This window comes from Sceloporus occidentalis, unplaced genomic scaffold (genome assembly GCF_023333645.1).
Source record: "Sceloporus occidentalis isolate IW3139 unplaced genomic scaffold, rSceOcc1.0.p SCAF_411, whole genome shotgun sequence".
Classification (NCBI taxonomy): Eukaryota; Metazoa; Chordata; class Lepidosauria; order Squamata; family Phrynosomatidae; genus Sceloporus; species Sceloporus occidentalis.
Window position 1 is genome coordinate 1 of NW_028317391.1, and position 54,963 is coordinate 54,963.

The window sequence follows — 54,963 nt, forward strand, 5'->3', positions numbered from 1 at the left end:
CAGGGGGAGGAAAAAGGGACATGGGGGGGCACAAAGGTTAGGGAAAAGGGACTGGACAAGGTAAACAAGGACAGCTGGCAGGTATGTTATGAAAATCTACATAATATCCGCGATACCAACTTTCTAAGTCGAAGGCAACCGAGAATCTCTTTTTATCCCCATTTCTGTGAGTAAATAAGTCTTCGCTCCAGATTTAATTATGGATTTAATTGCGTTGATGAGATGCGGCCTCGGGGGGGGGGGGGGTTATACGGTCCCCGGGGGGGTTATAAGACTACGTTAAAACGGGTAACAGTCCTGCAGCCAAAAATAGTTTTAATAAAGTGGTTCTGACTTATTTGAAAAGTCAGTCTGTAGAACGTGCGCCGCTTGGAGGGTAAGAAGTGAGGCCGAGCGCCCAAATATACCCCGTCTGCAGAACAGTCGGAGTTTGTACCCCCGGCCCCGCTGGCGCCCACCCTCTTGGCATTTAACTCTGTTTTAGGTCACTTAAAACCCCATGGCTGATCATCCTTGTAAGCACTACCTCTTCATGCGCATGTTCCCCAGTCTGTCCAGAATCCGGGACAGTTGGGCATCTCTGGGCCCCCCGGCTGTAACCGAGCTCCACGTGTAAAGAGGCTGCCCGCGGTTAGTGTGCCGGGGTATCCCCTATTACCCCGGCACCCCCCCCCATTAACTATCTCGGCATCACTGTGCATGCGCGCCCCCACCTGTGAGGAACAGTAACTCAACAAGACCCGTCGGCATAACGACCCTCTCCTTTCTTCTAAATAATCTGTTAATTAGTTTAGTCTGCGTTGCTGCGCATGATGATGTATCGGAGGTCAGGCGGCGAGCAGCGATTAGTGAATTAACGCCGTATCCTGTGACCTCGCCGGCCCCCCCGACGCGGGGAGGAAGCCGTAATTGTTATTTTCTTGGCTACAATGTTGCGATTTTACAAACATTTGTTCCTCGTCGACAGAAGCTTTCGGCTCCCAGCCAGATGCGAGGCTAACGAGGAGGCGCGTCCCTGAGCCCTCCATCCGGGATCTGTTACCCCCAAAGGGGCCGCAGGGGACAGGCCGGACATTAGAGCCCATTTAATACATATATACAGTATATATACCAGAAGTGTTTTCCTGCCCCTTGTCCCAAAACGCTTAGCATTAAAAATATCAGAGAGCGTCCGTTCTGCGCGGTGCGGCTTCCGAGTCATCTGCCGGTTGGAAGACCCTCTGGCCGCGGACCCCCGGCGGAGACCCCGCTCCTTGTATAATTATTTTATCCTCCGTTTATTTTCTTTGTGGATTTTGTTAAAAGTCTTTTTGAAATAAAAACGCCGGAGCAGAAAAATCTCCGACCCCGTGGGGCGAGGGGTTTGATATGGTGCTTAGTATACACGAGCGGGGGGCGCGCTGTGCGGGGGGGCAGTATGTGGGACATGGGAAGCCGTTTGGATCGTGATGGAATGAACAGCATTTGTGGTGCAAAGAGGGCAAAGTGGTGCCGTAAAAGTAGGACACTCCTGGCGATTGCCTCGTTACCCAGAACCCCTGGCGTGTGGCGGCGCGATATGTACATGGACAGCGCTGTGTGCAGCCCAGCGAGAGACTCGTGAGGGTAGGATTAGTCGTTTGCTCTCTCTTTACACACCTCCGTGGGTATGATGTCATACCTCGCCTCATTTACAGGAACGCAAGGGATGCGCTTTGACCGTTTCACGCTTTACGAAGAGGCAGCGACGTGAATCCAAATCCTGGGAGATCCGGACACAAAACGCTGCGCGAAAAAACTAAAATCAGCAAAATAAAGAGGGTCTAAGCCCCAAAATCCACGTGTTTCCCACCAAATCCTCGCACGCCAGCCCCTAACGCTAAGATTCACAGCCGATCTGTCACCGAGACAGGAAGTCTCGGCAACAAAGAACGCATATTAAAGCACTTAAGGAGAAGCTGCAGCACAACGCCATTGCAAAGCAGCCAATCAGTGCCCTCACCGAGCCAGCACTGGAGCTGATTGGCAGTGAGACAATCACATGGGGGCAGGGAAATCGGGGGGGAATCTGCAGAGGCGGCCCCTGCGTTTGCATCAAAGTGCGGAGCGTCCCTTTAATTAAAAGAAGCATAAATAACCGTCCATTTTTTTTATTATTATGAATACATTTTCACCGTTTCCCGTTGCATTTGGTGTCCAGCATGTAAGGAGCCTGCGATGGAGTTAAATGCGCCGGGGTCGCGGCCCTTCAACCGCCGTCCATCGTTACACCATGAGGAATATATATTTCTTCACGCTGCTCTGCTCGTCTTTGCTTCGCTCCTCATCTCTCCGCAGAGGCCGGAAGCAAAACGCGTGGGCCGAAGAGCTTACCGTCTACAGGAAGAAAATGTCAAGGAATGAGGCGGCCGTTTATTTGTATTTCTGTGTGAAATGCAAGCCTTTTCATTAGAAATAAATGACCCCGGATCGCTCTCGGCTGAAAACGCGTGGGGGGGGGGGCAGAAGCAAAAAAAAAAACAAAGCAAAAAAGGAATTCTTTGAAGAAATTACCCCAAATCCTTCAGAGAAGGCGGAAGGAGCAGCGCGGCGCGTTTCTCCGCTCACAATGATTGCAGCTGTGGGGGGCTCTCTGTGTTCCTGCAATTTGAATGAATGAAAGACCCTCGCTCGATGGAGGTCGGCAGCAATTGGAGGCTCCTTTTCTTCCCTTTTTTTTCTTTTGCAGAATTAATGATCGCGAAGCAATTTCCAGCAAAGCGTTTCCCGGCATCCATCGCTGCCGAACGATTACAATATTGCATTTTAACGTTTTTATTGGCCGTCTCCCAGAAATGACTATCGATACCGGCGAGCGGGGTGGAAAAAACGCTCGCTTTTACAAAAGAATAAAGACGGCTTGCGGACCGGTGCTTCTGACAATCGCCTTTTTTTTTTTCTGTTACCTTTATACAAATCAAACGTTATTTTTTTTTTTAAATGCAACTTTTGCCATAAACTCGCTAAATACAGACTGCGGAATCCGGCGTTGGTTTCAGCGTAAAACGCAGAGGTTACGGGATGCGGCTGGGATTATCGGACGAGGAATAAATTCACGCTTTGCTCCTGAACCATCTTCCTGCCTGAAATGTCTGAGAATTTGTATTAAAATGCTGATGCTTTATGGCGATGCTAATGAAGTCCGTCATTAGTCAGAGAGTCCGGCTGGGTGATTAAGACTGAGCCTTTCTATTGTTCCCCACAGGCAGTATGATAAGGAGTCGGGGGGTTTAGTAGATCGGGGATCAGATAACAGAGCGAGAATCATACAAACGGCTGATATGCAGCTGCCTGAAACCTTTATATTATGGGGCAAAAACTACAACTGGGATAAAAAAAGCAATATTTTTGTGTACTAGAGAAAAATATTAATATAATTCACCCAATCAGGATCTGGCATTGTGAATTCCCATCTCCCAGGTAGTCAGAATGATATGGTTGATAAATTTGCTGCTTTTAGCCCAAAAGTCCCTGCCGCGTGAGTCACTATTAGTAATAATACCGTAAAAGTAGTCATTTTGTATGTTCCAGGCCGTGGTGGCGATGCCTGGTTTACCCACCACGGGTTTGCCCTCTGTGCGTGATTTTAGTTCTAATTATTAGAATTTACAGGAGAAATTGAAACCTACGTGGGAATCGCTATCCTAAAAGTAAGGCTGGTTCTGTGTGACACTTGGGGGACATTAGTAACCATGGCAATCAGATCAAATACACATTTTTACAGATTTTATTCCCTCCGTTGCTGTAAATCTCGTTGATTTAATGTATGTGCTGTATGGCAGGGTCCCAAACCAGGTCTCTGGTATAAGGTCAGCTGGGATATGTGACCCACAAAAAAGACCCTCAGAGCCCCCCCATCGTCCTCATCCGAGCGAGGAGCTCTTCTCACAGATGCCGGGAAGATGTCGGCGGCGGGGAGATTCAGCTCATCCCTAAAGGACTCTGACGGCTTCTGTAAGCAGAGAACATGGAGCGTTCATCATTCCCCAAGGGCACTGCTGACCTTTGAGATGTGACATGCATGTTAGTGAGGGGGTCTCGATTTAGCTCGCTGTCACAAAATGTGAACGGTTTATGTCTCCATATAAAAAAACATTCATATTGACAGAGACTGCGTGGAAATCTCCCAAAAGCATCTTCTGCTGCGCATGGTTCATAGCTGATTTCTCAGGTGGCCTCTTTACCCTTCAACACCGAGAATCCTTTACTGGAATAATACGAGTTCTAACAGAGCGGCTAATAAGAGCCGAATAACGTGCCAGTTCTTTACAGTAAGAGCAGTAAAAATGTGGAATCCACAACCGACAGACTCGGCGCTATCAGATCCAATAGATCCCTTTAATATACGGGGTGGAGAGTATATAATATATGAGGAATATACAGGATATAACGGGTTATAAGGACGGGATTAGTTATACGGGAGGAGAGTATATAATATATAATATGAGGAATATACAGGGATATAACGGGTTATAAGGACGGGATTAGTTATACGGCCGGAGAGTATGTAATATATAATATGAGGAATATACAGGATATAACGGGTTATAAGGACGGAATTAGTTATATGGGGGAGAGTATATAATATATAATATGAGGAATATACAGGGATATAACGGGTTATAAGGACGGGATTAGTTATACGGCCGGAGAGTATGTAATATATAATATGAGGAATATACAGGGATATAATGGGTTATAAGGACTGGATTAGTTATACGGTCGGAGAGTATATAATATATAATATGAGGAATATACAGGATATAACAGGTTATAAGGATGGGATTAGTTATACGGCCGGAGAGTATATAATATATAATATGAGGAATATACAGGGATATAACGGGCCGCAGTGTGAAGCAGAGGAGACTTCGGTGCTGTGATTAGTTAAAAAGCAAATAGTTGGCGATTTGTTTTCCGCTCCAAGCTTTTTACCAGCATGCGCGGAGCGTTATCTAGAATATTTTATTTATAACCTGCGAACGGCTGTTACTCATTAATACCTCTGAAAATTACGGCTTCTAAGCCGCTGTCACCGCGGGATCATCGCTATTCACTTGATAAATTTTCTTTCAAACTTTATAAAGTGCGTCTCGCCGCCATCCGGCGCGCTTATTTTGATAAATGTTTATGGAGAATGTATACGTTCACATATCTGTAACCATTAGAAATCCCATTTATTCATAAAAGATTCATTCTCGGAGTCTCGGGGATGGCTCCGGGCAAAAACCAAGAGAAGAACGGGAGACGCAGAGCCCGCCGCCGTGACTTCGCCAAACTCGCTGCACGAAGAGCCGGCAGAGCACTATAATTAGCTGGAGTGATACGGCATTCATTATAATTATTGCGGGCGATCAAATACAGTAATTACAAGCAGCCAGCAGAATTCCACGCAGCGATACATTTTTAATGCGTATCTGTACCGGTTCATACACAAAATGTGCATAATTAATACAAAAAGGATGTTTACGCACCGCACGGCGCGTCAGCAGATTAATGTCTCTCTTCCGTGATGTTGTTGAACTCGCGTTGCCGCAGTTAGCTGACTTTTTTAATTTGTTTAATTTTATTAAATGCGGTATTTTACGGAAACAGGAAGGGCTTCGGAATTCCCGTCGCTGTTCGTTATAGCCGGAGCTGAGCATGATGGGAATGGTAGTCCACGGGAGTGGTGCTGCGGGGGCCGGTGTGTCGTAACCTCCTCTCTGTATGCCCTCTCTGACCCGAGCAGACCTGGGCACGCGCTAATGTCTGTCCTGGAAGCTGAGAGTGTTGAGAGTGTGTGAATTAAACAATCAACGATCGCACTTCAGCAGCTGGGAGACCATTTATCACAAAGCGATTATCTCTGTCTTTCTTAATACCCTCACCCTCTACCACTTCTGCTGGGAGGCTGTTCCATTTATCTACCACCCTCTCAGTAAAGTAAAACTTCCATTCCATCTCAGCCTCTGACCCTCTAGTGTTAGATTCCGGTCTCTTGTTTTCTTTAAAATACCGTTAACTTTCCTCCCGTCCCTTGTTTAACCCCTTTATGTGTTTAAATGCCTCCATCATATGCCCCCTCTCACTCTTCTCTCCCCCCTCTCTATCATCTTTTCTCCAGTGAGAATGGATCCTCTACCCAGCTGGTCGTCTCACATTAGGAAGTTTTATAGACTCACAACTTCTGTGCTCAGCCCGTCGCTGGTTAAAGGGACACTTCAATGGGCCATAAGCAACAGGACTGTCCCAGTAATTTGTGGCTGTTGGCAGCTATGCAGATAGCTCTGGTATCGCATGTAGTTATGTTATACGCTTTGCTGCTCGGATAAATCTTTTAACGTCTGGTTTGCAGATATTTTGGCTAAAACCTGGTGTTTTTGCCAATATTTTATCCGCTTGTTTCTATTTTTTCTTGCAGACGATGCAAATCATTTTTTCTTGCGGAATTTGAATTATTTTTGCACAATAATCGCATTTGTTTCTATGCTCAAAATAAACGCGGCACAAAAAATGCAAATTATGGAAAAGTCTCAACTTATAAAGTACTGAAAAAAAATAAAAGAAATAATGCTTAATAAAAGAATAATCCGGAGATTTTAGGTCATTTTTTTGAAGTCATGTGACGGCGGGGGGGGGGGTTGTTGCTCCTCTGGGCCACTCAGTTCTGTTTGTTACGGAATATTCTAGAGGGAGAAATGAACGGGGTTTCATGTTAAGTTCGCAGCCAGTTTGCCGCTAGGACGCGTTTAGGTTCGACGAGGATACGGCGTTTTTATGCCAGTCCTTTTCTGGGCCCCAGACTCCTGCACTGCTCTTTCTTCCCCTCATGCCCCTCTCCGGTGCTGCGTCTCTCCACCCTGACCCCCCTCTCTCCCGCTGACACCCTTCTCTCCTCCCCTGATGCCCCTCTTTTCTAGGTCAGAATGTTTGCGGGGTATGAGGGTATCGCAGGGTTCTACAGCCCTAAAACCCCCGATAATGTGTATAGAAACAGCAGGCTTTATAAATTTAACGGGGTAAATAAACCCCATTCTTCTTCTTCTAATAAATGCCCCGCCCTAGTTACACAAACCACACCCCATCCATGCCTCTGACCACACCCCCTAATTGCCCATTTGAGGTATTGGAACATTTGCCATAAACCTCAGTCTCCTCCTGAATCACCAAAACTTTATTTAGTTTACAAACAGACAGTGTGACCGGAATAGGCTGTGGATTTATTGCAGGTTAATTAGAGAACGCAAAAAACCTGGTGAATTAAAAAAAAATGAATGATGTAATGTGATCTGTTATAACGGGGGGAGCGAGGTGGCGCAGGATCTAGACGGGGAACATATATGGAACCGTAATGAGGGGAAGAGCAGGACCGGGGTCTGTAGAAGGGGGTATTGGTTTCTGTGGTCAGGGGCAGCACTGCAGGCTACGGGGGGCAGCAGTGTGTCTTAGGGGGTGTTTGGGCCTAAATAAGGTCTAGGGGGGTAAAGTTCATGTGTCAGCGGGGGTCTCTCTTTTGTATAATAACTTTACAGATAATTCTACCCCCTTTACGTCGCCAACCGCGCTCCGTCTGCGCGCTCGCTACACGGAACGACGCGTCCGTATTTTAATCTCAGCTCCAAAAATGTAGTATTTTTCTTTTTGTCGATAAATGTGGTTTTTCTGGTGTGAGAAAGTGAGTATAAATATATTTATAGGAAGAACGTAGGGCGGAAGCGGCGGACTCCATATTACCGTCCACGCAGGATCGAGCTGCCGTTTCTTCTCTAAATCTGACAGATTCTGGGTTTTTCCCGTCCAGACGCGTCTTTATAGCCGCGGAGTTTATTGCCGGCAGCGTGCGCGACCGGCAGATAATGGGGGATTCCTGTACGCGCTAAATGCTTTTTTAGTGAAACCCGTAAAATAAAGGTGATTAGATAATTATCGCCGCTCTGCTGTTTAATGGCCGCCCCATAACTTCCCTTTTATTTGTTTTTGTTTCATTATTTTCGCCGTTCTTCACTTCTTAATGGAGTTTGCGTTACTGAGGGGAGCACAGAGGCTTTCGCTACCCGGGAAAAGGGAGCTGGGCGCTTAATTTACAAAAAAGAGGATTATTAATTTATAATATGATGTTAAAGGAGAATCTGACACTTTTATTCCTCATATCGGATTAAAAATAATTTTTTTAGAAATATTATTAAGCAGTTTTCTTTTTTACCCCAGTTGTAGTTTTTCCCCCCATAATATAAATGTTTTCAGGCAGCTGCATATCAGCCGTTTGTATGATTCTCGCTCTGTTTTCTGATCCCCGATCTACTAAACCCCCCGACTCCTTATCATACTGCCTGTGGGAGCAATAGAATGACTTGGTCTTAATCACCCAGCCGGTGATGGAAGTCTATGGAGGAACGGACTTCATTAGCATCGCCATAAAGCATCAGCCCAGTGTGGTGTTTGAGTCGGGATATCCCATGAGTGACAGCAACGGCGGCTCCAGGTCGGCAGATAAAGGGGTTATATTACTGTATACAGCGCTGGGGGTTATATTACTGTATACAGCGCTGGGGGTTAAATTACTGTATACAGTGCTGGGGGGTTATATTACTGTATACAGCACTGGGGGGTATATTACTGTATACAGCACTGGGGGGTATATTACTGTATACAGCACTGGGGGGTTATATTACTGTATACAGTGCTGGGGGGTATATTACTGTATACAGCGCTGGGGATTATATTACTGTATACAGCGCTGGGGGTTATATTACTGTATACAGTGCTGGGGGTATATTACTGTATACAGTGCTGGGGGGTTATTACTGTATACAGCGCTGGGAGGGTTATTATTGTATACAGCGCTGGGGGTTATATTACTGTATACAGCGCTGGGGGTTATATTACTGTATACAGCGCCGGGGGTTATATTACTGTATACAGTGCTGGGGGGGTGTATTACTGTATACAGCGCTGGGGGGTTATATTACTGTATACAGCGCTGGGGGGTATATTACTGTATACAGCGCTGGGGGGTTATATTACTGTATACAGTGCTGGGGGTTATATTACTGTATACAGTGCTGGGGGGTATATTACTGTATACAGCGCTGGGGGGTATATTACTGTATACAGCGCTGGGGGTTATATTACTGTATACAGCGCTGGGGGGTATATTACTGTATACAGCGCTGGGGGGTTATATTACTGTATACAGCGCTGGGGGTTATATTACTGTATACAGCGCTGGGGGTTATATTACTGTATACAGTGCTGGGGGGTTATATTACTGTATACGGCGCTGGGGGGTTATATTACTGTATACAGCGCTGGGGGTTATATTACTGTATACAGCGCTGGGGGTTATATTACTGTATACAGCGCTGGGGGTTATATTACTGTATACAGCGCCGGGGGGGTATATTACTGTATACAGCGCTGGGGGGTTATATTACTGTATACAGCGCTGGGGGGTATATTACTGTATACAGCGCTGGGGGGTATATTACTGTATACAGTGCTCAGTAAATATTACTGTATATTTTCCCAGAATTGTTAAAACTCTGCTTGGGGGTCTATATGAGAAAGAAGTAAATTCTGTTTTCGGGGAGGATTGAAAGCGTCCGTCGTAGTCCGAGGAGTGACTATTTAAGAAAACGTATTTATTCTCCGAATTACTTTGGAAAGCTCATCGTTTGTAACGGGTTTGAGACGGGGGAAGAGTCCCAGCGGCAGGGCTGCAGATTTGGAAGGAAATACCCCAGGCCATTAAACGCTTCTCTTTTTTTTTTTGCCTGAAAGCGTTTGAAAATAATGACTTTTTAAAATTGGATGTAAAGTCTGAGGACGCGGCTCGGCGTTTTTGTTTTTCTAATGGTCTTTTTTCAACGACTTGTAACTTTCCCAAAATTAACAATTTAGCGCAGCGAGTACAAACGGATTAAATGCCGTGGATTCTATACCGTGGAGAAAAAAAATAATTACATTGAAATGGAAACAACCCGATGTTCATGAAAATGACGCTTTTTACCATTTGTTTTGCACATTTTGTGATTTTGTACATTGGAAGAGATTGGGCGGCCGTCTCGCAGGGCGTTACGTCGTCTAGAGGGTAATAATCACACAACGTGACTGTAAAATATAACAGAGACGCGTCGTTTACTACAATACTTTATGTAATCCCCCCCCGCCGCTTCTCTCATCCAACCGGCCCCCTCTTCTCTCCGTTTCTCCTTCATTCCGTTCCTTTGGCTCCTTATTTTCGACCAAATTTTCATCGTCCTTCTAGAGAGGTGGAAAAGAGCGGCTTCAGAATGGGTTCTGTCCCCCCCCCCCAGCAGGGTTCCCTTTGGACACTTTGGGATAAAACGTCCCAGCGTCCTCAGTCACAGTCAGCGGGGGCATTAGAGCTGCTGGGCTTCATGTGACCAATACGGCTCCTGAATCTAAGACAAGACCAACGACTGGTTAAGGTTTGAGTCGTTACAGCAGGAGAAACGGCCGGCTAGACGGGGGCCGCCGGGGGCCGATCTGCTGGCAGGTTCTGGGTTCATCTGGAAAAAGTGAAATCTGTTATAATTTGGAATCTTCTGCGTAAAATACAGACAATAACTAAAAATCTCAATCCGGTTGGTTGTTGTCTGTGAAGTAAATCAGAATTCTGTAATGACGGCTTTTGATAGAATTTGATAGAATATTCTGTCCTTCGCATCATCGATGCTTTTAATTTCTGGCCCTTCCTGCTCCGAGATCCTTCGCCTTCATTTAATGAAAGCTTCAGCCACCAAACCGGGGCTCCCCAAAGTCCCCCCCCCCTCGCCGCGCGCTCGCGATTTGTCTGAAGCGTTTGCGGAAAGCGGTTTATCCCAACTTATCAGAGAAACGGACGCGGAACAGAAATCCCATCCTCTGTAAACTATTATTCCAGAAATAATTGGAAACTCTTTAGCCGACCAAACATGCGCGAGGTCAGCCTCGAGAGGCTCTGACATTCTCCGTGCTGATCCGCCGCCCAGGCGATAAATCCGTCCATCGCGGAGATCGGGGGGAATGTCTGAATCTACAAGATACAGGAATCGCCAAATGTATCGTTTTCTTTGGTTCATTAAAATAAAAGCTCCGTGTTTTCCGACATCGTCTGCCGTGTTTTTCGCGGCTCGGAGCGCCCGGGAATCGGAGTCCGGCTGCCGGGTTTTTATTTGCTCTTCTGTTCGATGACATCAAACGTTCCTAAAATATCCTCGGATCGTCTCCGCGGTCATCGTTATAAAGTTACTGATCGGCGTGACAGAGGTCGGCCCCTCATCGCAGCGCAGAGCCTCCCGGGGTCGGGGGTCTCGTCTTATTTCTGATCTTTTTAATAATGAAAGTTTTTTAAATGACAAAACCTGAGAAGCCTCAGAAGGCGATAAACGAGGAGAAAAATCTCTTGCATCATACAGACCTCCTGAGTCTCTCGCTGGCGATTACTTTGGGGAGTAGGGAAGAGGCTGCATTCCAATGTCTGAGTACTAATTGCGAGTATCTCGGTGTGGGCGGATTCCAATACACGGATGTATCGCACACATAGGCTGTGGCGCACACAGAAAGTTCTTTAAAAATACACGATCGGGGCGGCCGCCGGCCCCGGCGCGGATATATCAAACGGCGCGCCGGCGATCAGCCTTCCTTCCGGCTCCGAGAAAGACGCCGATTTCATTTATTTCCAAAGGGGATTAATACGAGTTCGCTGAGTGTTTGCATTAACCCTTTCAGCGCTCCGCGTTAGTGGGATTAGTCAGATTCCCCCGGATCGGCTCAGATTCCATTACGGCTTTTTCCCAAAATTAGCTTTAATTGTTGAAATATCTTCTGTGTGCGAGTAATACCCCAACCGAGAGGCAACAACATGAATAAATAAATGAAGGGGTTAATAAAGGACGGGAGGAGAAAAGTTACAAGAGAGCGGAATCTAACGCTAGAGAGTCAGAGACTGAGATGGAACGGAAGGGAGTTTTACTTTACTGACTGCAGGCAGAATGTTAACAATAATGATCATTTATTTAATGAGAGGGTGGTAGGTAAGTGGAGCAGCCCCCCAGCAGAGGTGGTAGAGGGTAATACAGTAAGGGTATTAAACATGCATGGGATAGACATACGGCTCCTGAATCTAAGACGAGACCAACGACTGGTTAAGGTTTGAGTCTTTACAGCAGGAGAAACGGGCGACTAGACGGGGGCCGCCGGGGGCCGCTCTGGGTTTCTATGTTGGTTGTTTGCTTGTTTCGTATTTTTTATGTGAAATGGTGGAAATGTTTTGGGTCGGACAGACGCTGCTTCTGGTAACTCGGCGGCCAGATGGTTCTTATCGGTAGCCAAATCCTCTGACTTTGAGCCCTTTGAGGCTCTGTAACTCCCGTTCAGCTGGGGACGGGGAAAATCGGGGTGGCGGATTTCGCACAACATGGGTGCACAGAGGGGGTGCCCCAAAAAACCAAGGGATCGCTCAGCTCTCATACGCATTAAACGGCTTTCCTCAGTAAGATGTCGTTGGTTCAGCACAAAATAAATCATTTTTTAAACATTCAAAATCTCCACAACCTCCAAAAAACCGCAGCGATCCGGACTCCGGATTTTTCGTATAAAAGGAGTAATTCCGGTAAAATTGGCCGCACGGTTTCTTGAAGCGGCGTGCGTTGAGTGCATGCGCGCCGCGACCTCTCTCTCTCTCTATATATATATATATATACTGTGCGTATAAAGTAAATCCTGAGAAACCAAACAAAGGAAGCGGATGAAAGGTTTCTGTGAGGCGCAGAGCCCTGGCACGGGGAGCACCAGCCGCGCAGGATTTATTAGCCTCACCGCAGCCGCGGATATTAACGGCGCGTTGTGCGGCTCGCGGTAATTGGGAGTAATTGCGCTAATCAGACCCCGGCAGCCGAGTGAGATAACCGCGCGGACTTCCCGGGGACTGAAAGGTTGCATTAAATAATGCATGAGCCGGGGCTATTGTTCTAATTGATCGGCGGTGATTGCGATCAGGTGGAGGGAGGCGTTTGAAGGAGGCCGCGTCCTCCACACAGAACCATTAACGGCTCCATCGCTGCCAAAACACAAATGAGCTGGGAAGGCGGCCACGGCGGCGGTTACTGCGGAAGTCAAAGTGATGGATCGTCCTCGGGGCGGCCAGCGGTATACACTCCGGATTAACCCCGGCAGCTCCGGAAACAAAAGAGAGAGCGGGGGGGGGGTTTAACTCCCCTCTATGTGAGTGCCGAGTATTACCGTTTCTGGGCTGAATCGACTCAAACCTTAGATTCAGGAGCCGTATGTCTATCCCATGCATGTTTAATCCCCTCACTGTATTACCCTCTACCACTTCTGCTTGGAGGCTGTTCCGCTCATCTACCAACATCTCACTATAGTAAAACTTCCTTCTATTCCATCTCAGCCTTGGACCCTCTCGTGTCAGATTCCGGGCTCTTGTTCTATTATTTCTCCTCCTTTTGGTGAGAATGGTGGCCGAAATAATTCCCAAAACAGACAAATAGAAAAGCCTCGTTAACAAGAAACGGCCCTAATCAATCAGAGCGCAGAATCACCGATAACCAATACCGGGCGGCGGATCAATGATACAAAATAACCACAAAAACTGCCAAAGGAGCTTAACGGCCATTTATCAGTCCGTCTGTCTATATATCTGTCCATATGTCTGTCTGTCTCTCTCTCTCTCTATATATATCTATCACTGTTTCTTTCTCTCTTTCTTTCCGCCCCTCCGTTATGAGACCACCGAGTCGACCCACTTTTCTTCCCCAACGTCCCTATAGACCTCTCGGCCCTTTCCCCCCTATCCCTGCTCACAATGGGGGCCGTTCATTAACATTCGGGGCCCAGGGACTTTCTGCTAACCGTAAGACAGCCACATGTCAGTCACCATTCTAACCGCGATACGTTACTGTCCTCTCCGGAAGCGACACATTAGTCTCCTGGTGATCGATGATCTTGCTGCAGAAACCGCGCATGGAGAGTAATGATGCTTCGGTCCAATTAATTTACCTTTTTGTACGACCTGCGCGCTCGAGGCTCTTCCCTTTATTGTTTTTTTTCTGACGTTTTTGTATTTTGATAAATTTTTACTGTTATTAATAGTTAGTATTATTTTCATACAAATCCTCCTCCTGACTCAGAAATCTGTGGTTCGGTCAACCAAGGGAGGCGTGATTTTGCCCTACGAGGGTTTGAGGGACTGCGGGGGTCCATGGGGGGCTGAGGGGGGAATATCGGGCATCGGATGGATCGCAGGCAGCCAACTTGCCATAGCAAACGATCAATGAGGAGGTTTCTGCCCCAAGAATGGATGCCCCCCACCTCCCGCTTAATAGAACACAGACCCCCGGAGACACCGAGCTGCGAGCCGACTCCATACAATGTCGTGGATTTCAGTCTCAGGCTTTCCACCTCTTAGTTATTAGACTTATTATTTGTGTTGTTTATTTATTGAGCTGGTGGTAGATGAGCGGAACAGCCTCCCAGCAGAAGTGGTAGAGGGTAATACAGTAAGGGTATTAAACACGCATGGGATAGACATACGGCAGGGATTGGGTTAATCGCATTCTGTGCCGTTTCGTAGTTTGTCATAGGATTTTTTGTGTTTCTGTCCGGCACCAAAGAGCTTTTCTCTGGCGGATCCATAACTCCGCGCGTCCTCGGAGGGTCTCTGTTGCGGTGTAACGTGTGCTGGCGTTGGGGCAGGAGGCGCGGATCTCTCCCCATGTAACATAGTATGTGAAAAACAGCTCTACACGCCGGCACCGCGCTCTATTGATATTTTAATGGACGGTGGGGAGGGGTCCGGGGAGATGTCTCGTGGTACATTAGAGAGGTCTCTGTGACCTTGGCCGAGAAGCTTTACTCTCTCATGGCTCAATTATTCATTTTAATGTCTGCAGCCCGATCACTAAAACATCATAACATGTAAAGGACACGTATGATCGATGCCGGAAACACGTGATAGAAGTTACCCGGTAAATAATGTAACAGCCAGGAGCGTGAGTAGAGTATCGTACCTTCCGACGGGGCTAAAGAGGGACACTTTATGGGCATTTAGGTGTTGCCAGGGGAGCTTATGTGACTTTGTGCCCCATCGCTGGGTATTCGTAAGACTGGGTGGGGCATTTATTAGAAGAATAATGGGGTTTATTTACCCCGTTTAATTTATAAAGCCGTTCCCTGCTGTTTCTATACACATTATCGGGGCTTTTAGGGCTGTAGAACCCTGCAATCCCCTCATACCCAGCAAACATTCTGACCTACAAAAGAGGGGCATCGGGGGAGGGGAGAAGGGCATCAAGGGGTGAGGGGTATCAGGACGAGGATGAGGGACGTGTAGGAAGCCTGTGAGGCCCAAAACATGCGCAGGTTTATTGCTGGATAGCTGTGTATTTACATTTTGCGTGGTAACGATTCTGCAGACCCCACCAACGCCGGCTAAAGCCGTTACAGGGGTCTCCATGCCGACTAGGAAGGAAATCTCTGATTTAAAATACTAAATATCCATTAGATTTTATTAAACTGCAACCCAGAAAAAATAAAATTTCCAGACGCAAAGTTCATCCGAATCATCAGGAAATGGAAACATCAACTATAAGAATAACTTAATAATAATAATTGGTTTTATTTCATAAATGATCCAAAATGAACATTTTTAGAAAAAGAAAAAAATATTTCAGGAATCAGGGGACGTCGTACTGGGCAGGGACTGGGATCAGGGGATGGGGTGCTGGGCAGGGACTGGGATCAGGGGATGGGGTGCTGGGCAGGGACTGGGATCAGTGAACGGGGTGCTGGGCAGGGACTGGGATCAGGGGATGGGGTGCTGGGCAGGGACTGGGATCAGGGGATGGGGTGCTGGGCAGGGACTGGGATCAGTGGACGGGGTGCTGGGCAGGGACTGGGATCAGGGGATGGGGTGCTGGGCAGGGACTGGGATCAGTGGATGGGGTGCTGGGCAGGGACCGGGATCAGGAGATGGGGTGCTGGGCAGGGACTGGGATCAGGGGATGGGGTGCTGGGCAGGGACTGGGATCAGGAGATGGGGTGCTGGGCAGGGACCGGGATCAGGAGATGGGGTGCTGGGCAGGGACTGGGATCAGGAGATGGGGTGCTGGGCAGGGACTGGGATCAGGAGATGGGGTTCTGGGCAGGGACCGGGATCAGGGGATGGGGTGCTGGGCAGGGACTGGGATCAGGGGATGGGGTGCTGGGCAGGGACTGGGATCAGGAGATGGGGTGCTGGGCAGGGACTGGGATCAGGAGATGGGGTGCTGGGCAGGGACTGGGATCAGGGGATGGGGTGCTGGGCAGGGACTGGGATCAGGGGATGGGGTGCTGGGCAGGGGATGGGGTGCTGGGCAGGGACCGGGATCAGGGGATGGGGTGCTGGGCAGGGACTGGGATCAGGGGATGGGGTGCTGGGCAGGGACTGGGATCAGGAGATGGGGTGCTGGGCAGGGACTGGGATCAGGAGATGGGGTGCTGGGCAGGGACTGGGATCAGGGGATGGGGTGCTGGGCAGGGACTGGGATCAGGGGATGGGGTGCTGGGCAGGGGATGGGGTTCTGGGCAGGGACTGGGATCAGGGGATGGGGTGCTGGGCAGGGACTGGGATCAGGAGATGGGGTGCTGGGCAGGGACCGGGATCAGGAGATGGGGTGCTGGGCAGGGACTGGGATCAGGGGATGGGGTGCTGGGCAGGGACTGGGATCAGGGGATGGGGTGCTGGGCAGGGACTGGGATCAGGAGATGGGGTGCTGGGCAGGGACCGGGATCAGGAGATGGGGTGCTGGGCAGGGACCGGGATCAGGGGATGGGGTGCTGGGCAGGGACTGGGATCAGGGGATGGGGTGCTGGGCAGGGACCGGGATCAGGAGATGGGGTGCTGGGCAGGGACTGGGATCAGGAGATGGGGTTCTGGGCAGGGACCGGGATCAGGGGATGGGGTGCTGGGCAGGGACTGGGATCAGGAGATGGGGTGCTGGGCAGGGACTGGGATCAGGGGGTGGGGTGCTCGGCAGGGACTGGGATCAGGGGATGGGGTGCTGGGCAGGGACTGGGATCAGGAGATGGGGTGCTGGGCAGGGACTGGGATCAGGGGATGGGGTGCTGGGCACGGACTGGGATCAGGGGATGGGGTGCTGGGCAGGGACTGGGATCAGGAGATGGGGTGCTGGGCAGGGACTGGGATCAGGGGGTGGGGTGCTCGGCAGGGACTGGGATCAGGGGATGGGGTGCTGGGCAGGGACTGGGATCAGGAGATGGGGTGCTGGGCAGGGACTGGGATCAGGGGATGGGGTGCTGGGCAGGGACTGGGATCAGGGGATGGGGTGCTCTCCATGGATAACATTATATTATACAGTCAGCTGATGGTTTTCTTCCTGGGATCGGGTTATTGCGTTATTATCGTATATATATCGTTTATAGTGTTTGGCGATATTATAAACCCGTCTGTCGGAGGCATTAAAGTGTCCCGGTAACGCACACCCGTGAAGGCGACCGGCCGGCCCTTTAACCAGATCTTCCATTTTATTCCCCGGATCCGTGACCCGAATGAAAGTTATTTTTAATAATCAGGATTAAGAGCTCCGCTTCGCTTGGACTTTATAGAAATTATTACTTTAACCTCAGCGGGCGCTTCCTGAAATCCGCGCAGAATGAGCTACAAAATCTATTTTTCTCTTGAGAAATGACGCGGGTCCCCGGCTCGCGCGGGTGAGACGGTTTCGGTTTACACGACATATGAAACTCATGTCAGATTTGACGGGAATTGCATTAAAGATGTGATGGAGCCCCCCCCCCCCCCCCGTGTCGGGCCGCAGACCGTGATGAATGAGTGCCGGGGGTGGCAGCGGACGAATGATGGATCGTGTCACAATAAGTACATTTATTGCGTGATGAATGAACCTTTATCCGTGTTTGCGTCTCCGTCATGATTGAGTATCTCACATATGATACAAGAAGAGGGGAGCGGCCGCCATCAGGCCCCCGCGTCCTCCAGCAGGGCTCATCTACTAAGGCTAGCTAAAGCCGAAGCGTCTTGGTCGTCGATGAGTCTAATTGTTTTGGAGATATTTAGTCTTATGATTAACCCCGTGGACGCTGAGCTCTGCGGCTGCCTGAAGCAATCAGAAACAACCAGCAACCTAGCAACAGGGGAGAGATAACTTAATGGGGAGGAATAATCCCGAGAACAGGAACTTGAGACGGCCGCTCACACATATATATATATATATATATATATATATATATATATAAAGGGTTATGATAGAAATGCTTATTCAAATTAGTAAACAGAGTTACGAGGGTTAATTTAATGTATAGAACTGTAAATGAGGATTTATACATCATATACCCGCGTTCCGGTTAACCCCGCGCCGTCCAGGGACCTCTGTAAACGCTTTGCGTGTTATTTCCCTTCCTGGCACACGGAATGATGTAATTACTCAGATTACACGCTAACGAGGGAGCTCTGCGCGGATCCGATTGCCCCGCGGCCCCCACATTACCCGTAATGAGCTTTCTGCGTGGAAACCAGCGATTCCTGTGCTTCGCATCAGGTGTCTTCATCCGACCTGCTAACAAAACAAATCAGAACCTCCAAAAAAAACAAATCACAGCAAATTCCCCATTTTCTTTAGGGCTTTAAACATTTTATTTTGAACATATTCTACGATTTGTCAGATGTTTCGGATTTCTCGCGGTTCGTTTCCTGGCTGCCTTTCCCATTCCGGCTCGAATCCCCTTACTGGGTTAAGCTCTACCACTTCTGCTAGGAGGCTGCTTCATGCATCCACCAGGCGGGTTTCTGTAATTCAATATTCAGACCACGTTTTGTTGGAATTATAATTAAAAACGGTTACATGAGAAGCAATTTTGGGCCAAGTTTGGATTCTGAGGGCTCCCTGATACCCGAGGAGCTTAAATACTTTTCGTTTTTTCCCAACCTGTGTTATATTTACCTTTAATAATAATAATAATAATAATATAATAATATAATGTATCTGACGTCAGTAAATAGAGTTATCGGAGTCAACTAAGTCTAGAATTTTACTGAAAAGTTCTATTTTGGAACCAAATAATGCTGGCTAAATAATATATATTATCTCGTTCAAAAGTTTGGGGTCACTCGGCTGATTTCATGCAAAACAAGGAGATTTCTGGCTGTAACATAATTACAAAACGCGGTTTTTCTAACCATCAATTATCCTTTAAAACTTAAACTTGGATCACCGAACACAACGTGCCATTGGAACACAGGAGTGATGGGAGTGATAAAGGGCCATTGGAACACAGGAGTGATGGGAGTGATAAAGGGCCATTGGCACACAGGAGTGATGGGAGTGATAAAGGGCCATTGGCACACAGGAGTGATGGGAGTGATAAAGGGCCATTGGAACACAGGAGTGATGGGAGTGATAAAGGGTCTCTGTACGTCTATGAAGAGATTCCATTAAAAATCAGCCGTTTCCAGCTACAGTAGTCATTTACAGCATTAACCCCGTCTGCGCTGGATTTCCCATTCATTTAATTTTATGGGGAAAATGTGCTTTTCTTTCAATAACAGTGACCCCAAACTTTAGAACGGCCGGGTATTAATGAGTGATAAATGCTTGTTTAACAAAGAAAAGACTAATTGAACTCATGTAATATTTTCTGTTGTAGAGTCGATGATGCTGAAGGGCAGCGATTGTCTCGACGCAGCCAAAGCCTGCAACCTAGACGACACGTGCAAGAAGTACCGCTCGGCGTACATCAATCCGTGCACCAACAGCATGTCCAACGAGGTCTGCAACCGGCGCAAGTGTCACAAAGCCCTGCGCCAGTTCTTCGACAAGGTCCCCCCGAAGCACAGCTACGGGATGCTCTTCTGCTCCTGCAAGGACTTCGGGTGCACGGAGCGCCGGCGGCAGACCATCGTCCCCGCGTGTTCCTACGAGGAGAAGGAGAAGCCCAACTGCCTGGGTCTGCAGGAGTCCTGCAAGACCAACTACATCTGCAGGTAACGCCGCCATCTTTAACCGCATCGCCGGCTCACTTCTACCGCGGTAAATGACATCACGGTTGTAGCGAAACCGCGTGGATTTACTACCTGCACCCATTCTATTTATTACAGATATCTGGGGAAAAGCCGAGAGCTTTTGGGAAAGTAAAATATCAGAATGAGCAGAATTGTATCCGTCCGAGGCTTTAGTCGGTGACCAAATTAACACCGCCGTATATTTGCTTTAAAGGCTATTCTGTTCCCCTCCATGTTGGATACACTTTTGCCCCATAAAAGAATATTTACCCCCAGAGTATAACAGCGTGAGGTCACTTTCAGGGAAGAATATCATTTTTGTTCATTTAAATGTAGTGTGGCTGTCGGGGGGACTGACGGTCGGGACGGACACCAAATACCGATTCCAAGAATGAAGACACCCGGCTAAGAACTGTCATGATCCATACCTCCTAAACGTCATTCACTCAAATCCCTGCTGCCCCTCTCTCCCCCTGATACCCCTCTGTCCTCCCCTGAAATGTCATGTTGTGCAAATCACCGGCTGCTGCCGGCCGGCAGAGACCTGCGCATGCGGGGGGGTCTGACGACGCTTCTTCGTGCATCGGTTCCACTGGGGGCTTTAAAACAGCGATGGAAACCAAACGGACGGCGTCGGTTGGGGGGAACCAGCAGCCCTACCACAAATGAGCCGTTTTTAACCCCTTCGGGACCGTTTTTTTCCCATACTCTACTATTATGTTTGTTAAACCCCCTTTTGCATGTTTGATGAACCCGCACAAATTATACATCATATTCAGGATGAGTGGGGACTTAAAATAATAGAAATATTATTTGTGAAAACAGTAAAAACTATAGTAAAATAGAAAAAAAAATGTGCTTAATTTTTCTTCTACACAGTACAGTGCCGCAGCTGATTAATGACCCCCCCCATACATCCATTATACGTTCCAGAGGGACACATCCATGCTTTACATATCACCCTATAATACGCGTCTATTAATACTTAAGGGGTTTGGGGGTAGTAATTTTTTTTATAAGTTTTTTATTACATTTTTTATAATATAATTATAATTTTTTATTTACCGCTACATCCCGATGGCTGTGAACAGGTTAATCGCTTTGACCTTGCCATCAATTTCCAATGGATCAGAAATCACAACATGCATTGAAAGCGTAGGAAATTAGTAGAACAGCCTCCCAGCAGAAGTGGTAGGAGAGGATTTAAACATGCATGAATCTAAGACGAGACCAAGGGCTGATTAAGGTTTGAGCCGAATGGGGCTGATCTGACACTTATTGATGAAAAAAGCCACAAAGTATATGTTGGTTTTTTTTAATAAAACAAGCAAAACTTAAAAAAAGAATATTTTTTTATTTTTATTTGAGTAATATTATATTTTTGGTGAGTTTTTCCCCGTTTTTGGTCGATATGCAGACGGGAGCGCGTGGTGTCGCGGAGCAGACTGTTCATTATTTCTCACACAATATATCTGCGATGAGACGATCAGAAATCCGCGACCCGGGTCCCGCCGCCAAGATCCGGACCATGGTTCTTTCTTGTTTTTTTGGCCTAAAATCGATGTCAGATTCCTGCGAACGGCCGAGTTTACGATCCGTGGAACGTTTTTTGTTTCATTATCAGATAAAAACCGAAAATCAATTACAGGCAAATAAAGCGCTTGGCGCGGAGAAGACCTTTTGCTGACCGCGGATCGGATTCTCGGCTCGACGTTCCGTCCAAACCCGAAAATGTCCATTTCGCTTATTCCTTTAAACTCATTGCACGTTATTTCACCCCAGAGCAAAAGTTTCATAAAAATCAGCCTTTTTTGCCCTAATTATCCGGCTCGATTTCCTTCCTCTCCAGAGCCCCTCGCCTGATGACTCCGCTCCACGCAGAGAATAAATCAGGAGATAATTAAATTAATTGTTTGCGTTCTTCCGATGGTCTGGTTTCATTTTTTTCCTGACTTCTGTGCAATTCGCATTATTTAGGGAATTGGGCAATAAAAATATGTTTCCTCCTCCGCAACCTGTTACACGCAGGCATCCACGGACCTTGGCAGGCGCTGCTTCTCTGCCTCGGAAGCCGTTTCTTTTTTGGAGGAATTGGGGTTTTAACTCTTTGAAGCCGAGACCGGTGGCAGCTCGTGGCAGAGCCAGCCTTATGTCACCCGTCCTGGAGTTCTCTCCCTTCTCTTTCTCTACCGGCCACCAGCGATAAGTGCCCGGGGAGAGATTAACAGATCCGTCTTACCCCCGCACCACGACTGCTTGCTGCCCCCCTTTTATTTTCAAGCTCCCTCCCACCTATCGAGGGCAGTTTTAATGAATAAGGACTTTGTGTTATGATGTCATACACCAGTGTCTTACATCATCAGGCGTCCAGTTATGGCACAAAGCCATAGAAATCATCTGGGCTTTAATCAATGAGGACTTTGTGTTATGATGTCATACACCAGTGTCTTACATCATCATGCGTCCAGTGATGGCACAAAGCCATAGAAATCATCTGGGCTTTAATCAATGAGGACTTTGTGTTATGATGTCATACACCAGTGTCTTACATCATCATGCGTCCAGTGATGGCACAAAGCCATAGAAATCATCTGGGCTTTAATCAATGAGGACTTTGTGTTATGATGTCATACACCAGTGTCTTACATCATCATGCGTGCAGTTATGGCACAAAGCCATAGAAATCTCATCTGGGCTTTAATCAATGAGGACTTTGTGTTATGATGTCATACACCAGTGTCTTACATCATCAGGCGTCCAGTTATGGCACAAAGCCATAGAAATCATCTGGGCTTTAATCAATGAGGACTTTGTGTTATGATGTCATATACCAGTGTATTACATCATCATGCGTGCAGTTATGGCACAAAGCAACCTGCTGTATCAATACCACTTAACCCTTGCATTTCTGGGCTTTTTTTGGGGTGTCTCATATATATCGAGGCAATATTTAAGAACATTTATTAAAAAAGAAGAAAAAATCACAGTTCATAGAACACCAGAGATAAAGGATACAAAGTGTCGATTTGCGTTTTCTGAGCACAGAAGGGGTTAATCTAAAATCCCCCCCCCCCCCCATCCTCACAGACCGTTCTGTTCCTTCGCCTACAAGAACTGGGTCAGGTTTATAATAAAAGCGTCATATCCCGGGAATGGCCTGGCCGGGATCCAGCGGATGCATCTCATCTCCTCGCCGGGCTCTTTCTGACCTTCATGTTGCCCACTTTTTTTTTTACTTTTTTCTTTTTTCCCGAAGAGCAGGAGGTGAGGAAGCGCATGTTCCGGGGGGGGGGGGGATTAAAGCGGATTCTGCCTTTTGTTCAGTTTTTTATCAAAAGATGGAAACAGACTAGATTAGAGCAAAACTCTAAAAACCGCATGTCCAAGGATTTCTGATATCGGAAAAGATTGTTTTGGTATTTAAATAAAAGGGTAATTTCCATAAAAAGGAGTTATTTCTAAAGTTATTACACAGAAAAGCTTTTAAATGTTTACCAAAACCATTTATAATCAATACATATATATATATATATATATATACCCTACTGATGGCTATTAGCGGAACTCGGTGGGGAATAACGTATTTATTTACCCCATTTAATGTATAAAGCCGTTCCCTGCTGTTTCTATACACATTATCGGGGCTTTTAGGGCCGTAGAACCCTGCGATCCCCTCATACCCAGCAAACATTCTGACCTCCTAGAAAAGAGGGGCATCGGGGGGGGGAGAGGGGCATCGGGGGGGGGGAGAGGTGCATCGGGGGAGGAGAGAGGAGCATCGGGGGAAGAGAGGGGTAACAGGGGAGGGAGAGAGGGGTAACAGGGGAGGAGAGAGGTGCATGATGGGGGGGCACGTGAGGCACAAGTGTTTGAGCAAGGGACTGGACAAACTAAAAGGGACAGCCTGTTACTGTGGGTACGAGTGGGGGCTGTTTGGAAGGGGTTATTGTGTCAGCAGTCGCCGGCGCAGAGATACTCCGTACCAGGGGCTCGGATCTGCGTGTGTTAATGCGGGATGCGTCGCTGTGAATGCGTCGGTGGCTGCGGATCTGTGCGCCTCCCTGATTACGTGAAATGTAAAGATTCTGCTTGCGCTTTCTTGTTATCGGGTAAATTTGGGCTTTCTGTGGCTGTTATAACTTGCTTTTATCACAGTCGCACTTAGCTTTGTTTTTGGTCCCATATATATGAGTCCTGGAGGTGTAGCCGCCTGGGGGGTTTCCTGTGCGTTGCCCCCGGGTCCTACCTGCCCCCTGAGCAGATTCACGCAGTTAGGGTAACCAGTCGAGATTTTTCTATAATTTTTGTAATCATTTCAATATTATTATTTTTTTCTTGCTATTTCCTGTAATAATGATAATTGTCAGATATTTTGTGTTGTGTTGCCATGGAAACATGAGATTCATTAGCACGCTGTTAGATATTGTTATGGAACGTTGGCGACTCCCCATCTGTATCCGTATGTCCATATAATGCTTTTTTGTCACCCAGCACGCTGCGTTGGGGTAATAGAATACATTTATTGTTAAGAGAAGAAAATTATGTTTGATTTTATTTAAAAAAAAAAACATTTATTTCTGCGACGCCCCCCGCCCCCCCACAGCCACCTAACAGATTTAATGCACCAATTTTTGTGTTTGATTCTCAATGATTCAAACAAAGCCAGATTTTTCCTCCCCATCCAGCGCTGACCGAATGCTGGCGGCCTCCACTGCCCTGCCCCCCCATACCCCCCCCCCCGGGCAGCCGCGTCTCCTCGCACTCCTCGTGTCTTGGGATTAAAGGAACGTTTAAACAAGGAGCCCAGAAGTGAATCCATAAACCCTCCTGTTTGATCATCAGAGATCAGAGTCTTTTGAAGTCTTAATGAGAATTTAATGGATTTTCTCCAGGATCCTCGTATTCCTGCCGATCATTGACCCAGCGCCGGTGGTAACGGCCATTAAAGAAATATCTGCCTTACATGTCAGTGAGACTCATTGATTACCATTTACCCCAACTCTATATACCCCGACACAATACACCCCGACATTATACACCCCGACACTATACACCCCGATCCTATACACCCTGACCCTATATACCCCGACACTATACACCTCAACTGTATACACCCCGACACTATACACCCCGATCCTATACACCCCGACACTACACACCCTGACCCTATATACCCCAACACTATACACCCCGACCCTATACACCCCGACACTACACACCCTGACCCTATATACCCCAACACTATACACCCCGACCCTATACACCCCGACACTATACACCCTGACCCTATATACCCCGACACTATACACCTCAACTGTATACACCCCGACACTATACACCCCAACTTTATACAGCCTGACACTATACACCCCGACTCTTTACCCCCTGACGCCATACACTCCGACACTATAAGGCTTCATATTCATTAAGATCTGGAATGTTGCTCAGAAATACAGTTTTTTTAGCGGCTCAGTTAATTCTTTTTGTTTTTTGTTATAAAGATATTAGTTTATTATTTATTTATTAGTGATTTATTTTATTTTATTCATAGCCCCCGGTAACCCCCGGATACAGGAAATGAGAAATTCGAAATAAGTGAAATTTTATTGTTAAATATAAAAGTAGATTCAGTTCTCGTAAAGACGCGACAACAAAGAGTTTTCAAAAAAGCCGCCTTGTGTGTGATTCAGACATCTTTACTCCCTGCTCTCAGGATTATTCCTCCCCATTAACGCATCTCTCCCCTGTTAAATTGTTGATTGGTTCAGGCAACATTTGTAAGGGGGAGGAGAAGGCAGAGAAGTTACGAGCAGGAAGTTGATCACATTATGCTGGCTCTGCCACAGGCTGCCACCAAGATCAGCTTCGCTGAAATAAAAAAAAAATCCCTAATTTTTAAGCCAATTATCTCCAAAAAAGAAGCAAAAATCGCAGGATCGGGTAATTTTAACAAATGAATTGACTTGTGCTAAACTTGGTTTCATTGTTTCCTAAACTTGTCATTATGCCTCACACCAAACACCCCCCCCCCATACATACCTTTGGGGTAATATTTCAGCATCTGCTACAAACGCTAATTCCTCCCCAGCGCCCGCCGACCGTGTCCTGTTTGCAGCCGTAATCTGTAGATCACTAAAACTTCGAAAATAGATTTAATTATGCGAGATAATCAGACCCCAAACGTGTTTTTGATGTTAACAGCAATCCGCGGCACTTTGTGTGATCCAACACAACAGACTAATCTTTTACAATGAAAGCTCCTGTAATCTGCGGTTTTTGCTTTGATTCCCAATATCTGAGCTTTTAGCAGAAAAAACGCGGCATAAGGAAGAGGATTCTCTCGCTTAGGGCCCTTTTTGTTTTTTATTATAATTGCAGTTTGCCCCTGTACATGCTACAGTAAGCCCTGCCCCTGGGGATGCCACACCCCTGAGGATGCTACAGTAAGCCCTGCCCCTGAGGGTGCTACACTAAGCCCTGCCCCTGAGGATGCCACACCCCATAAAAAATAAATTTTTCAAGCATATTAAAATGATTAAACCAACTTATTAACAATCGATGATTCAGATAAAATGATATTATTGTATTTCTTTTTTAGGTCTCGCCTCGCGCATTTCATGGCGGACTGCCAGCCGGACCCTCGCTCCGCCAGCGGGTGTTTAAAGGAGAATTACGCCGAATGCTTACTGGCCTATTCTGGGCTTATTGGTAAGAAAACCTTAATTTTCTTGGCATTTAGGTGAAATGAGGTTCCGGGAACGATTTACTAAATGATTGTTACTGTTGCGAGTGCTGCAGATAATTGTCACGCATTCTCTCGTGCCGGTGGGCAGCCATCTGCAGTAACGCCGACCCGGCTTTATGACTCTTGTGACGGATCGTCCTGTGCCCCAGACTGGACGCCTCCGCCCGTCAGCTCCTTCCCTCTCCCAGTAAGCGGACGCGCTGTGGCTGTCCGAAGAAAGCAGTCACAGACCAGCACTTTCTTCAATCATGAGACAGAACTTCATGCTTTGAGGTTAAAAACAGAACTCTCTTTATTACAAACACACAGAACTTATATACAATCTCCATTCACTGTGCACCGAACCCAACCCCCAATCCCATCAGCCACATCCCATCACAAATCCCATCACTCACATCCCATCACAAATCCCATCAGCCACATCCCCTCACAAATCCCATCACTTACATCCCCTCACAAATCCCATCACTCACATCCCATCACAAATCCCATCACTCACATCCCCTCACACATCCCATCACAAATCCCATCACTTACATCCCCTCACAAATCCCATCACTCACATCCCATCACAAATCCCATCACTCACATCCCCTCACAAATCCCATCAGCCACATCCCATCACAAATCCCGTCACCCACATCCCCTCACAAATCCCATCACTCACATCCCATCACAAATCCCATCAGCCACATCCCATCACAAATCCCATCAGCCACATCCCCTCACAAATCCCATCACTCACATCCCATCACAAATCCCATCAGCCACATCCCCTCACAAATCCCATCAGCCACATCCCCTCACAAATCCCATCAGCCACATCCCATCACAAATCCCATCAGTATACAGGGGATGTATCAGGTGAGGGGATTACAGAATACAATGGGTTCCCCCACCTGTGTTATCCCCCCTGTAGTGCGGGGGCCGTCTGGGCAGACAGGGCTGTGTTGGCTGATTAAGAGCCCCAGCCAGATTATAGGATCGTCTCTCTGAAGGCTGGGGCTGAAGCCACATTCAAACCGGGTACAAATAAATATAATAATAATAATAATAAATATAATAAATATAAATATAATAATAATAAATATAATAATAATGATAAATATAATAATAATGATAAATATAATAATAATAATAAATATAATAATAATAATAACAGTGACGATCAGACAGGGTTTTTCACAACTCTGAAACGACATTCATTTGCCGCTGGATTTATCTTCATTTTCTCCCGTAAACAATAAAAGTAAATCGGGTCCAGACGATGCAGATTTATTGCGATTCTTATTAATGTTTTTTAAGCGCCAACATATTCTGTAGCGCTGTACAATTTAGATATGGAGTATTTAAAGGGGCATCCCCGCCATCACACGCACTTTAACGCTTCGATCGAAGCAGCCAATCAGTGAGGAGAACTGTCAGACCGCAGTGGAGGAGGGGAGCTTACAGCTCTGTCGCTGCAGCTTCTCCCTAAGTGCTTTAATTAATTTATTTGATAAATGCGTATTAAACCTGTAAAGCTGCCAGGAGTTCAGGACTTTCGCACACAGCGCTTTTGGCACGAATAGCGGGCTGGTGAGCTTACACTCTAAAGCAGGCATGTGGGTGTTTGATGGATCCCATTCACCCAAACTGTAAACAGGAACGTTCTAACGTCTCACGGATGACAGAAAAGATAAACCTGCGCTGCGTGCGCCGCCCGAGAACGAGCTTTATATGGAAATTCACTAAAACGATGAACAAACAGAGCGCGGCGTACGGAGCGCGGCCGTGCGGAATGCGGGGTTCGTCTGCGAGGCTCGCCAAGCCTCTGCGTTTGGATTTAATGTCAAAATCTGTCCTAATATTTTCAGTGGTTTGAGGAACGATCTAAACTTTATTATCTGCCGTGAAATCCGGCGTCGTGTAAACCAACTCTAAGCCATAGCTACCAAGTATCCAGTTTTTTGTCGAGAGTCCTAATTTTTGGGCCACTGTCCCGCAGTCAGACGCTGCAGCCCCGCAGTGATGATCAAGGGGCCCGGTAACTTCTCCAAACACATAGAGACCAGGACCCTGCCGGCAGATCGGCCCCCGGGGGCCCCCATCTCGTCGCCTGTTTCTCCCGCTGTAAAGACTCAAACCTTAATCAGTCGTTGGTCTCGTCTTAGATTTAGGAGCCGTATATCTATCCCATGCATGTTTAATACCCTCACTGTATTACCCTCTACCACTTCTGCTGGGAGGCTGTTCCACTTATCTACCACCCTCTTGGATCTCCTCTCATTGTAATCCTCCATATAAGCTGTAATTAATTTGAAGCATTATCTTCATCTACGGGTAATAATTATAACTCATCATGTTTGGGGTTTTCTCCTCTCCAGGTACGTCGATCACCCCCAATTACCTGGAGTCCAGCAGTCTGAGTGTCTCTCCCTGGTGCGACTGCAGCAACAGCGGGAATCACAACGACGACTGCCTAAAGTTCCTGAACTTCTTCAAGGACAACATCTGCCTCAGTGAGTATTTACTAGAAAGTGACGGCGGCTGAAAGTAATACAGTAATAACCCCCAGCGCTGTATACAGTAATAACCCCCAGCGCTGTATACAGTAATAACCCCCAGCGCTGTATACAGTAATATAACCCCCAGCGCTGTATACAGTAATATAACCCCCAGCGCTGTATACAGTAATATAACCCCCAGCACTGTATACAGTAATATAACCCCCAGCGCTGTATACAGTAATATAACCCCAGCGCTGTATACAGTAATATAACCCCCAGCACTGTATACAGTAATATAACCCCCAGCACTGTATACAGTAATATAACCCCCAGCGCTGTATACAGTAATATAACCCCCAGCGCTGTATACAGTAATATAACCCCCAGCGCTGTATACAGTAATATAACCCCCAGCGCTGTATACAGTAATATAACCCCCAGCGCTGTATACAGTAATATAACCCCAGCTCTGTATACAGTAATATAACCCCCAGCGCTGTATACAGTAATATAACCCCCAGCGCTGTATACAGTAATATAACCCCCAGCACTGTATACAGTAATATAACCCCCAGCACTGTATACAGTAATATAACCCCCCCGCGCTGTATACAGTAATATAACCCCCCCACGCTGTATACAGTAATAACCCCCAGCGCTGTATACAGTAATATAACCCCCAGCGCTGTATACAGTAATATACCCCCCAGCGCTGTATACAGTAATATAACCCCCAGCGCTGTATACATTAATAACCCCCAGCGCTGTATACAGTAATATAACCCCCAGCGCTGTATACAGTAATATAACCCCCAGCGCTGTATACAGTAATATAACCCCCAGCGCTGTATACAGTAATATAACCCCCAGCGCTGTATACAGTAATATAACACCCAGCGCTGTATACAGTAATAACCCCCAGCGCTGTATACAGTAATACCCCCCCCAGCGCTGTATACAGTTATATAACCCCCTGCGATGTATACAGTTGGTTGAGGGCAAAAAACGGATTTTATGTCATTTTGTTCCCATAACCCCCTTATTTGCAGACCTGGAGCCGCCGTTGCTGTCAGTCATGTGATATTTTGGGTGACTTTCCCGCCTCAAACCCCACACTGAGCTGACGCTTTATGGCGATGCTAATGAAGTCCGTTCCTCCATAGACTTTCATTAGAGAGTCTAGCTGGGTGATTTAGACTGAGCCATTCTATTGTTCCCCACAGGCAGTATGAGTCGGGGGTTTAGTAGATCGGGGGTCAGATAACAGAGCGAGAATCATACAAACGGCTGATATGCAGCTGCCTGAAAACATTTATATTATGGGGGAAAAACTGGGGTAAAGAAGAAAACAGAGCGATATTTGTGAAAACAGTTTTTAAGCGGCTGTTGCTGCCCCTTTAAAGCGAGTCGCTCCCCCTAAAAGCATCTTCTTGCTCCGTGTATCCTCGGCAATCAACATATTGCGTTTTTTAATTTTATTTCCTGAATTATAAATCTGAAAATCCCTCAAATTCCCCCAAGACTTGATTAAAACTGTTTTCTATTCATTTAGCGGAGGAGAGGGAACATGAAACGGAGCGCAGGTAATTTACTCCCGCTCCGAGCGCACTACCTTTCAAATAGCCCCAATCTTTTAAACTTTTACAATGCAAACTTTTTATCATTTCCCTTTTTCCCATAATTATGTAAATGGCATGGAAGCTACAAAAGAAAGTAATTCCCTGTATTGGGGTTTTTCGTGTTTTTTTATTATTATGATTGTTTCTGTTCAGGCGAAAAAGAAAAAAACCCCGAACCATCTTTATTGTAACACGACACAGATTGTAAAGCGGAAATTCGTGGATGGCGGTTGGCGTTCCCATGTGAACAATGTTCTCGCATTTTATTACTTTCATTTTTTTGCCAATGAGGTATAGAAATAATTTAGAATGTAAACCATTAACCCAGATATGGAATCTTTACTGAGAACGACGCGTTATAAAAATATTTTCATTATTAGCCGGGAATTACGGGGAGCTGTTTAATAAAACTGCGCAACCTAATGAGGCGGTCGCTGCGGTCGCGCGTTGGATCCACCAAGTTAAGATGCAGCGAGAATGGGAAAAGCGTGAAAAAAAAGTGATATTAATAATAAAAGAGCTCAAATTCTTGCATTTGTAACGGGGCTTAGAATTCTATGCGATAAACGTCCGCTTTAATCAATAACAGAGCCGCGGGAGCTGCATAGTAATAATCCAAGCTTGGTAGAAAACATTTATATAAGAGCTATAATGTTTAACAGATATCAGATAGAATGTATATCGGATAGAATGTATATCAGATAGAATGTATATCGGATAGAATGTATATCAGGTAGAATGTATAACATATAGAATGTATATCGGATAGAATGTATATCGGATAGAATGTATATCGGATAGAATGTATATCGGATAGAATGTATAACATATAGAATGTATATCAGGTAGAATGTATATCGGATAGAATGTATATCAGATAGAATGTATATCGGATAGAATGTATATCAGATAGAATGTATATCGGATAGAATGTATAACATATAGAATGTATATCGGATAGAATGTATATCGGATAGAATGTATATCGGATAGAATGTATATCAGATAGAATGTATATCGGATAGAATGTATAACATATAGAATGTATATCGGATAGAATGTATAACATATAGAATGTATATCGGGTAGAATGTATGAGAGATAGAATGTATATCGGATAGAATGTATGAGAGATAGAATGTATGAGAGATAGAATGTATATCGGATAGAATGTATAACATATAGAATGTATATCGGGTAGAATGTATATCAGATAGAATGTATATCAGATAGAATGTATATCGGATAGAATGTATATCGGGTAGAATGTATATCGGATAGAATGTATATCGGATAGAATGTATGAGAGATAGAATGTATATCGGGTAGAATGTATATCAGATAGAATGTATATCGGATAGAATGTATATCAGATAGAATGTATATCGGATAGAATGTATATCGGATAGAATGTATATCGGGTAGAATGTATATCGGATAGAATGTATATCAGGTAGAATGTATATCGGATAGAATGTATAACATATAGAATGTATATCAGGTAGAATGTATATCGGATAGAATGTTTTATAGTCTCCTTTCTGCCTGAAGGATCTGCATTTTTGGTTCGTTTTCTTTGGTTTTGTTACTAAGACGAGCGTTGTTGTTGTTTGTAGAGAACGCTATCCAAGCTTTCGGTAACGGCACGGATATCAGACAGCAGGCAGAGGCGGTACAAACCACAACATCGACCACCGCGGTAATTGCCAAAATGAAGCCAAAGGACCCGGGATTCACGGACACGCTGCACATTTCCAATGAGATTCCCACACACAACGGGCTGCCAGCATGCGCGAACCTACAGGTACTAGAATGTGACTGTGTGACACGTGTTCCTCTGTGTTCTAGAGTTCACATGTTCTTATGTGATACTTTTCCACCACACGTTCCTTTGTAAAGGATTGATATTCCCCCCCCCCCCCGTGTTCTGCCACCAATGCCTTTATGGGAGTTCTTTTAAGGTTCTAGGTGTCTGCTTTAGGTCCCTCTGTGTTCCAGAGTTCTGCCACCAGTATTCAGAAAGTCTTGCACTGTTCCTGTAGGGTTCTAGAGTTCTATTGCAAGTTCCTCTTATGTTTTATAAAGAATAGTCGGCCCCGGTAAATATTTTCCTTTATTAAATGTATAGTTTGGGGGTTTTTTTGCTGCCGTCACCGCCTGGTCGTTGGCTGCGTATAAAAGCCGCGGCGCGTCCGGTCCGGGATATGAGCGATTGGGAACCTCGTTGACTTCTCCTCCTTCCTTTCGTTATCGCAGCGAAGGCTTTCCGTGTAAATCGAGCCGCAGAACCTGCAATTAGCACGGAAATGTTCCTCCTCCCCGGGTTAATCGACTCTCAGCGCGCTTGCAGGAAAGGTGTGTGTATTTTGCGAGCTACTTAGCAGATCGGCGGCAAAGCGTCTCATTATCCTCTCCATCATCCGCTCGAGTGCGACCGAGACACCTTCACGGGCTTTAAAGGGATGTTAATTCCGGTTACTGAGCGTTAGATTAACGCGTTTAAACCTCTGCATAAAATATCCCTGAAGAACGCTTTTCGGGCTCATTTGCAATCGCGTTAAGCGGCTGAAGAATATTTATTTTTTTTTGCCGGTTATTATAAAGAATATTTTGCTTTATAAAACGTGATTTATAGCGGACTTGGGATATTTTCACTATAATTGTGGGTTTGCGCGGCTGGGTCTGGGATCCGCTCTTTCTGTATGTGCGGTATCTATACGGTATCTATACGGTATCTATACGGTCAGTAGGTCCCAGTGATCGGCGCTTTTGTTGTTTGAGGCAGAAGAGCAGGAAACCCCCATGAAGTTCTGCGGGGGTCCCGTAGTCCCCTGTGATTTCCCTGCAGTGAATCCGGCGCTCGCTCCGGTCTATGTCGCCGGTACAGCCCGAGCCGACGGCCGACACGCTGTACGTGAAACCAAACGATTGCCACGAATAAAGCCGCATTGTGCTGTTATGAAGGCGAAACATGGCAGGCGTAACGATGACATTTGGTCCAAATCCGTACGTTATTACACTGTGTGCCCCCCGCGTGCCCCCCCACGCGTGTAACTAATTGGACGACATTATAGCTTTAACCCTCTGTCCCTTATAGGTTTATTTCCAGTGTAATGTGTATGACCCCCGTCTCTGTGTGCGTGCATTTACTACACAGGGTCTGTGTGCACTGTATATATATATATACACACACACACATATACACCCGTTTGGGGTCACTTAGAAATTTCCTTGTTTTTGAAAGAAAAGCACACTTTCCCCATTAAAATAACTCCAGCGCAGACGGGGTTAATGCTGTAAATGACTATTGTAGCTGGAAACGGCTGATTTTTAATGGAATCTCTTCATAGACGTACAGAGGCCCTTTATCACTCCCATCACTCTTGTGTGCCAATGGCCCTTTATCACTCCCATCACTCCTGTGTTCCAATAGCCCTTTATCACTCCCATCACTCCTGTGTGCCAATGGCCCTTTATCACTCCCATCACTCCTGTGTTCCAATGGCCCTTTATCACTCCTGTGTTCAAATGGCCATTTATCACTCCCATCACTCCTGTGTTCCAATGGCCCTTTATCACTCCCATCACTCCTGTGTTCCAGTGACCCTTTATCACTCCCATCACTCCTGTGTTCCAATGGCCCTTTATCACTCCCATCACTTCTGTGTTCCAATGGCCCTTTATCACTCCCATCACTCCTGTGTTCCAATGGCCCTTTATCACTCCCATCACTCCTGTGTTCCAATGGCCCTTTATCACTCCCATCACTCCTGTGTTCCAATGGCCCTTTATCACTCCCATCACTCCTGTGTTCCAATGGCCCTTTATCACTCCCATCACTCCTGTGTTCCAGTGACCCTTTATCAAAAGTTTAAAAGGATAATTGATGGATAGAAAACCCTTTTTGTAATTATGTTACAGCCAGAAATGTCTTTGTTTTCCATAAAATCAGCTGAGTGACCCCAAACTTTTCAGTGGTCATGTTCATTGGTATATTGACACATGTTAAAAATGTACGTAAACCACACGGCCCACAACTGGGCGTCAGAACACAACAGGTAGCCGGGGGTCTCTGTAAAATAAAAAGGGCTCTTGGCACCTGAGACGGGGGTCCCGCTCCGCTCTGACATCACATCAGCTATCAGACGCGGAGTGGGGTGTCGGGGCGATGCCCCCGGGTGGCCGGGCGATGCCCCCGGGTGGCCGAATAGCACCCCTCCCTGTGCAGCACCTGGGGCAGCTTCCCAATATACCTCATATATACGGTATATATACCGCCCCGTCCCCCGGAATAAACAGAAGATGGAGTAGATGGTAGGTGTGCGGTGAAATGCGTTGGCTGCGGGCTCCAGTCGGTTGCATTCTCTGGAGTCCTGTCCTTAGTTTGCCCCTGGAAGCGTTTCTGTACCGTGGCCGGTCGGGTATAAAGATGCCGCGATGCGTCGGGGTATTTCTTTGCGATGTGACGGGACGACGTATTGATCTTCACATCGGAGCGACACCGGCATCTGCCGAGACAGATAATTAAGAGCGGCTCATCATAACCCCACGAGACAGGCGAAGGACGGACTCCTTACAGGACGAGACAAGGGCTTGGATCTCCCGTGCAATCATTCCAAGTCCTCGTTAACGCAGCATCGCTTTCCTGCCTGCCGACGACACATCACAACAATTACACAACGATACATTGTTACAACTCTGTGTGCGACGCGTTTAACGAACCAACAGCTGTCGCCAAGAGCGGGTCCTCAGCCCGCGTTATCTTTCATTGCAGTAATTGGAGCCGCGGCCCCCTTGGCCGGGGCTGTTTAACCGTTTGGTTTGTTCTTCTAAATCTTGTTTCTGAAACGTTTCGCCAAAGGGGGCTTTGGAAACCTGTCCGGGGGGCCGGGGAGCATCATAAGCAGATGGAGTGAAACGCGCCGACTCAGCATTCTCATGTCTGACGGCAACTCTTTGACGTCTGCGATCTCGCCATGATGTCATCGAGGTTAAAAAGTTCTGAGCGAGTTCCGCTTCCCCTCGAGGGTCTCGGCGTGGAGCCCGTAAGACCCCCGGCTCGCCATCGTGTCGAGTTAATTGCTCATTCGTATCGGGAACATGAATACGACAAGCGGGGGTCTTGTTGACACAAATCCCTTGTGACTGGCGCCAAGTCATGCAAAAAATCGAGGCAATAATTGTCAACTTAACCATAAAGGCACTTTTTGTCTGAAATAACGTCGTGTTTTTGGAAGCGTTTGATCCTCAGAGGGAAAGTCGGGCTTTTATTATTCACGGCGCTCGAAGTCGGGCGAAGAAGACGCGGTTGGAAAGTGACGGCGTCTCTGTTTGCGGATAAAAAAATGGACACAAAAAAAGCATTATTAGAATTTCCTAAAGTCAGATATTAAAAATACGATCAAAGCTGTTTATTGGCCGACGTCTCAAAGGAAAACGTATCGGTTTCACCAGTAATCGGATGTTTTAAATAAATGCATGAAACTCATTCCCATCTATAAGCCGGAATCCTATTATTTCATAAAAGTGGGTTTATTAACCCCAGAAATTGACAAATATACCAAAAATTATTATTATTTTTTGTTATTTTAAACTATTTCGGTCGGGTCTCTTAATAATCTTTATTAGTAACGCTGTGATAGCCAAGCAAGGTCCTTCAGATATAAAAAAAATGAATCATTGGGATGAAAAATAATATCTCACATCATGAACCTTTTATTCTGTTTCACATGGAGATGAGATGGAACGGAAGGAAGTGGTGGATAGCTGGAACAGCCTCCCAGCAGAAGTGGTAGAGGGTAATACAGTGAGGGTATTAAACATGCATGGGATAGACATACGGCTCCTGAATCTAAGACTGATTGCGGTTTGAGTCTTTACAGCAGGGTTGTTTTCGGTACCAAATGTTCCCTGAATTAGGAATAAATATTTTTTGTATTTTGTGTATTTGATACTCCGTTGAATTAAGTTTTTTTGTTTTTTTTGGCATCTCTTTAAGGTTCCGCGCATGTTTTCTTTGCTCGGAATATGTTATCATTCAGAGTATTTTTGGAAACGTAATTATTCATCAGAGTTACACCTATCACTCCGCGCGTTAAAAAGAAGCGTTTTTCTATTTTCTTCCGTGTGCTCTGAATGTTATCCATTTTTTTTTCATGAATATAATAATAAACGGGTGGTTAGGGTACATGTGGCGTAGCCGTTGTTTTTCCGCCGTGGTCTCTCGGCCGGAATCGCAATCTTAGTAGATCCGAAAGTGAAGAATTTTGGGGAGTAAACTCTTAAAACTGGAGAATTTTACCCAAAGTGAAAACAGACCTGCGGAGGGTTAACGCCGAGTCCCGACACCTTCTCTTGTGATAATTAGACCTCGTGTTTCTTGTAGAACGTGACACTTCTGTTTATTCGATGTCACTGTGTGTGTTTTTGGTTCCGACGTGTAATTCTGTACCGTTTGTTATAATTCCCAGAGCCGCGGTTTTATCATCACAACCGCCGCGCCATCCGGCACTAACCCCCCCCCGCCCCCCCCCAGGCCCTTTATTATTATTTTCATTCATTAACCTTTATTCTACCATGCGATGGAATGTGTCAATTTTAAGAGGTTCTGGTTTTGGCTAGAAAAGGCAATGGAGACTCGTTTGGTTCCGGGTCTGTATTATAGATCAAAGTGGACCTGGCGTGAGCAACCCAAGGGTTAAAAGAGTCATGCGATCCGTTGATGCAGTAAGATAAAGTCATCACGTGTTTAGCAAACTGAAAATCCAATCAAAGACAAATCATTGAGGTGGCAGATCTGTCATTTTATTATTTCCTTTGCTTTTGTGTCACATGACAATAAAGCATTCCCTGGAAAAAAAAAAGTTAAAATCTGACATGATGGTTGAATTATTTCTGGGAAGATCGCTGTTTATAATAATAATGCGTGACGTTCAGCAGAGTTGGTGGAACTGCAGCTTTACAATACAAACCTAGAGGTTAGAACGTTGTCAGAGTTACTTTATTACCGACTCAATTATTTTATCTTTAACATTCTGCGTGTAATAAAAACATAAATAATAATAAAAGGGGCTTCGTCCGGAGGGAGCGGGGAGGATTTTACATCTGAACTGCGGTCCGCTTTCTCCTCCCCCACACATACAAAGGCTGCCTGAACCAATCAGCAACGATCAGCAACTTAACAATAGGGGAGAGAAAACGTAATGGGGAGGAATAAGCATGCAGACCCCACACATAAGGGGGGTTTCTAAGACCTACATTGATTATTTTAATCCATAAACGCCGTTACTTGGGTTTATTTAGTGTGTAGAAGGTTTGGGGTAAGTGACAGATCCGATCTAAGAGAGCGACGGAGACGTGAGATTTAGAGGGTGAGGCGAAGGACACGGCCGGCCGGTTCATCTGCTCTACTTCACCGTTAAACTCCATCACGTCCTAAATGACGACCGTTTGTTATATAAAGCACCCGCCGGGACATTTTGCTCTGTTTTACGACAACAACAAAGAGTCCCTGAAAGATCCGTATATCAGCCGCCGGAGTATAACGAGCTGCCAGCCGACAGCTCCGGCTAATTAATAGAAGTAATCACGCCGGCTTCCTCCCCGTCTCATTAACTTCAGCGGCCAGAATGAAAATCCTTTAAGCGAGCGACGCTTTGTGTATCTCCCGAGAAACGCGTCACGCAAACCGCCATTCATCGGAGGTTAACGAGCGGCTGCGACGCGCGTCGCCCGCTAATCAAACATCTCAATTAGTGTTGCTTTTTACCCTTTCTTTATTTTTTTCCAGGCGCATAAACTGGAATTCAACGACTCGTCCGACTCCCCGATCTGTGTCGCTGAGGTAAGATTCGTCCCGAAATAAACGAATAAAGTTTATTGACGCGTTGCCGTCGTCCAATGACCTTAATGCATTGATGTCACCTAAAGAAACATTATTCGTTGTGTTGGGGGCATTTGGGTCACAACTTACTCTATTCTCATTGGCCAACTCCTGCCCCCGTTATATCGCAGTTATTCACTAACAAGGGTAATGTCCACATTTTTGGGGTACAAATCACTATTTAAATGTCTGCTTAACGTTCTGAACTGTCCCAAAAATATTTAAACGACATCTTGTAAGCTCTGGTGAATATTAAACCAGCCAGTTTTTACAGAATGGAGCACTTCCAGGGCTTCCTCTACCTCCTTTCCTGCTGGAACAGGAAGTTGCGCGCGGCACAATGGCTTCCCCACACAGCACATTCTGAAAACAGAACGTTTTTTAATAAAGATGAGGAAACCGTTTCACAGAAGTTCAGAATTTGTATATTTCTGTAAACAGGATGATAAATAAAGGCCAAAAAAACTCAGAAATTGTTTTTTTAATTTTTCCCACTTTCACGGAAATCGCTTTTTTCCCCTCCATATCTTCATTAAGCGGCCATTTCACATACAATTGAATATTTTCTGATACTATGAAACATTTCTATTTTAAACTCAATGGGAATTTGCACCTCGGCTTTATTTATTATTGAATGATTTTGTATAAATTGTCACTTTTTTATTTTTTTATTAATAATTTCATAATTTGATATTTTTCTAAAAAAAAAAAATCTTTTTTTTTTTTTAAAGCACTCCCTTGGAAAAGACAACATGGTGGGGCGATCTTCCAGTAACCACATCCTGGCCGATAATTCCTCCGGATACCCCTCCAGACTCTGCACAACGCTTTTCATCATGGCGGCAACGCATTCGCTGCTCCTGACCCTGCGCGCCGCAGCGACATTATAAAGGACTTCTTCTACGGACTTATAACAGCAAAAAAAAAAAAAGCATATATATATAATTATTACTCACTTTCCTTCCCTGTCCGTCTGAAATCGCTGAACAAACCGCTCCGGAGTCGACCGAAGAAGACTAAAAGCTTTTGTGGCGTTTGGGGGTGTCCGGCCGGGGGCCGAAGCTCCTGGGCTTATATTTTATGGAGAATATGTCAGTTTGTTTGTTGAAAAACTGTTTTTTTTTTATTTTGAGCCACGTCTTTGCCGAAAAGCGTAATATGAGGTTTTTTTTAAAATCGTTTTTATCGTTTTATTTCCGACCTGAATTAAAAGGGAATCTTCAGATTTCGGCAGAAGAGCCTCCGGCGGGGATTCGGTGGCCGCGTCGGCTCCTTTCAGTAATAAGATGTGTTTTCTCTTCTGTTTCATGTTTTTCTTTGTCTTTTTTACCGTTCGGTGGTTTTTTCGGTGTTACCGGTTCTTGCGCTCGACCGCCAGACCTGTTCTGGAAAACGTTCTCCGGTTCTGAAAGCAGCGGAACCAACGGATCGGAATTCTGTTCGAGAGACACCTTGTTGGAAATATAGACATTTCTGTGGCCTGCCCATATAAGGGCATAGAATTTTTTTCCTGGAATTTGGGTTTAAAAAAAAATAAATATCAGAAGCAAATTGTAATCTGGGACCGGAGGAACAACGGGATCCCGGATCTCCGGTAGATGATTCGCTGATCCTTCATTAAAAGGCTCTGTTTACTGTTTCCGAATTTACTATTAAAGGTCGAGTCCCAACAGAACGCATCCGCTCCGTTCTTACCCCCCCCCAGGGGGTTTCATTTGGATTTTTTTTCATCTTGTCTTTATTAAGTGTCTTGTACAAAAAAAAAAGATTTTTGGTTCAGTATTATGTATTTTGCTGGCTACGTTTCTTGAGTCCCACTCCCATCACCCCCAGTAAGCTTAGAGTGGACAATAAAGGGGCCAGTTTGGCCAGTCCTGCTCCAGAGCCCATAACCAGTCCATGGCTTGGTTGCGGCGTCTCGTTACTGTCTCTTCCTCGCACTCCGAGTCCGTCCTCTGCGAGTAATAAAGACATAATCGATAGACGGGACTTCGTCCGGATTCGGTTTCTGCGTATCTTGTACCGTTACACGCGTGTTCGTTCCGTCCCACCAAGTGCAGCAGCGCATATCGGGGGCCACAGCCACAAATTCAGCTAAAATGCCTGCATTTGGGATCTTACTCAGAGGTTTCATGAGACTGGGGAACCCCCGGCTCGATTGAGTTCATCGCTTGCTTCCTTACACATATAGATCAGTAGATTATGGTGATGTCATCATTTTACATCATCTGTGTTTTTGAGAAAGAAATGGGGATTATTTTTCAGGGGCTGCGGAGATCAGAATTGCCAATGAAACCATTTTAAGTGGATTCCGAAAAGAAGAGCCAAAAACCACAGCTTTTTATGCAAATTGTAACTTGTAAAAGTGTTTAGGATTCCAACGATTATACAAGAGCCGAAGTAACGACTTTAAAGCGTTTATTATATACGGCGTCTAAAATACTTTTTACACTTTTTCTGATGATGGAAATTCATGAATTGGCCTCAAACGCAGCGAGTGACACGGAAACGTCTCATTCACTCACCTGCCAGACCTGAATTAGAAATTTAAGTGAAAGGCAGGAATCCGGCCTTACTGGGACGCCACGGAACAAAAATACATAAAAAAATATATATTTTACCTTTAGAGGCTATAAAAGGAATTATCCAATTATTGAAGTTAAGGATTATACTTAAAACGAGACCAAAGTCACCGGATTCGCTCGACGGGCTATTTATTCCGATCAGTGTCCGAAAAAAAGGGTTTCCTATATTTTTGTCTATATGAGGAAAATCTAACTGCTGATTTAGGGGGAAAAAATATGCTTTATGAAATATAGCATATAGCATGGCACAAAAAAATAATTACAAAATGGAGCTTTTTCAGTAAAGGGGGCATAAAATGTAAATATGACATCGGCGGTGAGGCTTAGATCTATTTAAAAAAAAAAACTACATTTCCACGAACTTTAACGAGGGAAAATACTTTATTTCTCTAAACTCTCAGTCCGTCTTCCCGACCCGAGGCAGAAACAGGTTTATTGATCCACCAATGGCATACAGAATCGATTCAGGGAAACAGCTGTGCACAGGTGGATCCCGCAGATAGATCACGTTGGTGGATCACACGCTCATTCTGTTCATGCTTAGGATGTAATGAACCAAAATGTGACGGATCTCGTGTCCGACGCGCGTCCGATTTGGCAGAAATCTTTTATTTTTCTCGCTATACTTTGTACTCTGGAGCATTTTGTCCCTTTTGACCCACCGTAACCTCTGGCGAGCGCCGGCCGCATCCAATATGGCCGCTCGCTATCCACCCAAAATAAAGGTGGTGGGAAAGAAACAGTTATTTGGATACCAAACCGGACCACGAGCTAAATGTCTCTTTGCTATGAGATTGTTCTGATCCAATAAAATCTGTAAAATCAATAAACCTCGCCTTCTTTATTTGTGTTCTTGTTGCGTTGGGGGGGGGGGGGCAGTTTGATTTCTGCTGAAACCTCCCCGGACCAAACATGCGACTTATTATAACAAATACTAAAATGCGGCTGCTTTACCTTTAAGATCTGTCGGCAGAAACGTGAAAATGATGTCAGCGAGGAGAGACTCATTGTGACAGGGCCAGGCTAGCCGGCTCATGTGTCATATGAAGTTTAGCCGGGTCACGGAGCACTTTTGTGTCCGGTTCTGTATACTGTGACCCGGTAATATATTATATTGTGTTTATTGTGTAACCGGCCCAGAGACTGATGTGGATTCAGCCCCAGCCTTCAAAGAGACGATCCTATAATCTGGCTGGGGCTCTTAATCAGCCAGCACAGCCCTGTCTGCCCAGACGGCACCCGCACTACAGGGGGGATAACACAGGTGGGGGAACCCATTGTATTCTGTAATCCCCTCACCTGATACATCCCCTGTATACTGATGGGATTTGTGATGGGATGTGGCTGATGGGATTGGGGGTTGGGTTCGGTACTCATTGCATTGAGATTGTATATAAGTTCTGTGTGTTTGTAATAAAGAGAGTTCTTCTTGGTTTACTACGAATGGTGGTCTGGATGATCCGTGGATAGCTGAGTGCGATCCGTATGAGGGACTGACTGGTGATTCCTCAGCCCTCAAACAGGGGTACCCAGCCTTGGGTACGGTGACCCTGTAACACCGATCTACTAAACCCCCCGACTCCTTATCATACTGCCTGTGGGGAACAATAGAATGGCTCAGTATTAATCACCCAGCTGGACCCTCTGACTAATGAAAGTCTATGAGGAACGGACTTCATTAGCATCGCCATAAAGCATCAGCTCAGTGTGGTGTTTGAGCCGGGAAAGGCACCCAAAATATCACATGACTGACAGCGACGGCTGGGGGGTTATATTACAGCGCTGGGGGGTTATATTACTGTATACAGCGCTGGGGGTTATATTACTGTATACAGTGCTGGGGGGTTATATTACTGTATACAGCGCTGGGGGTTATATTACTGTATACAGTGCTGGGGGGTTATATTACTGTATACAGCACTGGGGGTTATATTACTGTATACAGCGCTGGGGGGTTATATTACTGTATACAGCGCTGGGGGGTTATAATACTGTATACAGCGCTGGGGGTTATATTACTGTATACAGCGCTGGGGGGGTATATTACTGTATACAGTGCTGGGGGTTATATTACTGTATACAGCGCTGGGGGGTTATATTACTGTATACAGCGCTGGGGGGGTTATATTACTGTATACAGCGCTGGGGGGGTTATATTACTGTATACAGCGCTGGGGGGTTATATTACTGTATACAGCGCTGGGGGGGTTATATTACTGTATACAGCGCTGGGGGTTATATTACTGTATACAGCGCTGGGGGTTATATTACTGTATACAGCGCTGGGGGGGTTATATTACTGTATACAGCGCTGGGGGGGTTATATTACTGTATACAGCGCTGGGGGTTATATTACTGTATACAGCGCTGGGGGGTTATATTACTGTATACAGCGCTGGGGGTTATATTACTGTATACAGCACTGGGGGTTATATTACTGTATACAGTGCTGGGGGGTTATATTACTGTATACAGTGCTGGGGGGTTATATTACTGTATACAGCGCTGGGGGGTATATTACTGTATACAGCGCTGGGGGTTATATTACTGTATACAGTGCTGGGGGTTATATTACTGTATACAGCGCTGGGGGGTATATTACTGTATACAGCGCTGGGGGGGTTGCTGCCGGAGATCGTAGTTTATCCTTTTTATAAAGTAAACGTCTTTCGGCTCGTTGGGTGAAGTTATGTGATTTTACACATCGTCGAGGCCGATTATTTTGCAAAAATCATTGAAAACAGTTACGCAAATATCAGAAAAGACACATTTGAAGTCATTACTTCGTTCACGCGGCGCGGCGGCTGGAGAGCTTCACACGCTGGGCTTAATTTCCGTTCCGAGATTGGAATTGACTGGGAGGAGGAGGACAGAACCCGCGATCCCCGCACGAGAGACCTCGCAAAGCAAACGATGTGCGGAACCACGCGGGAAACAATCACTTTATCTGCCGACCTGGCGGCACTCCCTGGAAAAATAGGTAACTTTACTCAGAGGATGGTAGATAAGTGGAACAGCCTCCCAGCAGAGGTGGTAGAGGGTAATACAGTGAGGGTATTAAACATGCATGGGATAGACATACGGCTCCTGAATCTAAGATGAGACCAACGACTGATTAAGGTTTGATAGAAATGTTTCGGGACGAGCCGGGCTTTAGTTAGAAACTATATTTCTAAATAGAACACAAAATTATTAGGAATAAAATATTTAAAGCGCCCGAGATGAGCCGGTTCTGTATTTCAGCTAAAAGACAAACCCACTTTTTTGCAAATGTATTTAATAAAATATTAAAATATGTTTTTCGTTTATTTATGTATTTATTACATTTTACATTTTTTTTTGTGATCAGAGATCTCCTCGGTGCTTCCCAGCGATCTCTCTGGTAACGAGGGGTTAACGCTGATGATGTGTTGGTGACATCACTGCAGACGGCATTATATTATATTTGCATTTTATTAAAGCCAAAAAAATCATCAGGATCGTTGCAGTGAAGGAGGACTTCAGAGCGGCAGCCCCGGCGGGGGTATCTGCGCATGTGCCGCTGTGCTTTCGTGACCCACCGAGATCATCGCGGAAACTCCCTGCCGACCGGGCGAAGCCGCAGGAGCTCCGTCTATTTTATAATTTATTAAAAAAAAAATATATAAAGCCGTTTCCTGCTGTTTCTATACACATTATCGGGGCTTTTAGGGCCGTAGAACCCTGCGATCCCCTCATACCCAGCAAACATTCTCACCTCCTAGAAAAGAGGGGCATCAGGGGAGGAGAGAGGGGCATCGGTGGGGGGGAGAGGAGCAACAGGGGAGAGGGACTGGTTCCCTTAAAGAGGGACACTTGGCAGGTATGCTGCGCAATCTCCGCAGGTAAATTCTGCCCCAAATCCGCTGACTCCTCGCCTCCCGAACGCCAATTAGAAGCCCGGAGCCGCCAGCTCATCCGTCTCACGGTGCAGTCAGCAGTTTTGGCTTCAGCAAAGATCTGGGTTTTTCCTCCCCGAGGTTTATCGCGGCTTTAATATTTAACGTTAAAATACAACAGCCCTCGGCGCGTGACTTTTTTTTGTTGCAGCTTTGAGTTTGGTGCAAAATACATTAACCCCTTCACGGGCGGCAGCTTCTATTACTTCTTACTGTATGGTATTAGAGTGCGTGCTGGTGTATGGTGATAGCGTGAGTGTGAGTGTATGGTGTGAGTGTGAGTGTATGGTGATAGCGTGAGTGTGAGTGTATGGTGATAGTGTGAGTGTATGGTGATAGCGTGAGTGCGTGTTAGTGTATGGTATTAGAGTGCGTGCTGGTGTATGGTGATAGCGTGAGTGCGTGTTACTGTATGTTGACAGTGTGTTAGTGTATGGTATTAGAGTGCGTGATAGTATATGGTGATGGTGATAGTGTGAGTGCGTGTTAGTGTATGGTGTTAGTGTGAGTGTGAGTGTCTCAATATGGTGTTAGAGTTTCAGTGGCAGACTTGGGGTTAGTGGTGCCTGGGAAGGAGGGAGGTAGCGTGTGCGTGTGCGGTGTTACAGTGAGTTAGCATGTTAGTATGTTTTAGTTACATTGAATCACTGGCCTCGGGCTCCCCCCAGTTCCCCCCAAACAAGGCAGGCGTGTGATGGAAAAACTTGCTAAATCCTGACGTATTGTGTTCCTTAGCGTTACAGAAAACATAGAGCACGCAGAACACACAGAACGCGTCGCAGAACACGCCGAACGTACAGAACACGCAGAACGCACAGAACGTGCAGAACGCACAGAGCGTGCAGAACGCACAGAACACGCCGAACGCACAGAACACGCCGAACGCACAGAACGCGCCGAACGCACAGAACACGCCGAACGCACAGAACACGCCGAACGCACAGAACACGCCGAACGCACAGAACGCGCCGAACGCGCAGAACGCGCCGAACGTACAGAACGCGCCGAACGCGCAGAACGCGCCGAACGTACAGAACGCGCAGAAAGCACAGAACACGCAGAACGCACAGAACGCGCCGAACGCACAGAACACGCAGAAAGCACAGAACGCGTCGCAGAACACGCCGAACGTACAGAACACGCAGAACGCACAGAACGTGCAGAACGCACAGAGCGTGCAGAACGCACAGAACACGCCGAACGCACAGAACACGCCGAACGCACAGAACACGCCGAACGCACAGAACGCGCCGAACGCATAGAACACGCCGAACGCACAGAACGCGCCGAACGCGCAGAACGCGCCGAACGTACAGAACGCGCAGAAAGCACAGAACACGCAGAACGCACAGAACGCACAGAACACGCAGAAAGCACAGAACGCGTCGCAGAACACGCCGAACGTACAGAACACGCAGAACGCACAGAACGTGCAGAACGCACAGAGCGTGCAGAATGCACAGAACACGCCGAACGCACAGAACACGCCGAACGCACAGAACGCGCCGAACGTACAGAACGCGCAGAAAGCACAGAACACGCAGAACGCCGAGAACACGCAGAACATTCACTGCTGGGCAGCAGGACAGAAATCTCTTCAGACTCAGGGATCAGAGGGAAGCCGATCGTGTCGGAAGTCCCGCTGCTTTTCAAGCTGTTGTCGTGCCGTGGGGGCCGCGGGGGGCTCAGTCACGCTGCGGACTTCACGCCTTCCCCAATATTTCATCTGTTTTGTTATTTTTTCTGTAAACGATAAAAAAATGGGCAGCCATTAAAAAAAAAGGAAGTGAAGTGAATATTATCCGTTTTTTCTCTATTATGTTGCATGTTTAGCGGGGTCTCCAGAGACCACCGTCCTGATTGGGGCTTTTCTCCCTGCTTTATCACAGCTGGAATCCCTGCATGAACACAGGTGACTCCATTCAGAATATCTTTTCCCCCTGACAAGCCACGGTTTCCATAACGACCGTTATCAGACCTATTCGCCTGCCGCCATTAGCGAGTCCCTGCGTCAGGATGTGTGTGATGGGGGTCAAAATGTTTCCTTTCACCCCAACTGACAACAAACCCACTGCTTAGTGAATAAACCCCGGCTCGTCTATATATATCGGCCCCGTAGAAAAGAAATACTTAGAATTTCAGGAGAATTCTTCAGATCAAAGAAATTAATGGTCGTTTGGAGGCCGCGCCGGTGACCGAGCCGCCTGCTTGTTATTTAATAACGAATGAGTCCGAGGCTCGGCGATGTTTGGAGTTCATTTAGTGGAAAAAGGATTAAAAAACCCGCAAATGGCTAAAAAATCGCCCGCCACAAACGGAGCTTTTTTCTTCTCCTCCAATTTATGCAGCGTTTGCCGCTCCGTCCTCCGATGGCTGCAGCCGCCCCGCGGGATCGCATTTCCATTTCACTGAAATGCAACGCAATTATCCGGGGCCCAAAACCGGCTATTAATTAGCGGCTTCTGAGCTCATTTAAAAATTGTCAACGACTTGTCTAGGAGATCGTTCCGTGCGGGGAGAGGAACCCGCGTCTCGCCCAAGGAGCTCTCTGTCTCAAGAGAGCTCCTTGGGCTTCTTCTCATATTGTGTATATATAAAAAAACAAATGCAGGAAAGGGTTAATAATTCTGGGTAACGTCAGCGCGGGATTCATAGAATGGACATTTTCTTCAATTATCCAAAAAATGATAAAAGGAAAGGGTTAATTTAAAGGGCCGCAGATCTTCGGAGGGATTTCTGTATAAGCAGAGATCTATATATATATATATAATGCGCTGACAGGAAAGGGTTAAGAGCGCATGTAAAACCATATGTCCCTCTTCAAAACCCATGCGACCCTCTCTCCTCCCCTGTTACCCCTCTCTCCCACCCTGTGCCCCTCTCTCCTCCCCTGTTACCCCTCTCTCCCACCCTGTGCCCCTCTCTCCTCCCCTGTTACCCCTCTCTCCCACCCTGTGCCCCTCTCTCCTCCCCTGTTACCCCTCTCTCCCACTCTGTGCACTTCTCTCCCCCTGATGCCCCTCTTTTCTAGGAGGTCAGAATGTTTGCTGGGTATGAGGGGATCGCAGGGTTCTACAGCCCTAAAAGCCCCGATAATGTGTATAGAAACAGCAGGGAACGGCTTTAAACATTAAATGGGGCACTTTCAAGATTTAAACTCAGTAATGGTGGAATAAAATATATATATACTAATAAGGTGTAAATAAAAGGAACTGCCTCCCAGCAGAGATGGTAGAGGGTAATACAGTGAGGGTATTAAACATGCATGGGATAGACATACGGCTCCTGAATCTAAGACGAGACCAACGACTGATTAAGGTTTACAGCGGGGGGAGGGGGGATGCAGACGAATGTTAATTATTGTGGGGGGGGGGGCAGATGCTGATTCCGGATCTGCCGGTCGGACGCCCAGTGATTTCCCTGCGGAAGTAAATGAATCGTTAAAGTATCTGAAATACCCCGGGTCGGTTAAAGTCCTGGACCGGGTAATTTGTAAAATTTTTATGAGATTCCATTCATTTCTCTTCACAGTCGGGAAGAATCAAAGCGTCGTTATTTTCTTAATATTATGACTTTTCTCCTCAAAATCTGATTCCAAAAACTCCGGAGGGAAAAAGAACGGCTGATACTTTTTAACTCCACAAATTGAATTCCTGGATCGTTTTATTATTAATTGTTAAACTATTCGAGAAGCTTTACTGTATACAGCGCTGGGGGTTATATTACTGTATACAGCGCTGGGGGGTTATATTACTGTATACAGCGCTGGGGGGTTATATTACTGTATACAGCGCTGGGGGTTATATTACTGTATACAGCGCTGGGGGGTTATATTACTGTATACAGCGCTGGGGGTTATATTACTGTATACAGCGCTGGGGGTTATATTACTGTATACAGCGCTGGGGGGTTATATTACTGTATACAGCGCTGGGGGTTATATTACTGTATACAGCGCTGGGGGTTATATTACTGTATACAGCGCTGGGGGGTTATATTACTGTATACAGCGCTGGGGGGTTATATTACTGTATACAGTGCTGGGGGTTATATTACTGTATACAGCACTAGGGGGTTATATTACTGTATACAGCGCTGGGGGTTATATTACTGTATACAGCGCTGGGGGTTATATTACTGTATACAGCGCTGGGGGGTTATATTACTGTATACAGCGCTGGGGGGTTATATTACTGTATACAGCGCTGGGGGTTATATTACTGTATACAGCACTAGGGGCAGTTCACTTTCCAGCTCTGAACTGAGAGACAGAAATATGACCAAAATTACCAAAGAAAATGTTTTTATGGATAAATCACGGATTTAAAGACATTAAATTTATTTTCATCTCTTTTTCGTGACATAGAAAAGGTGTCTGAATTTATTGGCTGTTTGGTTGTTTTTTGGGCTATTTTTTCCAGGTGCGAGACAAACGTAGCGACTCGATGACAAATCGTGGCTCTTTTCTGGCGTCACTTCGCGGGACTCGTTTATGCTCCAAAAATATGATTTACAGAGACGAAAAAATTAAAAACAAAAAACATTTCTGTGAATCCTTCATTAAAAACAGGGGGGGGGGGGCAATCCAAAATATTTTTAGGTTAAACCCCCCAGATTTGGTATTTGGGGCGGATCGCGGCACAAACTTTCTTTTTTCTGTTATTGTAACAATCCGGTTTCGCTCGTCGGCCGTCGCATCGCCTTTTGCCGTAATTAATCGCTAATTGGATTTCGCTGATAAAATTAAGGAACGGACGTCTGATTTATTACTTTAGCCAAGAACCTTTAATGAAGGGAAAACCTCTGCGTTCTAACGTTTTATACGCGGCTTATTTTAAAAGCCACAAATAGTCATAAATTTGGCCTTTAAAGGGTTAAATCGGTGTAACGAGAAACATCTGCTTTATGTTAACGAGCTCAGGGGCGGCTGGTCGAAGAGTTTGGAATTCTGTGTTTTTGTCTTATAAATAGGAAAATGTCTATGGTATCCTCGCCGGTGAGGGAAGGAGAGACACCCGACACAAGAAGTGAGTGTCACAGACCCCGGCGGCAGATCGGCCCCTGTCCGGCCCCCGTCTAGTCTCCCCGTTTCTCCTGCTGTAAAGACTCAAACCTTAACCAGTCGTTGGTCTCGTCTTAGATTCAGGACCCCGGAGCTGAAGTCTCCGCTCCATTAATGTGAATTCCGTCTGAATGCGGAATGTTTTATTTTTTTAAGAGATTTTATTGCGTTTTCAGCGTTAATTATAAACACGATAAACTACATCAACATCCAATAACTTACTTTGACCTTAAGCCTCCCTGGATTTGTTTCAGGGGGTCTGGGCGCGGATGTCAGCTCGTTACAGGATGGAGATTTTAACCCATTACACGTTGTTGCAGTACAAACATCCAATTGTATTTTATCTGTGACTCTGGATGTCGGACGTCGTGTTAAATTCCTCCGTTATTTTCCATGTACTTTGTATGTTTAGATTCAAACGTTGCTGAGCCGTGGTGAGTAACTCTTCGGTTGTCTCTGAGGTACCAAGATTTAAACATAAACGGCATAACCGAGTGAGCACTACTTATAGTTTGTCCTGAACCTTTAAGGTGTATAATTGAGTTAATTTATTACTTTATTGGTCTCACAGCCATAATGACCAAATGTTATAATATTTGGGGAGCGAATGACTAATTGCGGGGGACATAACGTTCCATTTGGGAATGCATTTCCGGTGTCCTCCAGACTTCAGATAATGGGGGTGCGAGTGGATCTTTCCGGTGCCGGCTGTCACTATTCTGAGAGCTAGGAGGCCGTGGATTATCAGAATTTTATGGGTCTTGGGGAAAAAATGTAACTGCAAACCCTGCTGTATGTGGGAGACTCGCTGCAGTTATTGTTTCAAGCTTTTGGATATTGAATGCAGAATTTTGAACGGATTCTGAATTCTTTCGCTTCGTTCCGGAGCCCGAAGCGGCTGAAGAGACAACGAACTAATTTCTCATTTAGAAAAACTATTTCTCGCACCGAGCGGGGTTAATTTTTTTTTGTCAAGTCAACAGTTTGGGACAGGATGGTCGAAAGAAACAAATTATCTTTGTCACCTCGTTTAATCCCTAATTGGCTGAACGAGGGGCTGACGCCTCCATGCGCAGGATTTCCTCGGGCGTCCCGTGTAGCGGCGCAGCGTCAGACGATGCGACGAGTAATGCAGACGGACAGCCGCGGCGGGGATGCTGCTGACCTTGAAAATGGTAATTTTGGAGAATCTTGTTTAAATTAGCAGAGATGAAATGAACACGACAACGAAAAACATTTACTTTCATCCGAGACGCTACGGTAACGGGGAGGAAAAACCAAGACGCAATGAATCCGGTAACGTAATCCGGCCGCTGATGAGAAACCAGATGAGAAACGATCCTCAAAGGACAAAGCGGGATAAAGACAACACCCAACGCTGTATACAGTAATATAACCCCCAGCGCTGTATACAGTAATATAACCCCAGCGCTGTATACAGTAATATAACCCCCAACGCTGTATACAGTAATATACCCCCCAGCGCTGTATACAGTAATATAACCCCAGCGCTGTATACAGTAATATAACCCCCAGCGCTGTATACAGTAATATAACCCCCAACGCTGTATACAGTAATATACCCCCCAGCGCTGTATACAGTAATATACCCCCCAGCGCTGTATACAGTAATATACCCCCCAGCGCTGTATACAGTAATACACCCCCCAGCGCTGTATACAGTAATATACCCCCCAGCGCTGTATACAGTAATATAACCCCCAGCGCTGTATACAGTAATATAACCCCCCAGCACTGTATACAGTAATATAACCCCCCAGCACTGTATACAGTAATATAACCCCCAGCGCTGTATACAGTAATATAACCCCCAGCGCTGTATACAGTAATATAACCCCCAGCGCTGTATACAGTAATATAACCCCCAGCGCTGTATACAGTAATATAACCCCCCAGCGCTGTATACAGTAATATAACCCCCCAGCGCTGTATACAGTAATATAACCCCCCAGCGCTGTATACAGTAATATAACCCCCAGCGCTGTATACAGTAATATAACCCCCCAACGCTGTATACAGTAATATAACCCCCAGCGCTGTATACAGTAATATAACCCCCAGCGCTGTATACAGTAATATAACCCCCCAGCGCTGTATACAGTAATATAACCCCCCAGCGCTGTATACAGTAATATAACCCCCCAGCGCTGTATACAGTAATATAACCCCCAGCCGTGCTGATGCTTTGTGGTAATGCTTATGAAGTCTGTTCCTCCATAGACTTTCATTAGCCATAGAGTCTGACAGGGTGATTTAGACTGAGCCATTCTATTGTTCCCCACAGGCAGTATGTTAGGGAGTCGGGGGGTTTGTCTAGTAGAGTTTACTGGTTAAAAAAAAATAAAACTCAAGTGAGAGAGAGAGAGAGAGAAAATATTTAGACTCAAATTATTTTAGTAATTTACAGATATTGGGCTGCAATTTATTAATTTAGCGCCAGCAGATTCCGTAGCGCTGTACAATTAATATTTAAACCGACATTATACAATTTGACAATAAGTTTAACGCGCCAGGAGACCCAGATCCTCCTCTCTGGCAGCCGGTGAATGTTTGCTTGATGCGCACCGACATCCTCTGCTGCTGCCATCACTTCCTCCGGGGCTTCTATGACTGAGCGCCGGCATCCCATGACCTTCCGGTGCTCAGTCATAGAAGCCCCGGCGGAAGTCCCGGCAGCAGCGGAGGGTGACGGTGCGCATCCCCCAGACCTCTGCCGGCTGCCCCCACTACACACCAAGGAATCCGAAGCACGGGGAGAAGTCTGAGGAAGCATCGGTAAGTCGGGGGAGGGTAAGAGTGGCATATGGGGGGTATAAGGGCTTTCTGGAGGCAGAATGGCATATGGGGTATAAGGCATATCTGGGGGGCAGGTTGGCAAATAAAAGGAAATAGTTTATTTTAATTAAATATGAAACAATAGTTTACATGAATTAATAGTTATTAGTAAAACTTTTTTCCTATAGGGTCGTCTTATATTCAGGCTTTTTCTTTTTTTTCCTAAATTAATATTCAGATTTTGGGGGTCGTCTTATAATCAGGTAAATACATCTCAGGAGAAATTGCAGATCCTCAGCTTGTCTGTAAACGGCGATTTGGACATTTTTTACACTCAGAGCGGCTCTGGGAGAAAAAAAATGAAAATGTATCCTTATCTGCAGAATTGTTTTTTTTTACCGGTCTGGAAACCGAAAGACAGAACTTTCCCCGAATCCGACGTTTTCCAATTCTAAACATTAAATAAACCCATAAAATACAGATTAAAATAACCAATTATTAGAACCCAATGTATGCGTTCACCAGCAGCCGCTTCCCTTGATTATTCCTCCCCATTTAAGTTGCTAATTGTGGCAAAAAGTCCTATAAAAAACCTCAATCAGTCGTTGGTCTCGTCTTCGATTCTGGAGCTGGATGTCTGTCCCATGCATGTTTAATACCCTCACTGTATTACCCTCTACCACTTCTGCTGGGGGGCTGTTCCACTTATCTACCACCCACTGGAAATCTATGACGTGCACAAAAATTTATCCAGGACCTGCTCCTTAATCTAAATTACACGATTCTAAAAATTTTAAAAAAATGTATTAAAATAAAATGTCTTGCAATCTGCTGCATACAGAAAGTGATGATTATTCCAGCGCCTCTGAATTCCCTTTTTTTTAGTTTTTTTTATATGTACAGCGCTACAGAATATGATGGCGCTTCATAAACCAATAAATAACAATAATCCCATTAATTGCAGGAATCCTGTCTGCTTTCTATCCGTTTCCCCCCCAGTAAACTAATGCGGGGGGGACCGATAATGAAGAAATCCCCCCCAGGGCCGTAGGAACCCCCCAATAGAAACGCCGCAAATGCGGCCCGCGAGACCTCGAGGTGCGGCCCTCGTAAGATCGGCAGCCAGGGCAACAGGTCTTACGCGGTCCGCACCTCGAGCCCTGCTACTTACCTGTGGGAGGGTCTTCTGTACTGCACAGAGGAAGCGGAACCCAGCAGAGTTCACGTGACATCACATCACATCCTGCTTCCTCTGTGCAGTACCAGAGAACGCAGAGGGAGGCCGCGCCCCCTGCTGAAGTCTGTGAGCGGCATCGAGGAGCTGCAGTGCAGGGGAGGGTGTTTGAATGAGTATGCGTGATTGTGGGAATGAATCTGTGAATAAATGAGTATATGAATGAATGAGTGTGTGTGTGATAGCATGGATGTGTAAGTACTGGAACCTAGGCATGATGGGACTATGATTGCTGTTAGCAATCACACTCCTATCATGCCAAGTCAGTCAGTACATGCAGAAACCTAGTTAGCTGCCCCCCTTGTGTATTGATGCTGCCAGCAGTATGGGGTCTGCACATCACTTACAGCCACCCTGTACCAGCATGCACTGGCTGACTTGGCATGATAGGAGTGTGACTCCTAGTGTGAGAGATGGGCGTAAAGTGGGGATCTGATGGGGGAAATGCTGTCCCCCTCAGATTTTTAGGAGTTCCTACGCCCATGGGTGCCGGCGTGTAAAACGCGTTATTATTGATAATTAATATTTGATTTATGGCGGGGGCTGGGAAAGCCGGTTTATTAGAAGACGCGATCCGTCTCTCTCTATATTTAGAGCCG

At 46.0% G+C, this 54,963-nt stretch overlaps 1 protein-coding gene across 1 annotated transcript; it reads left to right on the forward strand.

Annotated features, from left to right (window-relative positions):
- Positions 1-19,685: 19,685 nt before the first annotated feature.
- On the forward strand, positions 19,686-39,660 carry LOC149272839 (GDNF family receptor alpha-1-like). Its single transcript, XM_089506677.1, has 6 exons — positions 19,686-20,017; positions 26,634-26,743; positions 29,147-29,281; positions 32,505-32,692; positions 38,678-38,731; positions 39,502-39,660. Exons 1-6 carry the CDS (start codon positions 19,686-19,688, stop codon positions 39,658-39,660), a joined length of 978 nt encoding a protein of 325 aa, XP_089362803.1.
- The last annotated feature ends 15,303 nt before the right edge of the window (positions 39,661-54,963 follow it).

Coding starts and splice junctions, on each gene's coding strand:
- LOC149272839 (XM_089506677.1), top strand. CDS start 19,686: ATGATGCTGAAGGGCAGCGATTGTCTCGACGCAGCCAAAGCCTGCAAC. Junction 26,744..29,146: donor GGCCTATTCTGGGCTTATTG/GTAAGAAAACCT, acceptor TCTCCTCTCCAG/GTACGTCGATCACCCCCAAT. Junction 32,693..38,677: donor CAGCATGCGCGAACCTACAG/GTACTAGAATGT, acceptor ATTTTTTTCCAG/GCGCATAAACTGGAATTCAA.